This window comes from Callorhinus ursinus, unplaced genomic scaffold (assembly GCF_003265705.2).
Source record: "Callorhinus ursinus isolate GAN/ISIS: 27379988/994484 unplaced genomic scaffold, GSC_fseal_2.0 scaffold9, whole genome shotgun sequence".
NCBI lineage: Eukaryota > Metazoa > Chordata > Mammalia > Carnivora > Otariidae > Callorhinus > Callorhinus ursinus.
In genome coordinates, this window is record NW_027397071.1 from 49,088,591 (window position 1) to 49,160,679 (window position 72,089).

General features: G+C 39.4%; 1 pseudogene; it reads left to right on the forward strand.

The window, feature by feature from the left end:
• The first annotated feature begins 15,540 nt into the window (after window positions 1–15,540).
• Window positions 15,541–15,994, forward strand: LOC112824063 (translationally-controlled tumor protein-like; annotated as a pseudogene).
• Window positions 15,995–72,089: the final 56,095 nt, after the last annotated feature.

The following is a 72,089-nucleotide window of genomic DNA, read 5'->3' on the forward strand; positions in this document are numbered from 1 at the left end:
GAGCTATGACAATCCCAAATTTCAAGATATACTGCAAACTTGTAGTAATCAAAACAGTATGCCATTGGCACAAAAATAGATACATAGGGGCGCCTGGCTGGCTCAGTCAGAAGAGCATGCAACTCTTGATCTCAGGGTTATGAATTCAAGCCCCACATTGGATGTAGAGCTTACTTTACAGAAAGAGAAAAAAAAAGAAAGAAGGAAGGAAGGAAGGAAGGAAGGAAGGAAGGAAGGAAGGAAGGAAGGAAGGAAGGAAGGGAAAAGAAAAGAAAGAAAGAAAAGTATATACGTAGAACAATAGAACAGAATAGAGAGCCCAGAAATAAACCAACACTAATATGGTCAATTAATCTATGACAAAGGAGGTAAGAATATAGAATGGTGCAAAAGATAGGCTCTTCAATAACGATGCTGGGAAAACTGGACAGCTATATGCAAAAGAATGAAACTCAACCATATTCTTATGCCATATACAAAAATAAACTCAAAATGGCTTAAAGATCTAAATGTAAGACCTGGAACCTTAAAACTCCTGGAAGAAAATACAGGTAGTAATTTCTCTCATATCAGCCTTAGCAACATTTCTCTAGATATGTCTCCTTAGACAAGGGAAACAAAAACAAACTATTGGGATCATACCAAAATAAAAATCTCTTGCACAATGAAGGAAACTATTAATAAAACAAAAAAGGCAACTGCTGAATGGGAGGAGATATTCACAAATGATATATTTGATAAGTGGTTAATATCCAAAAAATATAAAGAATGTATACAATTTAATACAAAAAAATGCAAATAATCTGATTAAAAGATGGGTAGAGAATCTGAATAGACATCTTTTCCAAAGACGACATACAGGTGACCAACAGACACATGAAAAAAAGCTCAATATCACTAATCATCAGGGAAATGCAAATCAAAACCACAATGAGATATGACTTCACATCTGTCAGAGTGACTAGAATCAGATAGACAAGAAATAATAAGTGTGGGTGAGAATGTGGAGAAAAGAAACCCTGTGCACTGTTGCTGGGAGTACAAATTAGTGCAGCCACCATGGAAAACAGTACAGAGGCTCCTCAAAAACTTAAAAATAGAAATACCATATGATCCAGTAATTCCACTACTGGATATTTACCCACTGAAAACAAAAACACTAAACTGAGAAGATATATGCATCCCTATGTTTATTGCAGCATTATTTATAATAGACAAGATATGGAAGCAACCCAAGCGTACATTGATAGATGAATAGATAAAGATGTGGTGTACACACACACACACACACACACACACACACTGAGTTATTACTCAGCTATAAAAAAGGATGAGATCTTGTCATTTGCCACAACATGGATAAACCTAGAGGTTATTACACTAAGTGAAATAAGTCAGACAAAGAAATACAAATACTATATAGTTTCACTTATATGTAGAATCTAAAAAGAAAGTAAATGAATAAATATACAAAAAGCAGGAATAGACTCAAATACAGAGAAGAAATTTGTGGTTACCAGAGGGCAAGGAGGTAAGGGATGAGCAAAATGCATGAAGAGGAGTGGGAGATACAGGTTTCCAGTTATGGAATGAATAAGTCATAGCATAGGGAAAATAGTTAACAGTGTTATAATAGTGTTTAATGGTGACAAATCATAGTTATAGTTGTGATGAACATAGCATAATGTATAGAGTTGTTGAATCACTATGTTGTACATTTGAAACTAATGTAACATTGGGTGTCAACTACACTTAAATTAAAAAAAAAAGTCAATTAAATAGATTAAAAAATCCAAGAAGCTGAAACTGGAATCTATAAAAACTTAATACATAAAGAAGAGTAAGGAAATAAAGAGTGTTATAGAAATTGGCTTCTCTGAAAAAGAAAACTAACATTCTTACTTCATGCTATTATCAAAAGAAATTAAAGTTATATTACATTTAACTGTCTTAAACAAACATAGGATTATTTTAATGTACAGAGTTTTAGTCTCTGAGAAAAAAATTAAACATACTCAACTAAAAAACAATGGAGAATTAAAAAAATATAAGTTGAAAGATTTGATATGATGCTTATAAATCACAAGCAATCATAAATATAATTTAAAAACTAATAAACTGGAGAACACAGTTTTTTTAATTTTTTTTAAAGGTTTTATTTATTTATTTGACAGAGAGAGACACAGCGAGAGAAGGAACACAAGCAGGGGGAGTGGGAGACGGAGAAGCAGGCTTCCCACAGCACAGGGAGCCCAATGCGGGGCTCAATCCCAGGACCCTGGGATCATGACCTGAGCCGAAGACAGATGCTTAATGACTGAGCCACCCAGGCACCTGGGAACACAGTTTCTAAAAACATGGCAGCTAAAAGCTCAGTGTCCATAGATATACAGACCTCATGGATGTTGATGAAAAAAAATGCATGGACTCCCAATTAAAAGATGGGACAAATACATCAACAGACATATATACATACACACAAAAAAATAAAAAAGAAAAGACAAATGCTTAACAGTAAATAAAAATATTTAATGTTATGAATTATGGCAGAGATGGCTAATAGACCATCAGAATTTATGCTCCTTTTCCACAGCAGCTTTTTAGTTAAGAACTACATTTCTTAGCCACCCTTGCAGGACCATATGCAGGACCGTATGACTGGTCTCTGTCAATGGAATGTTAGTGAAAAGTGATGTGTGTCTCTTTTAGAGGAAGGCTTTTAAGTATTGGATTGAGCCTTTTTTACATTCTCTATTTCTCTTCCACCTTCTGGATTTTGACTTAGCTGAAATTATTTGGCATTTTCAGCTCTTAAAATGTAAGGTGGTCTCTTTTCTCTAACAAGATTCATAAAATAGGGAATTCTCTAAACAGAGGAGGGTTCAGAAAGTGGTTATAAAACAAGTAATGCTACTATGTGAGTATTAAGTTTTAAGAGAGCATTAAGACTATACTCAGAAAAGCAAGGAAGAAGACATGTGATATTGGAAATTGTGAATCCATTTCAGATAGAGTTAGGTTTCTGTATGTGACAGACCAAAAAAGTAATGGTGATTTAAACAGAATAGAGATTTATTGCTTTCTCACATAAAAGAAATTCAGACAGGCAGTGTAGTACTAATATGATGTCTACACATTATCACTTAAGACCTAGGCACTTATCTTCCTATTCCACAATCCTAGCATTTTATTCCCTTACTCAAGGTCACATAATGATTCAAGATGGATAGTGGAATCCTAGCTGCCATAGCTACAGGCTTGAGGAAGGAGAAATGCAGAGAGAAAAAGCCTGCTGAGTCAGTTTCCTTAAAAAGCTTTATGACGAGTAGCAAACTATACTTCTGGCTCCATTTCATTCGTTAGAATCACTGCATAGTCACACCAAAATATGAGGAAATATGTTTTATAGGTGACAAAAGATCCAGTTAAAACTTGGACCAAAGGGAAATGATGAAGATGATAGGCAACTGGCAGATCTCCCATAGGGCCCATCCTACAAAATGGTGAAGGGAAGTTCTAAGATGGCCATTGCCAGCAACTCTAGGAAATGCTAGGCCACACTGAAAGAGGATGTAGCCCTTTGGGGGGAAAATGGGGGTTCCATGCTTTAGATAATATGATTGAGATGGCAGGACAACTTGAGAATCTGTAAGGACTTTTTTGTTTGTTTTTTTGAGAGAATGAATGAGAAAATAATAGTAACTGCAAACTCCAGGAAAAACAAAAGTTGTGCAATAAAATTACATTGAACTATAAAATAAAATAATGGTGTAAGAAAATAGAGTTCACTGAATATTTTTAATAAAGTATATATATATTTTTAAGTGTCCAGGGGCTCAGATGTGGACCGTGTAAAGAAAGATGTAATCCTAGCATACTTCTTGAACCAATGTGAGAAAAAATGTTTACACAGGTAAAAATATGAAAACTATACATATTGGTTTTTAACATTTACAGTCAGCCTTCAGACAAGATATGGATCAGTGTAACTGTAAAGCAGAATAACTGTTAACATTATAACCTGTAATGTTAACAATACAATGTGTATTGGTTGTTTATTCTTCTGGTCAAGTGACTGACTGAGAGCTGTGGCTCAGTGCTGCTGCCCAACATAAGAGAGTATCAGACCACATATAACTAGCCCGGGAAAAGATAAAAATTTAAAGTACAGTTTTTATCGAATGTGTATTGGTTTTACACTATCATAAAGTAAAAAAATAATAAGTGGAACCATCATAAGTTGGGGACTGTCTATACTAGCTAGAAGGTAGACCTATATAAGCTTTAAAAATATATGAATTAGACACTTTTAGCTTTTAATTTGCTTGATGTCTTAGAATTTGAAGATATTTCAGTAGCTTTGGATAGTTTCCTTCTATTCAAGAGCTGTTTCCAGAAAGATTAAGATAATGATTTTTCTTTATATATAAATTTACTGATAAGAAGAGAGGACTTCGAAGTAACTTTGCTAACCTTACAGCAACTCTTAATTTGAGATTATCATTTTCATTAAGAGGTTTTGAAGTCTCTAAATATCTGTGAACACCAATGTGGACTTTGTGAGATTCTGGGGTCCAGAATTTCCCTGAGGCAGCACTATTATTTACCTTCTCTTCATTTGTTTCTCTTGCCAGCTCCACCTTGATCAACATAAAATGCAGACTTGAAAAGAAAATAATGCATTAAAAGATGGAATTGGGAACTGGTAGAAAAGATAAAGAATTACCTTCGTCAGAATTCCTTCCCTTTTTTGGGATACAGATGGGTCGTAAGTAGGGGAGGTTGAGTTATTTTCAGGGTGATGATGAGAATGAATATTTTGTACATAACCTGTTAGAGACATCCTTGTACTTTCCTAAACCAGTGCCAGCAGCCTTTACTCAAAGCTGCTGAAAAGTAGAAAAATTGATACAGAGAATTCCTGATTTTCCTGTACTTCAAATGTTACTTCCCTGAAAGCTATGTATCCATGTATTAATGGTTTCTATGTAGTGCAATATAGGGTGACTTTCTTTTTCTTTTTTAAATTTGCATTTTCAAACAAAGAAAGATAATTACTGTATGGTTTTACTTACTTGTGGAACATAAGGAATAGCAGGGAAGACATTAAGAGAAAAAAGAGAAAAATGAAGTGGGGGGGGTGGGAATCAGAGGAGAAGACAAACCATGAGAGACTATGGACTCTGGGAATCAAACTGAGGGTTCTAGAGGGGAGGGGGTTGGGAGGATGGGTGAGCCCATTGATGGTATTAAGGGGACATCTACTGCATGGAGCACTGGGTGTTATAGGCAAACAATGAATCATGGAACACTACATCAAAAACTAATGATGTGCTGTACGGTGACTAACATAATAAAAATTATAAAATTTATAATTTTGCATTTTATAATTTTTTCATAATAAATATATAAGACACCTATGAAAATAAAAAGGGAGAGAGAATGCTAAATATAAGAATGAAAATCATTTGAATAAATTTCCTTATTTTCTTCATTTTATTTTCTTAATCTTGTTATCATCCTTTGATATCCCTGCTATAAGGCAACCTATAAACCAGCTGAGCCACAAGTCAAGATTTCAGGCTTTGTGCTACACACTAGGTTGGCTATTTTCAGTTCTGGAGTATGTGAAGAAGTTCAGGTCATTCTTTCTCACACTGAAAGGTTCTATTAACAGGAAAAATGTTTCAGATATCTATATATTTATAGATATTTTTTAAAAATTTTTTATTGTTATGTTAATAACCATACATTACATCATTAGTTTTTGATGTAGTGTTCCATGATTCATTGTTTGTGCATAACACCCAGTGCTCCATGCAGAACGTGCCCTCTTTATTACCCATCACCAGTCTAACCCATCCCCTTACCCTCCTCCCCTCTAGAACCCTCAGTTTGTTTTTCAGAGTCCATCGTCTCTCATGGTTCGTCTCCCCCTCTGACTTACTCCCCTTCATTCTTCCCCTCCTGCTATCTTCTCTTTTTCTTTTTTCTTAACATATGTTGCATTATTTGTTTCAGAAGTACAGATCTGTGATTCAACAGTCTTGCACAATTCACAGCGCTCACCATAGCACATACCCTCCCCAATGTCTATCACCCAGCCACCCCATCCCTCCCACCCCCCACCACTCCAGCAACACTCAGTTTGTTTCCTGAGATTAAGAATTCCTCATATCAGTGAGGTCATATGATACATGTCTTTCTATATTTTTAAAAAGCAGGATGTAAATTATATGGACAACAAATCTATATTCATAAGAAAAGTCATGAAAAAGAAATATACCAATGTGTAAATAATTTTAGCTTTTAACATAATGTCCAAAAAAGCTCCACAAGTTGGCCAGTTTGTAGGTGGTCAATTAGTGTTAGTTGAATTTCGATTTGTAATCTGACTTTTAAGGAATCTCTCATAAGGACATAATCCAAAGAGGGGCAATTTATACAAAAACGTATTCAGCACACCCCTAAATGCATGAAAAATTGGAAGTGAGCTAAATATTAAAAAAAATAGGAATATGGTAAGTAAACATATTTAGAAGCAATCTAGTTGGTGTTTAGTCTCTGGATGGTAACAGTTTTGCTTTTTATAAATTGTACAAAAGTCTCCTGTTTTCCAAGACAGTATCTGGTAATAGCCATAAAAAACGACACATGGATATGCACATATAACATTCATTGAAAAAAAGAAAACAAGAAAAGAAAAATAGGTAGACAGTGATTGCAAATATGAACCAATCTATATCCAGATTAAGGCTAATTAATAATTTACAAGAGATGAAAACAAAGTTTTAATATTAAGTGGATTCCTTATGTATCCATTGCAACCTGTGAAAGCATCTACATGTATACTGATAATTTTTAAGTGTATCAACAAAGGAACATTTATTGAAGCCATTCTAAATAAAGTGCACTGAGAGATTACTGGGTCTGTCCTACTGTTGAGCAGTTTATAGCTATTAGGTAAGTAAGGATACTTGAAAGAAATGAAAAATCTGCTTTTGCTTTCCAGCCTTGGAGGCATTTTCAGAATTCTCAGAATTTCCTGTAACATGACTTAGATCTTCACAAAGTTGTAGAATAACCACTGGAATTCTCTTTACTAGATTTTAGTATTTAAAAAAACCCATTATAGTGGGTTTTATTATGAGATCTGGGCTACCACAGGGCCTCAGCAAATTGGTTCTGGATGTGGTTGTCTGTAGCAGAGACTTAGATAATTTTTTTTCTTAAATGCATCATACTCTAGATGTGTTTATTTTTTTTTAAGGTTTTATTTATTTATTTGACAGACAGAGAGAGAGAGAGAGAGAGAGAGAGAGAGAGAGCGCGCGCGCGCGCGCGCGCGCGCGCACGAGTGGGGGAGGGGCAGAGGGAGCCTGACTTGGGACTCAATCCCAGGACCCTGGGACCATGACCTGAGCCAAAGGCAGATGCTTAACCAACTGAGCTACCCAGGCGTCCCTAGATATATTTATTCTGTAAACTCAGAAAATGTGCTCTATGGCAATTTCCATTTGAAAACAAATAAAACACATTAACATGCCTTGAGAGCAGAGCTGAGCTAACATTTATTATGAGCCAAAAAAAAGTTGTAAATAAATTTTTGTTCATAACTGCTTTAAAGATTATCTCAAGTTAAAGTATTTTTTCTATAAATGTTTATATTAACTTGTCAGCAAAATGCATTAATTTTTTAAAAACCCAATCATTAACATCTCTGCATTTTTCCTAATACTCATAAAAAGGCTTTTTACACATTTTATAACACTAATCAGTGAATGCATTTGATTTTGTGTCCTGCTTTTTCTATTTACTATTATGTCAAATGTATATTTCCATATATGAAGATTTTGCATGTTTGTTTTAAATCAATTAGCCATATATAAGTATTGATTCTTTTTGAAAACTTAATGAATTGTACATTTGATTGAAAATTACCTTTTACATCTCAAAAATGCAGAGATAAGGCATTTATTTTTATCTGTGAGAAACATTTTTATAGAAAAGTCTACACAAACAGGAACATCTTCTCTCCCCAGGCCATCTCCTACTAGTTTTGCCGCTTTGACTATAAATTCAGTGAAGATATTCACAAATCTTTCTCTGCAGCTCTGATCTCTTTTTGGGATTCCAATTTGGATCCCAAACAGCCTCCTAGACATGTTCATTGAGATGTCTTGATATAAATTAATTTTTAAAAAGATTTTATTTATTTATTTGACAGAGAGAGACACAGCGAGAGAGGGAACACAAGCAGGAGGAGTGGGAGAGGGAGAAGCAGTCTTCCCGCTGAGCAGGGAGCCCGATGTGGGGCTCACTCCCAGGACCCTGGGATCATGACCTGAGCCAAAGGCAGACGCTTAACGACTGAGCCACCCAGGCACCCCATAAATTAATTTTCTTAATTAATAGATAAAATGGACTCTTAACAAACGCCTATATGCTTGTCAATATTCGTGCTTTATACGTAGCAAAAAGGAATTTTTTTTTTTTTAGGGAGGGAGAGAGAGAGAGCGCGCGCGCAAGAGAGCACAAGCAGGGGGAGCAGCAGAGGGAGAGGGAGAAGCAGCTCCCCGCCAGGCAAGGAAGCTGGATGCGGGACTTGATCCTAGGGACCCGGGGACCACGACCCGAGCCAAAGGCAGACTCTCAACCAGCTGAGCCACCCAGGCGTCCCACCAAAAGGAATTCTTGATTATATTCATGCCAATACATTCTCATCCCTGGAAGAGAGAAAGTCTTTGGGAGAGAGATTTTCAGCAAAACATACCTAAAAGTAACAACAGAAGAGGCAATCAGTATTATCAAGAGAGGTCTATTGTCTTGTGGGTATTCCCACTGAAAAATGTCAAGATTTGTCATCATCCTCCATGACAGAGTCAAGAATATAAGGTCCTCACCGTGATGACAGGAGGTGGCAGCAAGTGTAATGGAGCTTGGAATCTAAGGGGAGGACAGAAGATAAAAAAGCAAGAATAAAGAAAAGGAACTTCCAGGTCTTCCCTTCTTCTTACCAAATATGATCTAATTTCTTGACATGACATGAAAGACTCTATCTTTCCTGTGATTTCTCTCCAGTCTTCTAGGACTAATCAAGGGTACTAAAATAATACTGCATGTGTATTGGAGTCAGATAGACCTGGATTTGAAACCTATCAGTGACATTTGCCAGCTGTGTGACCATGACAAATAATTTCAGTTCTCTGAGCTTCCATTTCTTCATCCACCAGTGGAGTTTATAGGAGCGTCAAGTGAAATAATTAGTTCAGACACAAACCTCAGTGCCTGACACACATCAAACATTCAATAAAGAAATAACTGTTCTCTATTCTCTTCCTCTAGACAACTAAGCAACCTAAGAAGAAAACACCTATAGATATTGACATTTGGTAGAAAAATTGTCAAATGAAGTTATTAGGACAATGCCAAGAGAGCATCCAATGTAGGTAAGAGCAGGAGGACAGAGAGGTACAAGAAGGATGTCCTGCTATGAGAAAAATGACCTGAGAGATTATCTACTGTGTTTGAAAATATGGAGAGAAGACTTCTTAGTTCTGTCAGAAAATTTAGGGATAGGGGCACCTGGGTGGCTCAGTCGTTAAGCGTCTGCCTTTGGCTCAGGTCATGGTCCCAGGGTCCTGGGATCGAGCCCCACATTGGGCTCCCTGCTCCACGGGAAGCCTGCTTCTCCCTCTCCCACTCCCCCTGCTTGTGTTCCCTCTCTCGCTGTGTCTCTCTCTCTCAAATAAATAAATAAAATCTTAAAAAAAAAGAATGACTTCAAAAAAAAAGAAAAAATTTAGGGATAATTAGTACAGGTTTGGGTGATTTTATTAAGAGAATCTTTATGGCTTAGCTGAAAATAATATTTTCTAGTCTTAATAATGAAAACACTGAGTAAGAATTTAACCACAAATGGTGACATAACTACTTTGAAAAGATGAAGAAAAAGGAAATGTGTACTTCTGTGGGGATTAGAGATCTGAGAGTCTTCCATCACAGGAAATTGGAAAAAAAAAAGATCAAGAAATACAACTTAACATGTAATTTAGAAATATAGAGGTAAATGCCAGAAAAAATGGCTAAAAGAGTTGGAAATGCTTCCTTATGCAGAGGGAAATTAGGAATGGAGTCTGGCAGGATGGACAACTGTTCATAGTTGTAGTATTACTTGACTTTTTAAACCAGTACTTGAATTACTTTAATTCCAAAAAAGAGAAGAAAGAAAGAAAGAAAGAAAGAAAGAAAGAAAGAAAGAAAGAAAGAAAGAAAGAAAGAAAAGAAAAAGAAAAAGAAACAGAAAAAGAAAAAGAGAGAGTTGCAGTGCCTATCTACTCACTTACAGATGAGAAGGTATTTTTTTTTAATCAGCTATATGTTTTTGTCCTAAGCATAAATGGCAATGTTACAAGTTCTTGAAAAATTGAAATTCAGAAAGAAAGGGAATACATGGTAGGGGAAATTTAAGAGAGTTCCCAGAAGCTAGGGATTGAAAAAATTTAATGTGATTTGATTATTTGAAGGTGAATCAAGATTGGGTGGTATTGTGGTTTAAAGATCACCCATATGACGGGATTTTAAAGTGACACCAGCAGAATGATATAAGAGGCTGGCACGTGATGTGATGAGCACTGGGTGTTATACGCTACTAATGAATCACTGCACACCACATCAAAAACCAATGATGTACTATATGTTGGCTAATTGAATTTAAATAAAAACAACAACAACAACAACAACAACAACAACAAAGAGGCTGGCTTAGAAAGTTGGGGCTGACATCTTCTAATCCAGTTGTTACTAAAAACCCCTCTCTATCTTCTAAATTCATAACCCAGTGGGGTTTGAGGACTTTTCCAGTTATTCCTTCTAGAACATTAGCTCCTTTGAATGCCTTCGAGCTCAGGTTTTCCACATATATGCATCCCACACAAAACTTGACACAGTATTGGGCACATAGACTGTAGTAAGTGAACATTCAGGAAAATCAGTATTACACTAATTCCTTGTACAATTCTGTAAAATTTGTTTATACATTCCCTGTGAAATTTATTTAATCTGTTTTCATGTTAACATTTTCATTAGAAAACCTGAGCATGTTAATTACCTCACCTTTTTGCTCATTTTTCTCTCTTTTTAAAAAATAATATTGATGGGGTGCCTGGGTGGCTCAGTAGTTAAGCGTCTGCCTTCGGCTCAGGTCATGATCCCAGGGTCCTGCGTTGGGCTCCCTGCTCTGCAGGGAGCCTGCTTCTCCCTCTCCCACTCCCCCTGCTTGTGTTCCCTCTCTTGCTGTGTCTGTCTCTATCAAATGAACAAAAAAATAAAATCTTTAAAAAAATAAATTAAAAAGAATACTAAGTTTATATTAGTTCCTTACATATTATTTGCTATCTCACACAAGTATTTACAATACTTTCATATAGTCAATCTCTTTAAAAATTATTCTTTTGATTATTTGACAAATATTTGTTGGGGATTTTTATTGTGTCAGGTCCTATGCCAGAGGCTTATAGCAGCGAAAAAGAGATAGCTATCTAGGAAAAGAAAGATTTCAAATAAAAAGTCATACAATTAATATGTAAGTATGAATTGTGCTTAAAGAGTTTTAAAGTGAGAATTAAAAGGGACATTGTCTTATATATTCTTGGGTTCAGAATTCTGGATCCAATTTTTCTAGCTTAGAAAATTCAATTTCAAAAAAGTGGGTATACAGACTGGCTTTCTTTAATAAAAGCATAATAGTGTGCTGGGAGGTAACAGACACCTATTATCCACAAAGCTTTTTAATCTCTTCTGTATTAATTCTTCTATTTATAGCCACTCAATATATAAAACGCAGCTGCCTGTAGTATTTCTCCTAGTTGTAAACAACACAACAAAGTCTTAGCTTAATTAAAATACTATAAATAGGGGGAAGAATCCCAATTCCTCTCCCTATTCTTCTGCTATCAATAGGATTAGAATATTTCTCCAGCCAACTTTGCCTTCAGATGCTTATCACAGGCATTCTCAGAACCACCAGCTAATGAGAGGTATCAGCAAGTCAGGGGGGGAGAGAAAGAGGCTTATTTTCCAATTATGAATGTACTGATTCATTAACACTGACTCAAGCATTCATTTTAGATTCAGGTTGTCATGGACTTGCATTTAAACAATAGTGGCATGTGGATCTATGCCATTTTTCATCAGTGTAGTGTGGGGATGCCATTTAAGAAACAGCAGAAAAAGGAGCTGAAAAGGAGTAAAATATGTATGGCCAAGGCCAAAAGTATATAAACTTGTTGAAGAATCATAATTATTTTTACTCATCATTGGCGAATCTAAAAATACATTATAATATTGGCTTATTCTACAAATTTTAGACACTAGGAAATTCAAAGTAGAGAGGTCATTATCTGGTCTAATATTACAACTTAACTAAAGACGTGGAAAAGTTAATGGCAGTATTAGTTAAAACATCAAATTACAATAATACTATTACTGTTTTTAACCCTTACTATTATTCCTCAAAACCTATGAATGTGCTCAATATTTTTCTAAAATTATATCTCCTTAGTAATACACCAGTATAGTCAATTTTTAGTGAAGAGGATCACATTTTCTTAATTAACTGTTACTGTTCAAGTAACTATCTCAAACACATTCTTTTGCCTAACCTAAGTGGGATTTGGACTTATGAGAATAATTTATACTATTTGTCATACATCAGTAACTTGGATATCACCCTCAGAAATTTTGTCCATTTCCAGGCCTCAGCTGTACTATTATTTTTTTCATATTTTTCTTTAAATTGGCAAATTTTATTTTAATTAACTTGACTTAAGCAATAATATGATTAAAATCAAGGGATTGGTTTGATAGCTGTATGTTTTTCGAAAAAACATTAAAATAAAGCCCAAAGTCTACAGTCCATAATTGTTATCAGCTGGAGTGTTAGTTTGAGGCAAGCTACAACTCTCACTCCTTTTAAAGCTACTGAAAACTGAGATTTTTTTAGTTATTCATTGCAGATCAACTTAGCCTATGCCAAGTGATGAGGAACATACCTTTTATATTAATAGTTGTGTACTACCCTTCAAATTCTTCATTGAAATTCCTTTCAAATCTTGTAGTTGTCTCCAAAACTGTAAATGTAGAGCGAGAATCCAAGAAGCCTAGCAAAAAGCAGCAGCCAGGAGGCAAAGGTTTCAGTAGCTGCAAGGATCTGGGGAGAAAGCGTTTGAAATTCAAATTCTGCCAAGTAAGAAGAGTTTGATAAATATCTTAGACTTTTCACTAAAACCTCAGAAAAGCCTCACCTTATGAGTAAGCTTAGGACTAAGGGCTCCAATCTAGAATTAAAAGCCAAATGGAAATAAACCCACTATAACAAAACCTAAAACAAGCTTCCATTTAACATTAATAGAATACAGACTGTGGTTATCAGAAACAGGGGGTGGGAGGAGAAAAAAAGTGGAGGAACATTGGGTGGTCAAAAGGTACAAATTTCTAGTTATAATGTAAATAAGTACTAGGGATGTAATGTACAACATGATGACTACAGGTAACACTGCTATATGATATATAGGAAAGTTGTCAAGAGAATAAATCGTAAAATTTCTCATCACAAGGAAAAATGTTTTCTTTTCTTCTTTCTTTTTTGAATATTGTTTCTATATAAGATGATGGAGGTTAGCTGAACCTATTGTGATAATCATTTTACAATTTATGTAAGTAACACTATCATGCTATACATCTTAAACTTACATAGTCTACCAATTATTTCTCAATAAAACTGGAAAACATAAGATTGATGCGCCAATAGCTTAGCTGTCTGTTAGTACAAACTCAACTTTCTTTAGAGGGAGGATATAAAAATATATTATCTCTATAATGTATCGTCCACAATATCCAGGATAAAATATTACTAGACATTTGGAGAATTAGTCAAAGAGAAAACATAGTCAAGAAAAGCAAGCTCACAGATGACCCTTATGTTGGCATTGAGACAGGACTTTTATTTTTTTATTGTTATTATTTTTTTATATATTTTTAAGATTATTTATTTATTTATTTGGCAGCGAGAGAGAGAGACAAGCAAGGGGAGGGGCAGGCAGAGGGAGAAGCAGGCTCCCCACTGAGCAAGGAGCCTGATGTGGGACTCGATCCCAGGGCCCTGGGATCATGACCTGAGCCGAAGGCAGACACTTAACTGACTGAACCAACCAGGTGTCCCGAGACAGGACTTTTAAAACAGCTATTATAAATATGTTAAAGGACTAAAAATAAGAGATGAACAAAATGGGTAAACAGGGAATCCCAGAAGAGAAATGGGAACTCTAAAATAATCAACTTGAGATTCTAGAGCTGAAACATACAATATCAAAAAAGAAAAATTTACTGGATAGATTTTAAAAGATTAGACACTGTAGAAAAAAAGAACAGTCAGTTTCAAGACAACCCTCATTACCTCAGAATGTGACCTTATTTGGAAACAGGATCATTGCAGATGTAATTAGGTAATGTGGTGAATCACAGTATGGACCCCTAATCCAACACAACAGTGTCCTTAAAAGAAGATGGCAATTGAAGACAGAGATACAAGGAGAAAGTCATGTAAAGATGGAAGCAGAGATTAGAGTGATAGAAGCCAAGGAACATCTGGGGTTATCAGTAGCTGTAAAAGAAAAAAGGATCTTCTCCTAAAGACTTTAGAGGGATCTTGGCCTTCCTAATATCTTGATTTTGGACTTCTAGCCCCCAGAACTGTGAGACAATAGAATTCGGTTGTTTTAAGACACCCAGTTTGTGATACTTTGTTGTGGCCACCCTAGGAAATGTGTACAGGTATAAAGCAAATAGAATTTCCATATATTTCTTATTAAGTTAAACATACACTCACTATATGACTCAGTAATTCTGCTCTTAAGTATATATCCAAGGAAAATGAGACTGTATTTCCACAAGAAAACTTGTATATGAATGTCCATAGCAACTTTAGTTATAGTAATCACAAGCCAACATAAATAGAATGTCCATCAACAGGAGATTGGAGAGACAATATGGTATATTCATGATACTGAACTCTACTCAGAAATAAAAATGAATGAACTCATAACTGTAATAATATGGATGAGTCTCAAAAACATTACGCTGAGTAAAAGAGGCCAGACACAGTATTGAACACATTGTATAATTCCATTTATCTGAAAATCAGAAAAAGCAAAACTAAGTTATGATAGAAATCGGAATAATGTTTCCTTCTGTAGGTTTACATCTAAATGGTCATGAAGAATATTCTGATGTAATGGAAAGAGTCTACGTCATGACTGGGGTGTTGATTATGGGGATGTATACATTTATCAAAACTTACTAACTCTCTTTTCCACCTGCTCCCTCCCTCACCCCAAGTGCCATTCTGGCAGCAGGGTGCTCATTCAGAGCTCCAGGTCCTGCTAAGCTAGAGCCTCCATTGCCTCTCTCCAGCCACCATCATGATATCAACCAGAACCTCATTAACAATGATGAGATATTCTCCAAGATAAGGGGTGGCCCATGGGTTATGCCCAGAGGTGGAGAAGATGGTCAGTAGGACAGAGGGTAACACTGATGACTCACTAAGTGGTGGAAATGCCTCCACTGAAGGCCCCAAGGGTGAAGGGCGTGAAAGCACAGTCATCACCGATGTTGATATTGTCACGAACCATCACTTGCAGGAAACCAGCTTCACAAAAGAAGCCTACAAGAAGTACATCAAAGATGACATGAAACTAATCAAAGGCAAACTTGAAGCACTGAGGCCAGAAAGAAGAAAACCTTTTATGACAGGGCTGCAGAACAAATCAAGCATATCTTTGCTCATTTCAAAAACTACATGTTCTTTATTGGTGAAAACATGAATCCAGATGGAATTGGATTCCAGATGGTTGTTCTGCTGGACTACTGTGAGGGTGGTGGGACCCCAAATATGATTTTATTTAAGGATGGTTTAGAAATGGAAAACTGTTAACAAACTTGGCTATGACTTTGGATGTATTACCTGTTGCCATAACCGGCTGCTGCTCTTCACCCATGCAATACCTGGACCAAGACCAGACGACACCTGCCATCTTGAGCTCTTCATTAATTTTGACCTTGATTTACTTGGAGTGGAGGCATTGTTTTTAAGAAAAAAAAAATCATGTCGTATAGGTTGTCTAAAAATAAAATGCCTTGCAACTCATTTGAGAGAATGCTCTTCGTTTAATACATATTTAAATCCATCCTGTGTTGAGTCCTGGAGAAGCAAGAACCTGGTTGTGGACTACTGCTAGAAAGCAGAAGACTGCAGATAACTTCTATGGTGAAAACTACTTCTGGGACTGGAACCTAAAATACAAGATCCAAAAATCTTCATTCTGAGTTCAGGTAAAGTGAAAGGCCATGCTCATAGCTGTGCCAACATTTGAAGTGGATTCCTTACACATTTCATCACTGAAATCACAAGTGGAAGTAGTTAACTCTGGAAGAAATTACCAAAAGAATAAAAAGAGATTAACACAGTTGGAAGCAAACGCAACAACAAAACAATTTACCTAACTCTACACTTAAGATCCTTGTATCTATTGAACATAAATTATATCTCTATAAGAGTAATTATTAAAAAAAACAACAAAAACCTCTCAATAGAAACACAAAGAGCAAAGTTTGACTTCCACTCCCAGGTAGAATGGAGAAATACAGGGTAGGTCAAATGTCCTGTCAAGGACAACTAGGAAAGCCAACTAAACTACAAAAGCCATCTATGTCAAGGTTCAGAGAACTGTAGAAACCATGAAGACTAGATGGATTAAGATTCCAAAGACAGAAAACCATGAGATCTGAGCTGAGGGTTTGCAGATGGTTTCTCTTTAGGAGTTTTTGCCAAATTTTTGGCAGGCAAGAGGGTAACAACCAGACTTTGCCCAGTGAGAAGTGACTGCTAGGGTCAGAAGAACAGAAGAGGTTTTGGGGGTTTCACATGGCTGGAGAGAGAAAATTGTAGACTTGATGAGTCTCAATCCTACTGCCAATTTTCTGTTCCAGATTTGCCCGATCCCACAAGGCTAGAGGCTAACAAGTGAAGGTGAAAACTTTTCATATTTACTTAGGAAACTCTACAGTCTGGTCTTCAATTTACCTTTCTGACTTTATTTTTCAATGTGCCATAACCTATAGATGCTAATCAGAAGGAACACCTCACCTTTCCTTCCCTCTCCTTTTTCCCATTCTTTCCTCCCTTCTCTTTACTTTCTTGCCTTTTCTGCTTTGTTAATGACAGTTTCTATGCCTGGGTGGCCTTTTCCATGACACATCTTCAAATAGGAAAATCGATCTATTCTTCGAAACCAATTCAAATACTTTTTGTGTGACTTTGGGAAAATTTCTTCCTTATTCTGAACCTCAATGTTCTCTAACAAATGAAGATGAACTATACCTGCAAGATTGTGGTGAAGATTAAAGAGACAATATAAATGAGAATATCATATTGAGTACCTAGCACATTAAAGTTCTTCAAAAAATTATTCTTCACAAAAGCTATATACAATAAATTATATTTTCATATACAACAAAAAAAGAGAAAAATGAAAAGTTAAAAAACAATATCACAGGGGCGCCTGGGTGGCTCAGTCGTTAAGCGTCTGCCTTCGGCTTAGGTCATGATCCCAGGGTCCTGGGATCGAGCCCCACATCGGGCTCCCTGCTCAGCGGGAAGCCTGCTTCTCTCTCTCCCACTCCCCCTGCTTGTGTTCCTGCTCTCACTATCTCTCTGTCAAATAAATAAATAAAATCTTTTTTTTAAAAAACCAATATCACAGTAGAATAAAAACACGAACTACATGTGAGTGTGTATATATATATATATATATATATATATATATATATATAGCAAAAATTGTGAAGAGCCCTGTACTGAAAGCTAGAAAACATTACTCAGAGTAAATAAGAACTAAATAAAGTAATATACCATGGTTATGAATTAGAAAACTAAATATTTTAAAGACATAAAATTCCCCAAAAGCTTATATATAAATTCAAAACAGTTTCGATCAAAATTCCAGCCAGTTTTTTGGTCAGAAATTATGAACTGATTTTACTTATTTGTTTTAATTTCAGCTTTACTGAGGTATAATTGACATAAAATTATGAAGGTGATTTAAATTTCTTTTTTTTTAAGATTTTCTTTATTTATTTGAGAGAGAGAGCAAGCGAGAGAGCATTAGCAGGGTGAGGGGCAGAAGGAGAAGCAGACTCCCCACTGATTAGGGAACCTGACACAAGGATTGATCCTGGGATTCTGGGATCATGACCTGAGCCAAAGGCAGATGCTTAATCGACTGAGCCACCCAGACACCCAAAGATTTAAATTTCATATGGAAATACAAAGAATTCAGAACTTTTTTTTTTAAGGTTTTATTTATTTGAGAGAGCAAGAGCCAGACAGCATGAGCGGGGTGGGAGAGCACGAGCAGGGTGAAGGGCAAAGGGAGAAGCAGACTCCCCACTGAGCGAGGAGTCTGATGCAGGGCTCGATCCCAGGACCCCAGGATCATGACCTGAGCCAAAGGCAGACACTTAACGGACTGAGCCACCCAGGTGTGCCAAGAATTCAAAACTTCTAAGGAATTCTTTTTTTTTTTTTAAGATTTTATTTATTTATTTGACAGATAGAGAGTGTGCACAAGCAGGGGGAGTGGCAGGCAGAGGGAGAAGCAGATTCCCCACTGAGCAGAGAGCCTGACATGGGGCTCTATCCCAGACCCTGGGACCTGAGCCAAAGGCAGACGCTTAACCAACTGAGCCACCCAAGCACCCCCTAAGGAACTCTTAAAAAATAATTCCATTACTAGATATCACTATGTTTTAGAAAACCATAGTAAATAATTAAGACAGTATGATATTGGTGCAAGGATAGATAAATGACCAGTATAACAGAATAAAGTCCAGAAACAGACCTATACAGATGTGGAATCTAGTTTATAACAAATACAACACAATACAGAGGAAAGGTAGTTATTTCCAAAAATAATAGTGTTGGTGAATTGGATATAACCATGAGAAAAATTTTTTATTTGAATCCATACTCAAAATTATACATTGGACTATGTTAAAATTAATGACACCTGTTCATCAAAATATCTTCAGACAGTAAAATGGCAACCCAGATTGAAAGAAGATATTCTCAATACCTATATCTGACAAAGATTTCACATCAAACATATATAATGAACTCCTACAAAAAAAGGGCAAAAACTTGGTCATCTCACAAAGAAAGGTAGAGGAATGGCTAGTAAACATAAAAAAAAAAAGTTTGACTTTATTGGTCTTCAAGAGAAAGCAAATTAAAACCCACATGAGATACCATTGCTTCCATCTGAATGAATAAAAATGAAAAAGTAGGAAAGTATCAGGTGAGGTGGTGAAGCAACAGAACTCACATACACTGCTGGTTGGAGTGAAAATTGATACAACCATTTCTGCAATATCTACTCAAGCTGAATGTGTGCATAGTCTATAAACCAGCAATTGCCTCTTCTGGGTATGTATTCAGAACATAGATGACCATATATATATAACATATATAACAGCACTATTCAAATGCCCATCTGTGGAAGTATAGATAAATAAAATATGGTATAGTCATACAAAGGGATACTATACAGCAATGAAAACAAAAAGATCTATGAAGGGGCACCTGGGTGGCTCAGTCGGTTAAGCATCTGCCTTTGACTCAGGTCATGATCTCAGGGTCCTGGGATAGAGTCCCACATCGGGCTCCCTGCTTAGTGGGGAGCCTGCTTCTCTCTCTTCCTCTGTCCCCTGCTCATGGTCTCTCTCTCACTCTATATCTCAAATAAATAAATAAAATCTATGACAATATGGATGAATCTCATAAACAGAATGTTGAGCATAAAAAGACACAAAGGAATCATAGTGTGCTCATAGTGTATGATTCTATTTATATAAGATACAAAAAGCCCAAACTCATCTGTGCTCTTAGAAGTAAGGATAGTAGTTATCTGAGGGAGAAGTAGTGACTCAGAGGGAGACCAAAGGGGTTTTCTGGGGGGGTTACAGCTTAATCTGGGTGCTGGTTACATGGATGTGTTCAATTTGTCAAGCTGTATACTTATGATAAATGCACTTTCTGTATGTGTATTGCATTTTAATAAAAAATTAAAAAAAAATCTTTCCCTTCCCTTCTCTTTCCTTCCCTTCACAGATAAAATACAGGTAGGTCCCATGACTTTTCCAGTCACGCTTAGATAATAAATAGTCCCTTTGTTTGGGCATTAAAAAATCCATTCTAAAAACGAATGATGTAATGTATGGTGATTAACATAACAATAAAAAATTAAAAAAAATCCATTCTAGCCTAATAATCACATAACTTAAGCCAGGTCCAGGGTAACCATCACAACTTCAAAATCTTGTCCAATATATAGCTTCTCATCCCAGTGGGGGCCTGCCCTAGGCGGGGAAGCTCACAGAGGAGGCAGTGATGTTCCTGGTCAGCTTCTTCATCAGTTCCCAGCTACTCCTTCTGCTTGCTGGCTAGGGCTTGACTAAGCCCTTAGATTCAAGCCAAGGCACAGGGCACTAGGGGAATGGCACCGTTTTATATGGCCAGAGCAGCTGCAGTGTACTTTGCTCCCCCGGATGCTGGCTCCTGTGATGTGCTTTGTGGGTTTTTTGGAGAGTGTCCTGCTGAGACCTCAGCGGCTCCCCGCCCCAGGCTGCCCAACCCCACATACACGATGCTTGTCTTCCAGCAGCTGCTTTATGAGCTGCTCCCAGGCCTGGACTTCCAAACATACCCTACACAGACCCTCTCCCTTGGGGTCCTTTGTCCTTGCTGGGGAGGCTTCTTGAGCATGATTCATTTTGAGAAGCTTTCAGATCAACTCCATCTCATGGGATCTACATCTTTCCTTCCTGGAAATACCTGCTGTTTGTGGAACTGTAGATTGGTGCCCATGCATTCCTCTCTCTGTACTCTGCTTGGGCTAGTCACTCACTTTCAGATGACTGGATTAAGTTAATGCACAGGTCTTCACGTTCCCCAAACTTCCTAGGTGCCCTTAGAGCTCCCTGACTTGGCTTGAGGTGAAGGAAATCAACTCCTTTTCTTGTACCTGCAGAGTGAGTGGGCAATGCATAGTACACTGACTATTCTCTCCAAAGAAATCCCCTCTGACCTGGCCGGTGGGACATCATTGCCTCTATGCTCTCAAGGTGAGTCTCTTAGCATCTTGCTCTAGTGCAGTGGAGACCCAGTCTGGTTCTTGGTATCTCTTGGGTTGTTCTCAAAGTGAGATAGCAAAGTCTCATTTTAACATCTTCTTACATAATTAATCTCTTTCCTGTTCTCATCTATCATAGGTTTCCTCTCTTGGCTTTTGTCACTTTCAATCTTGTGTTTTAGTTATTGATGTGCATATCAAACTTCCCCTATTAAACTATAGATTTTTGGAGAATAGGGTTCAAATTTGATTTAACTTTGTATCCCCCATAAAAGCTAGTGGAGCACTGGTACAGAGTTGGAGCTTAATGCATATCAAGCAAAGGAACAGGTAAATAACTGAGCTGCCCCCTGCAGGACTGGACACTTTGAGCAGGGTTACACCTGAACTTTTGGTATCCCCAAAGGTTTCCTGATTTTGTAACCATGTTTAAAACACACTCATTCATTTCTTATTTATTCAACAGATATTTTCTGAGAATTTATTATGTGCCAGGTACTGGGTAAGTGACTGAGAATTACATGGACATAGCCTCTACCTTTTGGGAGTTTAGAATTGAATCGGTATGAGTTTGACATGAGAGATGAGTAAGTGTTGGCTAAGTGGATAGGAGGAAGAAGAACCAATCCCTGCAGGGAAATAAGTGCCAAATACTCTTGACTCAGAGGTGACAATGTGTGGATGTGTCCAGAGAGAGAGTGTAGGTGAGCCAAGCAGTGACAGAAGAGCCTGAAACAAGCACAGCCCAGGCTTGCTCAGTGTTGCTGTGGAGGATGAAGTGATTCTGCAGAACAGACACAGGTAGGCTTGGGCAAACAACAGTTGTCTCTGAGGGTGGCTCTGAAACCTGGTTTACCTCAGCATGGGGAAGTCATATTCCTTAAAAATATGATTTACAGCATCCTCTAAATCCTTTGTAAATGTACTCATCCTGGTTAATGAAAATAAGCACTGACGTATCTTTTTGTGATTGTATCTGTCTCTTGATAAATAACCTTGTCAATTTTACATAACATTTAAAGTTTCATGCTTCATGATGTCACTGAATAAGAGGCTTGTTATCTCCCTTCAATTCTCCCTACTGCACATACTCACATTCTCTCAGTCTCTTTCTTTCTCTCTCTCTCTCTCTCTCTCTCTCTCTCTCTCTCTCTCTCACACACACACACACACACACACACACACACGCACCCTAAGAAACTCATGCTATTTGGCTGCTCTAAAGTCAGGTACTTACTTACCTTTCATTAAGCTGATTGACAAGGAATTTGAAAAGTGACCTTGGGGAAAGAATATGGATTATCCCAACTGAACCTTTAACAAAATCATGCCAAGTTTGCCCGAGGGAACAAAGGAGTTCTGCAAAATAAGCTGAATTGGTCATATTTTCTCACCATGAGAATATCATGCACAACCATCTCAGCAGCAAAACTCAAAGTCACATGAAGAGCCAAGTGTGTGGTCTGGAATATTAACAATACATTCTAATTTGAAAGCATTTTTGCCAGTAGGGCTTTGGGCACTTAAACAGAAAAAATAACTAAAAACAAAAGAAGATCAAATAAGACGACAGGCCAATCATAATCTCTAGTCTACAAGCAAAGAGCTGCCATGACTCCTAATAACATGTGAATGAGCAAGATTTATGGAGTGTTGTGTAACAGAATAAAAGATATTAAAAATAGAGAAGAAACAAGTCTTCATAATGCCATTGTTTATTGGTGCAAAATGACTCTAAGACACCCACTGACTAATGCAGTATAACCTGCAAGCCATGGGAAACTCAAAAGGATCCAGGCACTAATATTGAGCCTGAGTACTCAAGGTGCACTCTGATAGCTGCATTTATCTTTTATGTGGCAAGAGAATTCCTTGCAATATTTTGTGGTCCTGGCAAGCATCAGTAGTCAATGTTACATCATGGCTGTGGTCCATGCCACAGGTGAAGGTCAAGGACATGGCTAGAATAAGCATCTATAGGGAAGTTGGAAAGGATGTGTTAGAAGACAGAAGCAAGAGGTTGCTAATAGCTAAGATTAGGTGGACAGGAACATACTATTTGGTGCAAGAAGTGGAGATATAAAGCACAGTGCAGGAGCCAAGTCTTACAGCCGGAAAGAGAATGGGTTCTTGAAAATAACAACAGGAACCAAAAAGCCAAGGCACAGAGCTCAGTGGACATAGCAAGTTATGGAGGTTGGAAGCCAAAGTGGGTGAGGTGAAGACATGAGGAGAAGATTCCAGGAACACGGCAGGGTTGTAGCTGTCTTGGGAAACCAAATGGGGAAGCAGGGAGGTCTGCGCTTACTCAGAGTGGTCAGACAAAACACTGTGTGACAATGAACATCTCTTTCAGATGGCTGCGACAGAGATATTTCAGCTGACAGATGAAAAATCAATACCAGATGGCTCCAAAAGAGAGGCTTCTCATGGGATTGCTGTTCTTTATTTCCTCAAGAAAGTTGAGTGATAAGGCAATAACTATCCTCCAACAAGATCTGCAAGTCTCTTTTGTAGAACACATCTTATAAGAAACTCAAACACAAACATGGAACACATCTTGTAAAATGCTCAAACTACTCTGTGGTCAAATACATTTAAAAAATGCTACACATAGGGGCGCCTGGGTGGCTCAGTTGGTTAAACCGCTGCCTTCAGCTCAGGCCATGATCCCAGGGTCCTGGGATCGAGCCCCATATCGGGCTCCCTGCTCATGCAGGAAGCCTGCTTCTCCCTCTGCCTGCCGCTCCCCCTGCTTGTGCTCTCTCCCTCTGTCTCTCTCTCTCACTCTCTTTGTGTGTCAAATAAATAAATAAAATCTTTAAAAAAATGCTACACATAATCTTCTTCTTTGTGATTTACAATGTGCATTAGTATATTAAAGGTTCTGAAAAGTCCTGCAGTAAAGAAGCCTATTTAACTTTGTTAACCATATTTAATGCAATGTTTCTCATACTTGCTTGACTGTGGAACACTTTTACATAATACTTAATTTCCTAGAGCTTTCTTTCTAGAACATGTGTTATATTCATCCTTGTACTCAATATAAAGACAAAACCCACCTTGATCCAACTACATGGAGATTGCTTTCATAGTATAAATAAATTAACACCAGGTGTGGACACAATGTTATTCAGAGAAAGGCCTTGTTATTTATTTATTTTAAATATCTATTTCCAAAAAGGATTTGAAATGGTATGTGTGTGCTGTGAGTTGTCACCTGGTCTGGTGAGTGATGACCAGGACAATCATTTAATTACATTTACTTCTGTTTTCCTAGCAGGAATGACAGTAGAAGTCATGATAAACCAGGCAGTAGGTACTGAGTACTTTGAGGATGAGCACATTATTTTGCAAGTCTGGTCATTAGATGTAAAGTAAAGAGGCAACATGGTGGCTGCTTATGCAAAGGTAGATAGCATTTCTAACTGCAAATCCATCAAACTCAGCTCATAAAAATGGAGATCAGGGCACCTGGCTGGCTCAGTTAGTAGAGTATGTGACTCTTGAGACTCTTGATCTTGTTGTCATGAGTTTAAGCCCTGCACTGGGCAAAGAGCTTATTTAAAAAAAAAATAGAGATCATACTTTTGGTGTCTGGCCAACTTTGTGTTGCAAACAACTAGTGCAGAGTTGTGATTGTTGTGACAGAGTTGGGTATGAAACCAGTAGTTTTTAAAGCCTTTTGGACTAGGGGTAGGTGTGTCTTTTCCAGAGATGGGCCAGGGCCAGCAAATGGATTAGGTCAAACTGAAGATTAAGCTTTTGCACTGTGACAGAACAATGTTTGGTTACTTCCAACTCCCTTTCTGGAGCCTTGTACTTCCAATTATATTTAGCCAGAGGTGGATTTTTTTTCAATGCTACTAAAGGTTATAAAAGACATCATTTTATGCTGTTAGCATAAAAATAAGGGAAGAGATAGATTAAGAGACATTGATAACAGACAAGTTTTAACATATTTTTAAGTGGAGTTTCAGAAGAATTATAAAGAGAATGCAGAAGAAGGAATAGTTCAGAAAATAATAACCAAAATTTCCTAGAAATTAAACACACACAAACACAATTAATCTTCAGATTTGGGAAGTCCAAAATTTTCAGGCAAAGATAAGGAGAAAGAAATTATCACTGAGATATAAATAACAGTGAAACTATAAAATATCAAAGGTAAAGAGAAGACCTGAAAAGCAACTAGAGAGTCAAGACTTTGTACAAAGATATTGCAAGTAGCCTGATTGAGTGACTTTTCAACAACAATAATGAAAACCAGAAGACAATGAATGATATTTTTAAAGCACTGAGTGAAAATAATTGTCAACCTACAATGGAATATGTGGTGAAATAATCTTTCAGGAAGGGAAGGGAAAGATTAAGATATCCAGGCTAAAAGAAAACAAGATAACAGAATTTACCAATAGATTTTTAAGGATAATTCTCAAGGATGAGTTTCGGGTAGAAATAATACCAAACAGAAAATCTCAGATGCAGAAAGAAATGACCAGCCAAGATTTCTGTAAATATGTAGGTCAATCTAAACAAATAGTGACCACATAAAATAATATCTACTTTGTCAAATTAAAAAAACATATAAAACCAAATACTGGATAACAACGGTATATAATTTAGGAAAAGATTGATTAGATCTGAAGCACTAGTATCATTGTACTTGGAAAGAAATAGAAAGATTTTAACATTGGACTTTTTAAAGTATCCATGTTAAAGTATTTGGGGTAACTACTGAAAGAATATGGAAAATATAACCTTCAAACTCATGGAAGGCAAATAAAGAGAAAAAAGGTGGGGGAGGTAAGCTATCAAGAGTAAAAGACCTCAGTATAAAAGGTCTTTAAGTTAAAGAAAATAATAAAGTCCATATCATTATGAGGAATTCTTTGTCATCATTTCTTCCAGATTCCTCAGGTCCCCACCTTCATCAGTAGCACCTGGCAGTGGAGAAGATGATTCAGAGGCAGGACACCAGAGGAGGCAGGACTTTTGTGGAAAGGAGCAGGAATTAAAAAGAACTGAAGAACTATAGAAGTTCTAGGGATGGAAGGAGGGAAAGGATGCAGGGAAAAGGCTCTCTGTTGGCTGTGGTGCTAAGAACACATAGGTGTGATCAAGCAGTTCAAAGACATGAGACAAAGATATTTCCTAATATTGATACTGCATGAGAAAGTGGTGAGAGATAAACTCAAGCTAGTGAAAGAGTCAAGTCAATGCCCCAAATAGCTGCCATGAAAGAAGCTCTAAGCACTGAGGAGAACCCAGTGCTGCAAGGAGGTGGCATGCAATAGGCAGGCTTCTTTCTCATGGTTCCATAAGAATACTTGTTTGCTGGAAGACAGCTTATTATGTGTACAACCCCCACTAAGCACTACATGCCCACGATCATTTGACATAGCCCTTGCTCTCTTGGGGTGGGAAAATTCAAGTACATGAAAGGTTGACTAAAAAGTTCTGAAGAAAGGGGTGGTTATAGAAAGGGAGGTGGAGGTAGAAGAATTAGGGGACCGAGTCATTGGGATGGACGTGACCATTGAGTGTGAGTGAAGTGTGGAATTGATCAGCGGCAAGACTGTAAGTTTGAACACTGATGTTAGCATCTCAATGGACTTTCTTTTTTAGTTATGCTTTGTAAGTTTAATGTCAAAGATTATAAAGACGCTTTAAACACGCACACCTACACACTCTTAAGACACAGCACTTGTGGGGTCATGGAACTTCTGGCTTCTGCAGTAACAAAGCAGAGATCTTTTGTCATTTTTTTTTTTTTTTTTTGGTCTCCTCATGTCTGAACCTCCTTCCTATGTTTGGGACTTTCTCACATTATGAGGAGCAGCACTAATTCCTCAGAGATATTAAAATAGCAGATATTGTCTTCTCCAGCCTCTGTTGTAGTATTGGTCAGATGAGCTAGGTTCTGCCCAGTCAAGGACTGAATTGGAAGGTGGTGACAGGAAGAAGTAGGGTCTGCCTATATTGTGTTGAGGTGGCAGCAGCGGCAGTGAGGACAGGTTGCAAGGGTGGTAACTGGGCAGTGGAGGCTCTGGTGGCAGTGGTGAGATGGGGGTGGAGGCTGCCTTGCAGGAGATGCAGCTTCCTTGAGGCTGCAGGGACAGTGGCTCTCGTGGCAGCACTACTGCCCCATGTCCAGTGACGCTGACAGACCCAGCTGTGGCGCGGGGGCCCAGGGGGAGCAGCGGGTGTGCCTTGTGATTTTGTTCGTTGTACCTGGCATTGTAGCCTCTGAACCTGGTTCTCTGGTTCTCTGGAAGACACTGCCAGCACCTCAATATACTTTTTCTGCTTAAATTAACCTAAGTAAGTTTCTGTTGCTTACACCTAACAATCCTGACCAATACCTGGAGCAAAGTCTTTGCTTTTAAAAAAACATGTGGGTATAATTCCACAAGATACTGTTCTTATGAACCAAGCCAATAATGTCTGAGAGTTAACTGTTCATCCATTTAACAAATATTTATCAGGCTTCTATTTTATGTCAGACATTGTGTCAGACCCTCTGGATGTGTGACCAACACAGATACTATACACTATCCCTGCCACTATGCAGCTTACAGCTTAGTAGAAAATACAGATATTACATAAATAACAAAAAGTGTATTGCCTGATTTCTAGAAAATGCTAAGTACGGTTTATATGCTATGGGAAGCCTAACAAATAGGGAAGCTTAACATGGTTTTAGGTACCAAGGAAAGCTTAGGATGAGACATGAATGATTCGTAGGAGTTAACAAGGGAAAGAGAAGCAGAATGACAAGATAGCATTTCAGATGTGGGAACAACATTTTGAAGACCCAGAGGTGAGAGACACAGTGTGGATTTTGAGAATCTGAAAGAAATTTTGTCTAACCAGAGGAGAGAAAGTGAAATGTGGGGAGAACTGGTAGAAGAGATCAGAGATGTTAGTGAAAGACTGTGAAGGGCTTTGTAAACCATGACAAGTCTCTGGGTTTCTGAGACCCCCAATCCATGGAATCAGTTACCACAAATTGTATTCATTTGCCCCGGAGAAAAGAGGACACAAAGGAACCCAAAGAAAACTTAGAAGTCAATTGAGTTTCTGAGTAGATTGTTTTGTGTTGTGGGCTGAATTGTGTCCCCCTCCCTCAAATTTGTATGTTGACGTCCTAACACCCAGTACATCAGACTGTAACTATATTTGGAGACAGTACCTTTAAAAAGAATTGAAGTAAAATGATGTTGTATGGATGGGCCCAAACCAACATGACTGGTTTCTTTACAAGGAGAGGAGATTGGGACAGTGATAACCCACGGAGTGAGGAGAGACCATGTGAAGACATGGCAAGAAAGCGGCCATCTGCAAGCCACAGAGAGAGGCTTCAGGAGAAGCCAACCCTACCAACACTTTGAGCGTGGACTTCTGGCCACCAGAGATGTGAGAAAATAAATTTTTGTTATTTAAGCCACGCAGTTCATGGAGTTTTGTTATGGCAGCCCTAAAAAAAACAATACATTTTGAAACCTAAACAGAGACAATAGTCTTCAAAATCAAAGAGCTTTTGAGTTGTAAGGCTCAGGATTCTCCAAAGAGAAAAGATTTTCCACATGCTCAAAGCCTGGTTTTGAAAATCCAGAGGCAAATGTATAAAGGTTAGTACAGAAATTTAATACCATAAATACATGCATTGGAAAGAATGCATAATGATTTTAAAAGATAATAATTATTACTTTATTTTATTTATGTTTAAAGATTTTATTTATTTACTTGACAGAGAGAGACAACAAGAGGAGGAACACAAGCAGGGGGGTAGCTGAAGGGGGAGAACCAGGCTCCGCTGAGCAGGGATCACACTACAAGGCTCGATCCCAGGACCCTGGGATCATGACCTGAGCCGAAGGCAGATGCTTAATGATTGAGCCACCCAGGCACACCAATAATAATTATTTTAAAGATAAAACAGACATAGAGGAGGGAGTAGAGAATAAACAGGAGCTAGGTATCAGAAACTGTCTTAGAGAAGGGATCATGTGCTCCTATCCTGTGCTGGGCCAGTGGAAAACCCAGAGGAATTTGGGAGTAGCTCAAACAACAGGGAATCTAATCTTCACCTCTTAGAATGTGATTTGGAAGAACCAAACCTTTTAGACCAACTTGTATTCCAGCCTGAAGCTAAGCACTGGGGTAGCAGTGGCTGAGTGAAGCAACCCTGGGGTGAAGTTAAGGGCAGTTCAAGAAAATCTTGAGTACACAATGTGGAGCAGGAAGTCAGCTCTGTGCCAGCAAAGTGGTGTGGATTTGTCTAAGAGAGGCTAGTAGACTCAAGGGAGCCTTGAGATTGGGTTAAGGAGTACAGGGACCTGCTAGCTGGAAGCTGTGGGGAGACAAAGGTAATTTTAACAGATGCAGGGAAACATAAAGGCCAAGGACCAAAAACTGCTGGGGGAAGAGAGCTTAGGGTCTCCACTTCACTACCTTCCCTCATGGGGAGCCACCTCATCAGACACCAGCAGAAGATAGAGGATGACGACGGGCCAGATCCCTCACCACAGCAGAGCAACCAGACAAAGGTAAGGTCCCCAAACAGGCAGAAAGAAGAGGGATAAAACAGAAGAAAAGAACACTGAATATGACTGAGAAAGTAATCGCTTGACTCAGAATAACACATTACACAGTGATATAAAAAATAAAGGACGTTTGTGACCCATGACATTCATATTTATTGTTCTTACAGATAAGGCTAGCTCTAGGACCATAATGTGAGGAGGTATTGGTTATAAGAAATAAAAGTGGGACTCTTGCAGGGCTCAGTCAGTTGAGCATCCAACTCTTAGCTCTAGCTCAGGTCATGATCTCAGGGTCCTGGAATTAAGTCTCATGTCAGGGTCTGCACTCAGCAGGGAGTCTGCTTGAGGATTCTCTCTCTCCCTCTCCATCTACCCTTCCCCTTTCTCTCTCTCTCAAACAAATCAATAAATCTTAAAAAAAAAAAAAAGGAATAGAGCTTAAGTTTACGCTAACATCTAGCACAGACTCAAAAGACTACAACCATCTGACATTCTGAGAAATTATCTGCAAAGTGGTGTCTCCAACTCCACAGAGTTCCTCTTTATAAAGCCAATTAAATGACTCAGCAGTAGCTCTTTTAGGTGCAACAAGAACATAATATATATTGGGCAGTCCTACAAAGGTTTGAGAAACTGATTTGGTTGGATTAGATCATGGTATGCTACAAATACCTGTGTTTGGTAGGACAAATACTCAGAATATTGATGAAATAGCCTAGAAAGGTATTGGTGACCCTGAATTCACATTTCAAGTTTTTTCTACTTGAATATATAATTTCAAAACAATGTAGGAAATTTTTCTGTGAGTTTATCTCCTATTGATTTCTAAAACACAATTATCACAGAAACATAGAACTTATGCTGGGGAGTCTAGAAACAAACATCTCAAAGCACTGGAAAATTACAGTGTGATAGAAAATAAGAACTAAAAGGGATGGATAATTTAGATCTTGTGATGAGTTTCTAAGTTTGGAAGAGACTGAATTTTGCAAAGCAAGTTTGGTAAGTTGCTGATTTGTGGCAATACTAGAAATGAACTCCATATTAATAGTTCTCCAGTGATGTCTCAAAAGTCTTTTGAATGTTTAAGCTCTACTTCTGTTATTTTCTTTAGTGCCAAAGGTACATTTCAAGCTTTCAAATAGATTTGTGTGGAATCTGTAAAAGACACCTCCTTCCCCCTTTTCTGGATAGACATAGCCATGCATTAGGACACAGGGTTCAGATCTCTCTACTAGGCTCTCTGGTGTGGCCAACAACGGTACAACTCTCTATGGTGACTCTGGTTGGGGAATTTTGTTGGTATTTTTTGTGATGCACTAATAAGATGAAGAGCTCAGACACTGATTCCTTACAATGTGAATCAATTTCATCCTAAGAGGCTTGTAATAGACAGTCTTCAATGATCTCCAGTTCCTGGTATTTATGCGCTTGTGTAGTCCTGCATTGAATAGGGCTTATCTTGTAACCAATAGACTATCCCAGGAATAACAGACCTCTAAGTCTAAGAAAAATACCATTGCCACTTCTTTCTTACTCTCCTGGATCACTTGCTTACTCTGGGGGAATTGAGTTCTCATGTCATGAGGCCTCTCAAGCAGCACCAGAGAGCTCCTACCAACAGCCATGTGAGTGAGCCATCTGGAAGCAGATTCTCCAGCCCCAGTCAAGCATTTTGGCCCTGATTTCAGGCCGACATCTTGACTGCAACCTCATGAAAGATCCCAAGCCAGAACCACCCAATTAAGCCATTTTCTAAAGGCCTGACCCATAGAAACTGTGCAAAATAATATATGTTTATTGCTTGTTTTAAGCTGCCAAGTTTGGGAGTAATTTATTGCACAGTGACAGATAAATAATACAGCCTTCATACTATCTTATCTTTTACCTTTAGTAAAAGTCTGAGACATATACAAGCTTTGCATTTGTGGTACTTTGGGGCAACTGAGGAATTAGAGTCTTATATAGTGTAGGATGAAGTGGGCTGGTGAGAAAAGGCAAAGGCCATAATGGAGAATGTCAGGAGTAGTTAATAGTGGGAAAGAAGGCTGTAGCACGTATTGAGAAGGAAATCGTGAACCCCATGGAAAAAGTCAAGTTAAGGAGAATTTCCCCTATTATATAGGACGGGGAGTTCAGCATCTTATTTAGATTTTTAAGAGTACTGAAATTAGGGGGCACCTGGATGGCTCAGTTGTTTAAGCATCTGCCTTTGGCTCAGGTCGTGATCCTGCATCAGGCTCCCTGCTCAGTGGGGAGTCTGCTTCCCCTCTCCCTCTGCCCCTCCCCCTGTTCATGTTCTCTCACAAGCACGCTCTCTTTCTTTCTCTCAAATAAATGAATAAAATCTTTTAAAAAAATGAGTACTGAAATTACTTTTTTTACTCTTTTGTAAAAGGACTAAATCAGTTATCTCTTGATATGTAAGAAATAACTCTAAAACTTAGTACCTTAACACCCCCCCACCCCCCTCCAATTTATCATGTCTCATAAGTCTGTGTTGGACTAGGATGTTCTACTGCTTCTGCCTGGGCTCACTCATGCAGATGTAGTCATCTGGCAATTCAGCTGGGGTAAGCTGGTCTAACTCATATGTCTAGGGTCTCATCTGGGATGGTTAGAATAGCTGGGATTGCCGGGACTGTCTCTTCACGTGGTCTTTCAACTAGCATTTCTGTGCAGCCTCGGTGTCTCCCGGTTCCAAGAGGGTGAGCATGGTAATCTCAAGGTATATCTTCTGTTAAGCCCTATTGGTCGATGCCAGCACAAGTCCAGCTAAGATTCAAAGGGTAGGAGACAGAGTCCATTTCTTGATGAGAATACCTGTAAAGAATTTGTGGTCAATTTTAACCCACTACAGTGATATTGGTTACTTCTTGAAAATTCAAGCAATACAGAGGAGTAAAAGAAGAAAGCTATAAATCAACCCAAATTTCATCATCCATAAATAAGAAATGTTAATATTGGTACACCATTATTTAAAACATATCTACTGGGGGCACCTGGCTGGCTGTCAATAGAGCATGTGACTCTTAATCTCAGGGTCATGAGTTCAAGCCCCACGTTGGACCCCACATTGGACTTAGCCCTTACTCAAAATAAATAAAATATATCTATATGCATATATATAGAGGATGGACAGATGGAACAATTGGATGGCTGAATGGTTGGATAGCTAAAAGAAATAACCACTAAGAAGAGTCATTTATTTTTTAAATCTGCCTGTTACAGTTTTAGACAAAATGGATTGACTACTTGTTAAAACAGATGAGGAAATGAGCTTTCTTATCACTCTTCCTACCTCTCCTTCCCACCTCTAGACTTACTTTGATTTGGTCAGAATTTTTAAATTTATTTATTTTTGAGTCACAATCCTTTTGGCTGTTTAAATGTAGTTCTGTATTTATATGAATGCAATGATCACAGGGCTCCTTCATTTTGGCAGGTTGTTGTGTGCTATAGTCCCTTAAGATTTCCATGTTTTAGAATGTCTGTCACTTGCCTTTATCTTTGAATCATTTTCGCTAAGTATATTTTTCTTTCCCTTGGAGCATTAGAGACATAGTTCCACTGTTTGCTGGCATTCAGTTATTTCTAACAGTAAATGAGAATGATAATAGCCTCATTTTTCCTCACTTGTAGAAGACCTGATTTTTTTTTTTTTAATCTAGGGTACCAGAGAATTTTAGAATTTAATGATTTCACCAGAAAATATTTTTTATATCACTTGTTTGTATCAGTTTCTTGGGATGCAACCTGTAAATTTAATTCTTCCTTTATTTCAGAAAACATTTCTTGCATTATATCCCTCCATATTTTTCATGCTTTATTTGATTGATACTATCATGGTGATTCCAATCATTCTTAGCCTGGATTTTCAATATCTTCCTTATCTATCATCATCTAGTTACTTTAATACTCTTTGCCTTTTTCTTTCACATTCATGTTGATTATCTAAAGCTTTTTAATATCTATCTATTTATTTATTTATTTATTACTATTTCTCTTGTTGGGTCTAGAGTGGTATGATATGGTTTCTTAATCTGTTTGCTTTGCATTCTCTCCACTTACCTTTTCTTACTATGTATCATATTGCTTTTGAGCTCCTCCTTTCTTAAATTCATAGCTTTATTTGATATTTTTCTGGCAAAAAGTACTTGTAGAACATATACTTGTGTTGTGCTTTCTCATAAATGCTATATATATTTTTTTCTCTTTTGCATGATATACTTTCTCTTTCATTCTTTCTCTTGGTGACATAATATGGTTACATATTTACCCTGCCCTTTTTTCCCATCTGTCCTTTGTTACCCTTTCTGTCTTTTCTGGTGTCAGTTTACTTTCATTTTTCTGAGTTTACTTTCATTCCCTCATCTAGTTTGAGGACTACATGTTGCATTCCATCCACTTTGCTAAGGCCTAAGGACTCAGGAGAGCAGAAGTACTAGATTTCAGTGGAGACTGATTATAGTCTTTCTGTGAGGTCTAAGATCTCCTTTATTCTGGGATTCCATTAATTATTCTGCCCCAGGGCCCCCTTTACCCTGCCAGAGATGTATCTCATTTCAGTGTCTTGGGTTCAATTCTCCAAAGACAGCACAATCCCTGAAAGATAAAATCCTGATGGATTTGCCTAATCCATTATTGTCCCAAGGTCATATTAAGATAGTGAAAATAGGATAATATAAACTCCTGCTTTGAGAACGAAAATATTAAATCAGGAATATAATGTCTCTCTTTAAGAATAAAATTGGCCTTAATTGAAGGAAAACTGTAGCAAATCACTTATATAAAAATACTTGTTTATAAAGGTACTATGCTATAAATTGCCTTTTCTGTGCTGATAGAAAAAATTAAGAATATAGAATATTTAATATCTAGTTTGCTCAACAAAACAACTCAAATCCTGACTAGTCAGATCAAGGTGAAGCTCTAAACTAAGATTAAAATTGACCATTTTAAAAAAATTGCAAATAACAAAGTTTTTCCATTGATTTTTTCTTCATATTCAATGTTAAGTGATAAGGACTTTTGTTGACATTTTTCCATTGGTCTTCTCAGTACTTATCTGACATGCAACCCCTTAGCCTCAGTGTCTGAATATATTTCAAGATTTTGAGAAATGCTTTATATAATTGTATGAAGTCATAAAATATGGGGGGTGAAAAAGTTAATGTTGTTTCACAAAATATACATATTGTTAGTCATTTCAGATGTAAATGAATTTGCCATGAATTCAGTATGATTTCACTATCCTGTCTCTTTCCCATAGTTCTGTGGGTCTTTGTTTTCAAATATTATAATAATCATTGAATATTTTCTTGTGTTGAGACATTAATTTACTCAGCTGATTCTCTTTTTTTATAACAAGCTTGTTAAAAGTGTTTTTGACAGTTTCTAAACCTAACCCCAACATGAAGTCAAGATGGATCAAAACAGATACAGTGTTTGAAGAGACAAAGACTGTCACATAAAAGATAACTTTGATTCTTCTACAATTAAATGGTGGTATGGGTTGGATTAAACACACACTACCCTACAGCCAAACTCTAAGCTGAAGCTTAACTGATCTTGTGTGCTGCAATATCAGTCAGAATCCACTACTTTAAAAAAAGAAATGCACAACATAGATGGTATTGGTAAGGAAATAGTCAATTTTGTGTCAACAAATGGGCTCGCCTATGCTTCAGATAATTGAGCCATGTGAAATTTTTTCTCTCATAAAATGTGTGTTTTCTACTAGTGATGGATCTTAATCAGATTAACTTGTGTCTGAATAGGTGCAGCCAGTCTGTGAATTCCCCATTCCCACCTTTTCTTATGATAATGAAGATCTGGTGTCAGTCATCCTGGGTTTCTGTTTCCTACTAAGCAGTTATGAGTAGTGTGATCTTGGGCAAATTATTTACCTCTTTTGAGCCTTGGCATCCTCTATTGTAAAATAGGCTGTAGTGAGAAATACATATAATAAAAGTTTTTAGTGAAAATTGGAATATATGATTAACTAATACTACTAAGTTTCTTTCTTTCTAGCATAGTTTGAAGACACAAGTAACAATTAGAAGTTGGCAAGCCTCAGGGGTTTATACATATTTTAAATAAGACATGGACTGCACTTCAATGAGCTTACCATCTGAAAGGTAAGAGAACATGCTGACTAACAGATAAGAAAACACGTGACTGTCAACTATATATTTATACATATATATGTCTAACTTGTATACATGTTACCCAGGACTAAAGTTTCTGCCTCAAGTAATAAGGATTTTCTATGAATAGTTTATATAATGATAAAAGATTACCAGATGTGACAGAATGGTAATAGAAGAAGGTGAGTACAAATGGAAAATATGGCAATGCCTGGCTGGCTCAGTCGGGAGAGCATGCAACTCTTGATCTCAGGTTTGTGAGTTCAAGCCCCATACTGGGTGTAGAATTTGCTTATTAAAAAAAAAAAAAAGACAAATTAAAAGTATGGAGGGCTTATTGGTGTGGTGGAAAAAGCCCAAAGAATTGACATTAACTCAATGTCAGAGACAAAAATTTCATTCTTTGCAGAATATATTTGTGACACTTTGGGTAAACGAAATTTTCCCTGGATCTCAGCTTTCTAAAATAATAACAACAGGGGCACCTGGGTGGCTCAGTCGGTTAAGCCACTGCCTTTGGCTCAGGTCATGATCCCAGGGTCTTGGGATCAAGCCCTGCATCGGGGTCCCTGCTCGATAGGAAGCCTGCTTCTCCCTCTCCCACTCCCCCTGCTTGTGTTCCCTCTCTCTCTGTGTCGCTCTCTGTCAAATAAATAAATAAATCTTTTAAAAAATAATAATAGCAACAAGTTTTTATTGAGTGCTTACTATGTGCCAAGCTCAGTGGTAAGGGTTTTCCATTCATGAAAAAAAAATTCCTCATAGCTACTCTAATTGATAGGTACTATTATTTTCCTTTTTTTACATCGGAAAAATCTGAGGTTCAGGAAGGTTAACCTGCCTAAGTAACCTGCCTAAGAGCACACAGCCAGTAACTACATTTGCTGTCATTTTCATGGAAGCAGCATGACTCCAGAGTCTGGGTCCTATTCCAAACAATAGAGAGTTCAAGATTTCTTTTCCTCTCAATTCTATGTTCCTGACTGAGGTGAAAATGCAATTGGCTCAAGGATTTTAATAGCAATATTTTGGAAGTTGCATTGAGTAAGTTTGTACCCTGGGTCTAAACAGTGGAATGTTCAAATCAGAGTTTCTTCTCCCGGTCTGTACTCTTTGAACGCAAAACCACATTATTATCAGGATGGGATCTTAACGCGGGTAAATTTACCCTCAGGTACTTTAAACAATGATGTGTTAATTATGCTCATCTGGATTCTCCTAGGCACTAAATTATTCCCATAGGAAAAATTACTTTCTTTTTAAGGTTATTAAATTACTGACTAGTTCCCTGGCACAAAAATCTACTGAATGATACCCAGATGACTTTCCATAGTCACATCTTGTTATTTGATCACCATTAATAGGATGTTTCTTCCTAGATAGTATTTCAGTAATCCTAACAGGGGTCCCATTGTGTAGGTATTGTTAATATTGTCCCTATTTTCAGATGAGTAAACTGAGGCTCAGGGAGGCTGAGTAACAAAGATGACCAAAGACATAATCCCTCCCTGAGGAAATTCACATTGCCTGAAAATATTTGAGTCGTCACTAGACTTCCAGTCATGCTCACTGCTTTATCTCCTTCTACGATGACCTCTCACCGCTGTTGACCGTTCTGAATGGTTATAGGAAGTCCAGGCATAACTGGGACATCCTATCTGACAGTGTTTCTAAAATGTGAAGGGAGTGTGTAGGTGACATAAGCTCCTATATACACCTGCACACCTAAAACAACGACATAAAGGACATTTAGGTGAGGAAGTGGGGAAATAAAGTTAAGAATTTAATGAAAAAAAAAAGAATTAAAACTATTCAACTCCCTATAGACCAAAGAGGCAGTGAGTTAAAATGTTTTTCATTTTCAACTGGTTGTTCTGGACTTTTTATAGACAGCTAGTCTCATGAAAACATAAAATGAGTTTATCACATTTTTTAAAAAGTCTCTATCAGCCTTCCTTCAGGCTCTAGGCACATGCTAATGATATGGACGAAACTGATTTTGAACGGGGTTCCCACTAAACAAATGAATGGTGGAGACAAGAAAGTTCCATGAAAGAGAGCCAACTCTTTCTGCAAAACCACAGCAATACACAAAGCCACAATGGTAAAAATTGCATGCATCTGGGAGGAAGGTATAAACTAGCATGTTATGGAGAAATCAAGGGGGCTTGAATAAGGGAGGAGGGTCAGAGATTAAAAGAACTCAAAGGATGGAGGCAGAACCCTAAAAGAAACCAAAGGAAAAATAAAAGCAAATTCTAAACAGCTCTCCTTACAAATGACTTTCATATGCATGGTAAGAAGTGAACTGAAAGAAAACAAATACCAAGAGATATAATAGACACATTATGTAACAAGGATTACTAAGGAGAGGCTAAAACCAGAAACAGATTTGGAATAATTTGGAGATGGAAAGTTTATATAAGAGATAGACACAACAGGCTAGGGGGAATTATGCCAACATGGGTCAAGGAGGATAGTGTGTCTGAAGGGAGAAAGAATGTCACATAATAAATAAGTTGGCAATGGGACAAAATATATTTGGATGGAAATAAAAGATAAAAGGAAATCATAGGAAATTATTATAGACCAGCTGGGTCAGATAAAAAGGCAGCTCGGAATGTTTATGCAGATAAGGATGCCCAAGGAAACCCTTATGGTCTGGGCCAGGCTTACCAGTGTTGTGTTACAACAGAGAGATGTACTGGTCACATTCCTGGAGAAGAGAGTGGATTCGATCAGAGTTTGGTTTTTGCATACCATTTTGAGGCCAGAAACCTAGAAAATGGCAAAGAGACAAGGACCCAGAATAAATGGGGGCAGGCTGTCGCCGGACAGGCATCCATCCCTGACTCTGTAGTGTTCGGTGGTGTCTGTGAAAATTTGGTGATCCCACCTTTCCAGTCGCACCAGCACTCTGGGCACCTGCTGTCATTAGACACGCTTATTAACCCCCTGCCCCATCAGTCTCCTCACAGACTTCTTCCTGCAGCAGCTACACCTTTGACTCCATTCTCCAAGTCCATGCAGCTGAGTGCTCTCATAAAAACACAACTGGCCTTTCCCAGCAGCCCCTGGCTGCTTTAGGTATAGGATTTTAGGCAGCTAGATTGGCAGTAGGGGAGCTCATTTGCCAAGGGGCTGGTTGGGTGGGAGGGAATAAGAAGGGATGGTACTTACCTGGTGTCCTTTAGTTCATACCTCAATCTGGAATTCCCTCCTCTGCTCACATAAACACCAGCCCTGGTCTTGCATAGAATTCTGTAGAATATGTCTTGGCAAAAATGAGTGTATGTATTGCAATGATCTCAGTCCTGCTAACAACATGTTTTAGGCTAATAGTACCCATAAGGCTAAAGGATTAGGATCACTTAGGGAATTAAAAAATGAAAAAGAAAGAAAAGGAAAAAAAAACCCAAATTCCTGGTTCCAGCACTGGCCTTACAGAGTCCAACTTTCTAATGTATAAAGGAATCTGCATTTTCAATTCTCATGAGTTTCCAAAGCATAGCTGGATTTAGGAGTTACTGTTTCGACCAAATGAATTTCTTAAATAAATAAAAGGCCACTTATTTGGTTTTAAAATATCCCTAGTTAACTTCTATACTATTTTTAGAGACACCAAAAGTCACACATGATAGTTGGAGTTAGTTTTAGTTTAGAGCAATATGTAATAACCTCTGCTCCCTGGAACCTTCACCCTTGAAGGAGTAATGAGCCTAATTAGTAACTACAGTTCTTTTAAATGATAATTTTGTCTCTTATGTGGGCAATTACTGAATAAAATTCATTAATATTTAGCTATATCTTCATTCATCCTGTATAATGATAATGATCTATTAGTTCATCTTTCAATAGCGCCAGTGGGTAGGGAGGATATGTATAGGGCAGTGTGCCGAACAAATTACCCTCGATAGTAATTGTCAATTCTTTATGTTGTCTGCTTCAGGGATTGCTGGATGTGACTGGACTGTAACTGAGGACAGAGAGAAATAGAGGAGACAGAATAGCTGTTTCAAGACTCTGGGTATTCAGAAAGCAGAAGATGGACAATTCTGGAGTTGGTTCCAACAGAAACCAATTGCTTGCAGTTGAGACACCCTCACTATATTTTGTGAATAAACAAGTGTGGTACAGAAACGGGGACATTAAAAAAAAAGGAAGAAGGTTTAAAAATCTCCAACTCCAAGGAGCTTTCTGTTTCTTCAGGGAAATGTTATGTAGCCATAATTTAAGGTAAAATATAGTTGGTGCTATAGCGGAGGTTAAAACCAAAAGTATTCTAAGAAGGCGGGGGCGCCTGGGTGGCTCAGTCATTGGGCATCTGCCTTCGGCTCAGGTCATGATCCCACGGTCCTGGGATTGAGCCCCGCATCGGGCTCCCTGCAGAGCAGGAAGCCTGCTTCTCTCTCTCCTACTCCCCCTGCTTGTGTTCCCTCTCTCACTGTGTCTCTCTCTCTATCAAATAAATAAATAAAAATCTTAAAAAAAAAAAAGAAGGTGCATTTAGCTGAGGAATATACCAAAAAGACCAATGACATAGACTTGCTCCACCAAATATTAAAACATGTTATGAAATTACAGCAAATCAGTATCTGTGGCCCACGGGCAAAAACTGGATGAATGGAACAGAAAGAGAGCCCAGAAAAAGACTCTGCCATATATAACCATTTAACAAAGAAGGAGGTAAAGTCAATCAGTGGTGGAAGGCAAGTTTAAGAACAAATAGTTCTTAACACATTACAAAGTAGATCTGGACCAAAATGAATTAGCTCTTTCTCTGCTATCAGCACTATGAAAATACTCAAAGCTAGGAGGGCCATGGTGGGATGGAGATCGTCTTACACAGCGAGTACAAATCTTTCTGGAAAGCATTTTGTGATATAAATTAACAGACTTTAAAATTTCATAACCTTTTGGTTCAGTAGTTCCATTTCTAGTTTTATACACACCCACACACTCATAATCATATACACACACACACACATATATATATATACACATATCCCTGAGAATGTGAAATTTTAGTTAAAATTCAGTTATAAAATGTTCACTATAATAGTAATGAAAGTGGGAAAATAGTGGCTAATTAGAAGATTATTAGGCAAATTATCACAAATTATGTTACTTTCATGTAAAGGAATAGAATGCATTTGTTAAACGTATTTGTTCCAAGTGATTTATTGGTATGAGAACTTGCTTTTGATATTTTTGAGGCAAATGATAGGGTACTATAATCTCAATTATATTTAAAACACATATGCGGCGCCTGGGTGGCGCAGTTAAGCATCGGACTCTTGGTTTCAGCTCAGATCATGATCTCAGGGTCATTAGATGGAGCCCCTCCTCAGGCTCCAAGCTCAGCAGGGTGCCTGCTTGGGATTCTCTCTCCTTCTGCCTCCCACCTGCCCCCACCCCCATGCTCACTCACTCTCTCTTTCTCAAATAAATAATCTTTTAAAAAACCACACATATAGGAAAAGGACTAGAAATATATATCCCAAACTGTTAATTTTGTTATTTTGGGATAATAGGATTATGGCATGCCCCTTTCCTTTAGTGTATTCCCTTTCCAGATTTTTTACAATCAGCACATTTTAGAGTAGATTCTTGACCTTCAGAGGGAACATATCCTAAAACAGTTGCTAATCCTTAAAATGCAAATATCTTCACTTTCCTAGACTTTAGTTCTTCTTTATTGCCATCACCAGCACTATCAGTCTGCTTTTTTCTCACAAAGAACATTTTTGTTACATCACTAGAATTACTATATCCTTGATAATGAGAAGAGAACAACAAAGCCACACTGAGCTCTGATTCTGGGTGGTCTGCTAGCTGTAAGAGCAGCAAGGAATAAATTCTCTCTCCTCCTTTCTCTCTCCTCCCCCTTCCAAGACACCCAATTAATAATAATAATGATGAGATTCTTTAGTATGGACAAGTGACATTCTCTGATTCTCAAGTGAAGAGTAAGTAAATGCATCTTTAGAAAATGTTGTTATTTTTCTTGATTAATGTAATGTTGACCAGGCAAGCTCCCCAAATAGATATAGCCCCTAAGGAACTCCTATAGAGAAATTTGAGAGGCACCATTTTGCTAGGCTTACTCACCAATAAGCCCTCTTTGTCTCACACCATCTTCAAAGCACTTGTGATTAAAATTCACATCAGAGCAAAATTACCATCTACCAGGTCACAGAACTTGGGTATTTTCCTTGAGTAAATAAACCTGGGAACAATGAACTGTCAAATGCCAGAGACTATATTAAAACTGGAGGGTGGGATAAAACAGTAGAAACAAAGAAAAGGAAGATATTAATTTGATGTGGTATAATACAAGTATGACTTTTATTAAGTATTGACAGGTACAAAATGTAATTCTCTTTATGCTATGACTGAAAGTAACTATATCCCCTGTCTCCCCCAATACCCAACCCACAAATTTCTTCATCTAATAATAAAACTCTCAATAACTCCAGGTATGTTCCATTGCAATGTAAAATATCACCACAAATTTAGTAGCTTAAAACACCACACCTTTAAATGATCTCACAGTCTCTGCGGGTTAGGAGTCCCAGCATAGCTTAGCTGAGCCTTTAGTCAGGCTGTCGTCAAGATGTTGGCCAGGGCTTGGTTCTCATTCGGAGGCTCAATTGGTGATGGATCTACTTCCTAGCTTACTCCAGTTGTTGGCAGGATTCATTTCCTTGCAGTTGTAATACTGAGAGCCCCAGCTTCTTGCTGGCTGCCAGTCTCAACTTATAGAAGTCTCTTGCCATGTGGCCCTCTCCATAAGCTTTTTTACAACATGCTAGCTTACTTCTTCGAAGCCAGCAAAGGACAAAGATTGAGTCTATCAGTGAGATGGAGTCTCCTCCATAATCACAGGAGTGATATCTCATTGCCTTTGCCATATTCTATTGGTTAGAAGCAAGTGACAGGTATTGCACACACTCCCGGGGCAGACATTACAAAGACATTAATACCAGGAGGTAAGGACCACTGGGGCCATATTAAAGCCTGTTTGACACACAGGGCAACTCAGTATGTGGGTTCTTTTCAGTCAAATTCAAATTTCTTCTCCTTTCATTCTCCCAAGGGCTTTATATACATGGTGTTAGGGCTTGAATTGTGACCCACCTCCCAACTTCATATGTTGAATTCCTACCATCCAATACCTCAGTATATGACCTTATTTGGAGTTAGGTTCTATATAGAGGTAATCAAGTTAATATGAGGTCATTAGCATGGGCCCTAATCCAACACGACTTGTGTCCTTATAAAAAGGCAATATTTGGAGACAGACAGATCGACCCATATGAGAATACCATCTGAGGATGAAGGCAGAAATCTGGGGTGATACTTCATCAAGCCAAGGAATGTCAGAGATTGCCAACAAATTGCCAGAAGCTAGGGGAGAGGCATGTAGCAAATTCTCCATCACAAGTCTCAGAAGGAACCAACTCTGCCAACATCTTGATCTCAGACTTCTAGCTTCTGTAACTGTGAAAACAATAAATTTTTCTTGTCTAAGCCATCCAGTTTGTGATACTTTGTTTCAGTATTCCTAGCAAACTAATACACATTGTATTAAATGGGAGCATCTGGAGGTCTAGGTGTCTTGTCTGGTCTTTAAATGTTGTCCTCTCTACTGCAACTATTGTTGATGTATGAGGCCTCACCACATTCCTATAATTTGTATTATCTACATATTATTTATTAACTGGGTTTGCATGTGGTGTCCATGAAGCCGCTTTCCTCCTCTGGCCCTCTCTGCCTCTTGGAGTATAGACACATTTAGCAGCAAGCCTGTACCACTCAGGAGTATCCAAGAATCTCTGAGAATTCCTGAATTCATCCTTAGCCATTGCTGCTTTACTGGATCCTGGTCGAAAAGCTTCTTCAAGAAGTTTGAAGCCTCCTTGGGGAGGTGAAGTACAAGCTCTCTGCCCTGAGATCTCTTCAAACTTACTTACAACCACCAACTATGGCTGGTGACATGGTCCCTGCAGGACTGATCCCAAAGAGGGTAAGGGACCAGAGCTCTCTTTCACCTCTAAGCTGACTTCCTCCCATTTTCTTCTATCTCCCAGACCAACTCCACATCCCTAGCCCAGAGAGTATTTTTTATATCTTGTCTGTGACCTTATGTTATAATCTTCCCATCTCTTGATTTATGGCATAAACTACATCATATGAATCCTCCAGGTTTTACTTTTGATATTTTGGAACTCAAAGCAAGATTTTGACTCTTTGTTCTTACTAGGACAATAAACTTAGTCTAAAGATAAAGTTTTCATAGTTGAAGTTTGGGAGAATAAAAAGGAATTACTAAGAGGAAGAAAACCATGAGTCACTATCATAATATCATCTCAATATATGTAGTGGTTGACAATGACTTATTGAAAAGGTAATATATGTAATTGGTATTAAAAGAATGGGAAGGATTTTTTTAAATTTTATTTTATTATGTTATGTTAGTCACCATACAATACATCATCAGTTTTTGATGTGGTGATCCACGATTCATTGTTTTTGTGTAACACCCAGTGCTCCATGCAGCACGTGCCCTCCTTAATACCCATCACTTGGCTAACCCATCCCCCCACCCCCTCCCCTCTAAAACCCTCAGGCTGTTTCTCAGAGTCCATCGTCTCTCATGGTTCGTCTCTCCCTCCGATTCCCCCCCCTTCATCTTTCCCTTCCTTCTCCTAATGTCCTCCGTGCTATTCCTTATGTTCCACAAGTAAGTGAAACCATATAATGGACTTTCTCTGCTTGACTTCTTTCACTTAGCACAATCTCTTCCAGTCCCATCCATGTTGATGCCAATGTTGGGTATTCATCCTTTCTGATGGCTGAGTAATATTCCACTGTATATATGGACCACATCATCTTTATCCATTCATCTGTTGAAGGACATCTCGGCTCTTTCCACAGTTTGGCTATTGTGGACATTGCAGCTATGAACACTGGGGTGCATATGGCCCTTCTTTTCGCTACATCTGTGTCTTTGGGGTAAATATCCAGTAGTGCAATTGCTGGGGCATAGGGTAGCTCTATTTTTAATTTTTTGACACACCTCCACACTGTTTTCCAAAGTGGCTGTACCAACTTGCATTTCCAGCAACAGCGTAAGAGGGTTCCCCTTTCTCCACAACCTCTCCAACATTTGTTGTTTCTTGCCTTGTCAATTTTTGCCAAGAAGAATGGGTAGGATTTTAACACATTATCTAAAATACTCCCCCACCGCCAGTCATAGCCACATTCTGTCTGCATCCTCTAAATTATTCTTCTTCATAGGATTTATTATTACCTGAAATTACATTATTTCTTTATTATCTCTCTCTTCTAATAAGGCATAAGCTCCATGGGACCTCATCTTTCTTTTCCAATGTTGCATCCCCCAGTGCCTAGGATAGTGTCTGCCATACAGTAAGCCCTTAATAAACAGATACTGAATGAGTGAACAAACATGCAGTGAAAGATAAAATATATTTCTAAGGGCAAGAAACATTGTAAATGATGACAGAGGTGGAGAAGTGGCCTAGTAAGAACTGAAATCAGTGTAATTTCTCTGTGTTAAACAAAATATGAGCCATGTATATTTCCCTGCTCCTATTTTAGCAATATAAGGATCAAGCAAAATAACTCAGCTACCTGTTCTAGAAGCTACTTGCTTGTAGAAGATAACACTGAATCAACTAACATAGTCACCTTAAGGCCCTTATCTCCCTGTGGATCAGAATCCAAAGCTTTCAGGTTAGAAATTCTGCCCAATCCTAACGAGTTCCCTGTCTTACAAGATCTTTCTTAAAATCACCTAGTCAGAGCCCTCAAAGCCTATATTGCTCCTTCCCTAACTTCTCTAAGATGTTACTAAGATTCTAGCAAGGTGGTGCTCTCTCTTCCTATAGTAACTCTAACCAATGTAGTTTTGCTTGATCAGAGTTGTATCTGATGATCTTTTTCAAGAGATATCACACATGACTTAGGTGAAGAAGGAGCAAATGGAGTGTGACTGGAGCATATGGTTATCTGAGTCAGGGTGGGAGGTAGTATCTGAATTTAGGGGTAGGCAGGAGATAAGACTAGAAAAATATGTTGGAGTCCGTATTAATATGAGTCCAAGTCAAGAAAACAATGGCAGAAGACACAGAGTGAGAACACCAGGACAAAGGGGTTGGCTCATGACCCAAGTTTAAACAACTACATGAACCAGCAGTTATAGTGCTAGAGCTGGGGACAGAAGGATGAAGATGGTGTTACCAGAGCCTAGATGTTCAGAGAAGGGCTATGTGGCTTGCTGGAACCATGGAGGAGAGGACTCATGGCTGATATAGTTACTAATGGAGAAGGTGGGGATTGCCAGAGGGATGCAGCCACTTTGAAGAGAAGGGGCTAGACGCAGAGAGGAAGAATAGCTTCTTTACCTTCTTACTTTCTATGTCCTGCCAGTGACCTCTACTGGCAGAAATAACAGGAAGCCAGCTGTCAAGGAATCCTGGGAAAAGTAGTATGCAGACCTTGGGGTTCAGGATTGTAGAGCAGAATAGAGCAGAATAGAGAAAAGCAGATGTGGGCTGAAAGATGATGGGTAAATAACCGGCGCAGGGCCAAACTGAGAAATGTAGATAAGGAGTTTGGACTTCTAGAGAAGTAATAAGGACCTGTAATAAGTGGAATTATATAAAGTTTTTTTTAAATTTTATTTTACTATGTTATGTTAATCACCATACAGTACATCATTAGTTTTTGATGTAGTGTTCCATGATTCATTGTTTGCGGATAACACCCAGTGCTCCATGCAGTACGTGCCCTCCTTAATACCCGTCACCGGGCTGACCCATCCGCCCACCCCTCTCCCCTCTAGAACCCTCAGTGTGTCAGTCTTGGGAAAGAAGTAGGCTAGCTTTCTACCCCATCCTGTCCCCCTCAACCCACCAAGCTACTGTGAGATTTTTTTTTTCCCTCTCTCTACACACATATTTTAGAAAGAACTTAGCTTTCTCCTACCTACACCTTTAATTTCCTTCATGGTCAGAGAAGAAATCTAGGGACTAGGAATAAGAAATTTTATCATGGTCTTATTCACTGTCAGGGAACATGAGGAAGATCTATAATGGAATAAAATCTATAACGGAACCCAGGACAGGGAAAGGGAGGGAGAAATGTATCATTTTAGCGTAAAATGGCCAGGATGTAGGGTCAACAACCTTAATATTAGCCATATGAATTTCTCATGTTGGTGAAATGATGTCATCTTCAGAAAATAAAGGAATATTTGTGGCTGCATATTGTGTTGGTTCTAGCTATTTTGGGAGAAAACCAGTTCCAGCCTGGTAAAAGTTTTATCATTTTGCCCTTCTTCCTATGGGCCATATTTGGGATGTACCTTTTAACTGTGCCTTGAATGTTATTACCAAAATTCTGTGATTAGTTGAATCTCTTTTCCCTTGTCCCTGGAAGGACATGAAATTGCTAGGTTGCATCACTTTGTTGACCCTTCTCCTGCTCTCTGCCTCCACTTTTATATGTTGGTTGTGACAGAACTATGCTATATTCCATAAGTTGGTTACTTTGGACTTACCTGGGTACTCCGAATTCTGCAACAGAACCCAGTCTCTGAGCTTAAGTATGGAGTGGGCATATTCATATCCACCATGCCCTGGGTCTCATTACAAAGTTTCTTCTAATCACTTTACTATGAAGAGCACTAAGTTTGAAATGCTTCTCTCCTAGCACCAGGTTTCTCTTTCAACCATTAAGCGGAAGGGCAGGGTTTTAGGTTATCTCAACACATATATCCTTATATATTAGCTAGAGAGACATGGGGGGTATGGAGGCAGGCAGGCAGCCCTTCACTCCCCGGAATTGTGGGACACATCTCCCACTTTTGCAGTCACAAAACAAAACAAAAACAAAAACAAAAACAAAAAACCCACAGTTGGGCTATTGTATATAAAGGTTTGGCCAGAGGTGTGGCAGTGAAGGGGATAGAGTCATCTAAGGCTAAGAGAAAAATGACTGCCCCCCTTAGAATATTAGTCTTGAGAGTCAGAATGTTCCATTAAGCTGAATGGATGGGGACAGTTGATCAGATGAAAAGATCAAGGATTTCCTGGGTTCCTTCACTTGGGAGAATTTCCAGGGTTAGAGAAATTTCAGGCCAATAGTCCTTCAGACCCCAGAAGCCACATTGGGGAAGGCCATTAAGGAGCAGCAGTAGGAAAACTGGTGAATGTTCCCTTGAGTTTCTTGGCCCTTACTTTGGAAGAGAGCTTGGAGTTGCCTGACAGGATAAAAGGAAAACATTATTCTAGAGTAGAAGAAGCAAAATCAACAACAAAGGAAGTGTAGTTGATGCTGCTGGTGCTTTTCCCCAATTCCCTTTTCTGGTTTTTTCTCCCTGTCCCTGAGAGTCACCCATTCCCATCTGGGAATACCTGCAAAGTCATGCACATCTACCTGTGCTTTCCATAGCCAATGACTACTACAAGGTACCAAAGGCTGATCCCCTTATCTCAAGGTAGGACAAGTCTTGGTGCCATTCATACTTCAGAATTTCCTGTAGAAACAGGCTGAGGCCTGACATCAGCTGAACCCACATCTTTGCTCAGCTTCTTCCCAGACCTTTCCCATTTCCCTTCTCCATTATAAGTTTCACCTAGAGAAGTCCCTCACTAAATTACCTATACAAGAATTTCTGTCTTAGACTCTGCTCATAGGGAGCTCAATCTAAGACAGACATGGTCTATTATTCCATGTGTCTGGAGCACAAGAAGTATCAATTTAAAAAGGGTCCAGCAGGATTGGCAGAATATAAGCCCCTGGGATTGGAAGTAGGTCTCCACTTAATAGGGTCGTGGACTGGAAATGCTCTGTGTCCTTGAGGATTTTCTGCTACTCCTTTTGCATGTCTCCCAGCTCCACACCATAGTGGGAGAGGCTACTGGTCCAATGGCTCTTCTGTGGTACAAGTACTGCTGCTGGCTGGTCTAAGCCAAGACCTGCCTCTCTGTGATTTGTTATTTGAGTTAAAGGTCAACATCCACGACAGCAGATTCTGAGTTTTGAAGTTTCTCATTCATTCATTCTAACTTGCGTTTATCCATTCAAAATTAGTATTACATCCCCACTATGAACCAGGCACTGTGCTAAAGCCCAAGGTGAAGAAAGGAACTTATAGTCAAACAAGCGGGCAAGTCCAAGATAATATGATGTGTGCTGTGATGGGGAATGGAAGAAAGAGCATGCTACCTGAGGAGTGAAAGTGGGTAAGACAGCAATTCATAGTGCTTTGTGACAGAGTACTATAGAGTTTGCCCTAATTTTAAAAACAGTGACCTTCATATGGAATCTCAAGGGACCTTGATTAACCAAAACAATTGTGAAAAATAACAAAGTTGGAAAACGAACACTTCCTAATTTTAAAATGTATTACAAAGTAATACAGTAATCAAAAGTGTAGTATTGGCATAAAGAGAGACATAGAAGCCAATGGAATAGAATAGAAAGCCCAAGAATAGATCTTTACATATGTGGTCAAATGATCTTTGACAAGGGTGCCAAGACTACTTAAAGGGGGTAGAACAGTCTCTTCAACCAATCGTGCTGGGAAAACTGGATATTAGATGTTAAAACAAAAGAAGTTGGACCCTATTCCACACCATATACAAAAATTAACTCAAGACGGGTTAAAGACTCCAAACTATAAGACTCCTAAAAGAAAATACAGGGGAAAAGCTTACTGACATTGGACTTGATTTCTTGAATGTTACACCAAAAGCACAGGCAACAAAAACAAAAATAGACTAATAAGACTACATCAAACTTAAAAACTTTTGTGCATCAAAGGACACAATCAACAGTTTAAAAAGGCAGCCTACAGAATGAGAAAATATTTACAAATCATAATCTGATGAGGGGTTAACATCCAGAATATATAAAGAGCTCCTATAATTCAACAAAAAATATCAAATAACCCCAATTTAAAAATGAGCAAAGAATTTGAATAGACATTTCTCCAAAGATGTTATACCAATGGCCAATGAGCATAAGAAAAGATGCTCAACATCACTAATAATCAGAGAAGTGCAAATCAAAACCACAGTGATATATCATCTCATCAGATGGCTACTATTTAAAAAAATCACAGTGAGCTATCATCACATTCGGATGGTTACTATTTAAAAAAATGAAGAAGAAAATGAGTGCTGGTGTGAGAAATTGGAACCCTTTGCACTGTTGGTGGAATTGTAAAATGGAAAACAGTGTGATAGGCCCTCAAAAAGTTAAAAAATTAAACTACTATGTAATCAAGCAATCCCACTTTTGGGTATATTCTCCAAGTAACTGAAAGCAGAGTCTTGAAGACTATTTGCGTACCCATGTTAATAGCAGCTCTATTCACAACAGCCAAGAGGTGGAAGCAACTTAATGTCCATCAGTGGATGAATGGATAATGAAAATATGGGATATACATATAATAAAATACTACTCAGCCTTTAAAAAGAAGGAAATCCTGCTATAGGCTACAACATGAAGAAATCTTTAGGAATGCTAAGTGAAATACACCAGTCGCAAAAGACAAATATTGTATGATTCTACTTATATGAAGTATCTAAAGTAGTCCTATTCATAGAAACAGTAAGTAGAATGGTAGTTATGAGGTAAGGGGTGGGAAGAGAAAGGGGGAACTATTCTTTAATGAGTATAGAGTTTCAGATTTGCAAAATTCTGGAGTTCTGTTTCACAACAATATGAATATACTTAATGCTACTGAACTGTACACTTAAAAACGGTTAAGGTGGTAAATTTTGTTATGTATTTTTTATAATAATAGTAATGATGATAATAATAATAAACAGTGCCCTTCCCTCCTCTCAATGCTCAGAATGGACTGTTTTTCAATTCAGATCATCACAAGAGATTTTCTCAGCTAGAGGAGTTTATGCAAAAAGCTGCCTCCTCCACCTCAGAGCCATCTAATCCAGCCTGTGGGAAAATCCCTTTTTATTACTGTGGGTTAAATTGGGACTACACATATACAAAGGCTATTCCATCTATGGCTCTCATTTAAAAGCTCAAACTTCCAAGCACATTTATATTAACTTTACTTCAGGAGATAAATAGAGGTGGGTTCAAGGGGTTATATAGAGATTGGGCAAGTGTGTTGGACCTCATCTGGCCCATTCCCATCACCTTACAGACAATGAGATTTGAGAGGGCAAATGATTGAATCAAGATCACACAACTAGGGGTGCCTGGGTGGCTCAGTTGTTGGGCGTCTGCCTTCGGCTCAGGTCATGATCCCAGGGTCCTGGGATCGAGCCCCGCATCAGGCTCCCTGCTCCGTGGGAAGCCTGCTTCTCCCTCTCCCAATCCCCCTGCTTGTGTTCCCTCTCTTGCTGTCTCTCTCTCCGTCAAATAAATAAATAATATCTTTAAAAAGAAAAAAAAAGATCACACAACTAGGGGCGCCCGGGTGGCTCAGTCGTTAAGCGTCTGCCTTCAGCTTGGGTCATGATCCCAGAGTCCTGGGATCGAGCCCCACATTAGGCTCCCTGCTCAGTGGGGAGTCTGCTTCTCCTTCTCCCACTCTCCCTGCTTGTGTTCCCTCTCTCACTGTCTCTCTCTGTCAAATAAATAAATTATAATTAAAAAAATCTTAAAAAAAAATCACACAACTAGAAACAAAGCTGGTGTGCTGTAAGGGATCCTGATATGATACATGAACCCAGGAAGGAAGAGAACGGAGTTCTAGTCCTGTGTGTCATGACCTGGATAGGTCCCATCTCTCTCAGCTTTGTTTCTCTCATCTATTATCTGGGCAGTGGTGGGATGGTGTGGGTGACCTAGATGATTGCTGTCCTTTCCGGACAAAAGAGGCTGACATAATACTCATTGAGTATTTGTTCAATGAATGAGGCAGGCATAGACTGGTTCTATAACATCTATCAATTTATTACTCATTTAGCAGGGACATTCTCTTCATCAAATTCTCATTCTCCCCCCCTTGTAGATTTCTCCTTTTGGAATACTCATTCATCTATTAATGGTTAACCTTCGATGTAGGTAATTACGAAATTACTTGTTTGATTAACTAACCAAGTAACATCAAACATGCCTTTTAACGATCTGATGCTTTAGACAAGAGAATGCAAGGCCTACTCCATACTGATGAGCATTGAGGACCACATGACCTGACACACATCTATCCTCAACAGCTCGTCTTTTTTCTTCATCTCCCTATTAAGGAGTAGCTCTTAAAAAAAAAAAAAAAAAAAAAAAAAAAGGAGTAGTTCTTAATTACCCAAGGATTTAAAGGAAATGTTCTTTTAAGTCCAATCAATCAATCTGTCAGCAAGTGTTTATTGAACACCTACCCTATGTCTCTAGGTGGTGTAGGAGGGACAGAAAAGTTTAAAACAAGGTCCTTACTCCCTTTTTGACAGAAAAATTTAAAACAAGGTCGGCTAGGACTGCTAGGTGCCGCACTCCATATGGTCTTCTTCAAGGAGGCTAGATTAGGATTCTTCCCATGGTGATGTAGAATTCCAAGAGAGCAAGCCCCAATATTTTCTCATTCTCCTGCTTGCTGATGTCTCATTAGTCAAAGCAATTCTTGTGGTCAAGCTGAGTCTATACAAGTGCATGGATCCTGGAGGCCTGATTCATTGAGGGTCATTAATGTAACAACCTAAGCTATTTGGAAAGAGAGAAGAGTCTGACAACATTACTTAAGCTCTTGAATTTAGTCATGCCTAAGGCCAAATCTACCCAGGGTCTTGCCCATCTTATTTAAAAAAAAAAAAAAAAAAAAAAGGTAGGGTGGTTCTAGTCCTAACTCATACAAAAGTCTTACCTACTACAAAAACTTATAGAGAAACTAAATCTCTAGGCTCTAGGAATCCTAATCTCTGTGTATATGAAGTATTAGGTTGCCTCCAACCTTTCATGCCTCTCTCTACTTTGAAACTAATTTAATGCCTCACAAAAGCAACCACTGCATGTCAGTGTAAACCCTCTGCTAGCAGCCACCTAAGGATGGACTGACCTGTGTGAGTCAGTTACAGTATAAAGAGCATGGTTCCATGAGCTGAGTCATATTCCCCAAAACATTGTGGCACATAAAGCCGTCTCACTGCAGTACAGCTACACTTCTAGATTTCCACGAATAATATGACAGACGTAAGGTGCTGAGGTGGAGGTAAGTGGAAGGTGACTGTCTTCATTAGGGTTCCTCATAAAAATGTGTGTGATGTGTGTGCAAGTGGTGTGCTTGGGAGGTAATGTGAGGAAGTGCTGTTAGAGGCATGGGAAAGTGAGACAGGGAAAGGAAGGACACTCCTCAGGGCTACAGTAGGGAGCCATTTACCGCGGTGGGCAGCTGGTGCTCACTCCCTTTGGAGAGCTTTGGGAGACAGCGTAGGACATACTTCAGAGTTACCCACCCATTCATTTGTTACTGCAGGTAACCTAGGCTATTCTGACAATACAGATACAAAGAGCAATAGTTGCTGCTTTTAAAATGCAAGTCAACAGACTTCCACATGGGCTATGAAATACTTCTGAGGTTCCAATTTTAAATGGCGACAGGCCTCCAGAGGCCACCCTAGGCTAGCTGCTCCAAAATCCATTCTGCTTTCACAGTTAAGTTGGGAAATATGGGGGGCCAGCTGTCTTCTAAGAGCTCAAGGTTATCCCCTACCATGTGGTTTCAAGTGGTTTTACATTCGCAAAATAATTTGAAAGAAAACCTTTTCCTGTAGGCAGTTTTTTGGGCCCGTCTAAATCTATATGCCTGGATAATAGGCTCTTGGCCCCAAATCACAAAACATTCCTAAAAGATTTTCCCCCCTGAGGCTATTTCCATTCCTTTCACTTTTATTCTTTTATTAATAATCTACAATGCTCAAACCAGGGAGCTAGACTAGACCACAGATAAAACGTTGGCCTATGGATCCCATCTGGATTAACTGCCAACATTTAATCAGTTTCTGTTATTTGATTAGTTGCCTGTGGTTCCCCCACTGAACGAGTTGTCAACATTTGAAAAGCATGAGATTTTTACCACCAAAAAAAGAAAGTAAGAAATCCAAAATCTGGATTTCCTGCTTTTCTTGAAATATTGGGTCTTGCAAGGTGAAGACTGATCAGAAGCCAGGTAGCGAACACATGACTTTTTGACAATTCATGCATTCCCTCAGTTGGCAACACTCCCCACCCTGACCATTCCACTTAGTTCTGTGACCAGAAAAGTTTTTGAAAAGAGCAGATTTCTGGGAGGCCGTTTAGAACATCAGCATCGTGGAGCGTACTTAACGAGTACCCACAATTTCAGCCATGATGGCTTTCACACCTGAGCTTGGGGACAAACGTGGGACAGATACAAACTTACTTTTCTATGCCAGGATTTGAATTGACAAGCAATACACTACCTATTCAATGCGAACTGGACCATGAAGATCGAGACTAGCTATAGCTTTGGGGGAAGAGAATTCTATTAGTCAATCTCTGAGACTTGCTACTAACCAACAAACACACACACACAGAAACTTGCAGCCTGAGAAGTGCACGGACATGAAAATAGCTTCAGCAAACTCAAAGAAGTTTTTCTCTAGGTAGACAGTAATATGACAAAACATTCACTGAGCATTTACTGTGTGCTAAGCTCTGTTCTAAGTGACTTGTGTGAGTTTTCACATTTAACACACACAGAACTTAATGGGCAATTATTGTCCCTGCTTTACACATGAAAACACAGGGGCTCAGAGAGGAAGAGTAGTTTGCCCAAAGTCACCTGGATAGTAAGTTGTGGAGTCAAGGTTTCAACATAGCTTAGTAGGCATTGCAGAGGCCCCTCTTGCCCTCTCACACTGCCTCCAGCCTCTTAACCTATCCTGTAGCCGAGCAACCTGGCATAGTTTCTGAAATTATTTGGTGCTCTTAAGTTCCCTAATACATTGATAGATTAGTTCTCAGGATGAAGACAACTAGAACGTGGAAAATATGTGACTGATGTTCAATTCAGGGTTCAGTGAACATTAAGATACAGTGATCAGAACCAACCCCTATAACAAAAGTTAGCAGGGGAGCATTGCGGGGTGAAATCCCAGCTCTGCATTTACTAGTTGTGTGTCCTTAGGCCAGTCAGCCTCACTTCCCTCCTCTGAAAAACCAGGAAGGTAACACCTGTCTCTCAAGGTCATTGTGAGGGATAAGTGAGGTAACATATGTGGGTACTTGGCTGGCGATGGGCAGTCCAAGAATGCTAAATGCAACCCTTTGCACTGCCCCTCAATGGTTAAAAATGGTAATTTTATTACTAAAAAAAGGTATTTGCTGGTATATATGTGCTTTTCTCTCGGACAAACTGCCTGATGGGGCTCTAGAACAGTTGTCACTGAGTTTCAACCTGTCTTCACCATGAATGTTTCCAGATGCCGGATGAGGGTCCTATCGATCTCCACAAGTAGACTTCAAGGGGTGTCATGGATGGCGAATAATACTCCTTAATCCCTTTATATGAGGGACAACGCCTTGTCATGGCACATTGGACTTAACATGTGGGTACAAGGAGTGGGATTAAAGAGATCGGACCGTCTTGTGAAACCATAACATCACTCACTCTCTGAGCAATAGGATCATGTCTGATTGGGGTTCAGTGCTGTTCTGTTCATTTGCATTGGGAACATTCAGTGGTGCATCTCCCAGTCTTCTTAGGATCCAGGCTGTCTAAAGATTAAACATAGGGGTTTTCTTAATGCTGTTAATTTGCCTATAATTGTTTTTAAATTTTTCTGAAGGCCCAACTCAGTAATTTCCCTTTTTTTTCTCTTGAAAGCAATGATCAAGCTTAAAATGAACAGTAATCTGTTCATTTGTCCTAAATCCACCTTCTACTGATAGCCTGTGGAATTGTTGTTTTATTTATTTATTTACTTTATTTGTTTATTTTTAAAGATCTATTTATTTATTTAAGAGAGAGAGGGAGAGAGCTTGAGCAGGAGGGGCAGAGAGAGAGGGAGACAGAGAATCCCCAACAGACTCTTTGCTGAGCACAGGGCCTGATGCAAGCCTCGATCTCCCGACCCTGAGATCACGACCTGAGCTGAAACCAAGAGTTGGATGCTTAACCGACTGTGCCATCCAGGCGCCCCTGAAATTGTCATTTTAGATGTAGAGAGAACCAAATCTGTCTAACTGCTTTGCCTCTTAACCTCCCTACTAACCTCGTAGCCTGCAGACTAGGACCTGGTCTCCTGGCTTCTTGGTCTAGCACTCTTTGCACTTCACCCACTACAAGTAAAAGGTGTTTTGGTTAAGCTCTGCTGATGGAGAAACGGATGCACGAACATTTTGCTTCTGAAAGTGAAAGCAAGAAGTGGACATCTCATTACCTCCACCTGTAACCCTCTCCGACCCCATGATCTCTTTCCTGGACTCCCTGCATCCAGTCTGGCCTTTCCTACTAATCTCTCCCCACACAGAAGACTGAGGAATACATGAAAACCTCAGTTAGGTGATGGCCCTCCTCAGTTCAAAACCCTGTGATGACTCCCCGTTTTCTCCAGAGTGAGGCAAAGCAAAACTTCTTGCAGTGACTGACGGTAACCTCCATGTTCTTCTCCCCACCCTCCACATACATTCTTGTGCCAGACATGATGGACTGTGTCCCTTGGACAGCATGCATCCCCGTCTCAAGGTCTAACTCGCTGTTCCCTTTGCCTAAAACTCTTTTCCATATTTGTCTGGTTCATTCCTTCACCTCCCATGAGCTGTGCTCAGATGTCATCTTCGTGAGGCCTCCCCTGACCACCCATATTAAAGGGCCAAACCCTTTGTCAGCATGACCCTGTTTTTTATTTCTCTCCATGGCACTCACCACCATCTGTGTTAGTCTTCTCAGCCTGGCATAACAAAATACCACAGACTGGGCGGCTTAAACAACAGAAATGTCTTTTCTTACAGTTCTGGAGGCTATTAGTTGTGATCTAGTTGCCAACAAATTCTGTTTCTGATGTAGTCCCTCTTGCTGGCTTCTGGACAGTTCCCGTGTCCTCATGTCCTCACAGGGCCGTTCCTCAGCACTGGCGCTCAAAGGCGGGGTGGACAGAGCGCCAGTGCTCTGGTGTCGCTTCTTCTAAGGACACTAATCCTATCCGATCAGGGCCGGACGGTCCACTGACGATGTCATTTACCTTATGACTTCCTTAAAGGCCCCATCTCCAAATTTAGCCACACTGGTGGCTAGACAGTCAACATATGAATTTGGGAGGGGGGAAGGGGAGACAGATTTAGTCCATAATACCATCTGATACTCTATATTGATTCCTCTTTTCGTTTATCATCTATCTTCTTCCACCAGAACGAGGGCCGGGATTTTTGTCTGCTCTGTTTACTGCCTACAATGGTGCCTGACACACAGTGGGTGCTCCATAAATATTTGTTAAATGAATGAATAAAATGCCTAGCCCATATTTGGCAGGACCTCTAAAATGGCTCCCCACAATTCCTGGTACCTGGCTAAACCAGGCCCATCCTGATCCATCAGCCAGGCCTGACCCGTAGAAACTATGAAATAATGTTTGGGGACCCCTGGGTGGCTCGGTCGGTTAAGCATCATCTGCCTTCAGCTCAGGTCATGATCCCAGGGTCCTGGGATAGAGCCCCACATCGGGCTCCCAGCTCAGCGGGGAGCCTGCTTTTCCCTCTGCCACTCCCCCTGCTTGTGCTCTCTCTCTCTGCCAAATAAATAAAATAAAATCTTTAAAAAAATAATTATGTTTGACATCTTAAGCTACAAAGTTATGGGGAAATTTCTCATGCAACAATGCATAACTAATATACCTAACAACATAAGAATGATTATTATGTCTTCAGAAACAGAAATCTGGACACTAAATTTGGTAATGATCATTTGAAATTGGAACTGTCCTCATAATTTGGGGCCATTCACTTGCTACAGGCCTAGACTATGACAATTCAGGCATTTTCTTTTTCTCGGGCTCTAAAGCCAGGAGTCAGTAAACTATGGCCCAAAGACCAGCTGTTTTTGTAAATAAAGTTTTATTGGAACACAAACACGTTCATTCATTTGCATACTGTCTATGGCTGCTTTTGCAGAATTAAGTAGTGACGAGAGAGCCCACCTGGCTAGTTAGCCTCAAGTTTTCACTCTTTGGCCCTTTAAGAAAAAGTTTGTTGACTCCAACTCTAAAAGGAACAATCGACAATGGTTCTCTACCTTTAGTGCTTTCTGTGGTGTCCACCCTTTGTTCTCTCTCCACGAATTTTTAAAAGTCCAGTTAGAGGGCACCTGCATGGCTCAGTCATTAAGCGTCTGCCTTTGGCTCAGGTCATGGTTCCAGGGTCCTGGAATCGAGCCCCGCATCGGGCACCTAGCTCGGCGGGAAGCCTGCTTCTCCCTCTCCTGTTCCCCCTGCTTGTGTTCCCTTTCTCGCTGTGTCTCTGTCAAATAAATAAATAAAATCTTTAAAAAAATAAAACTATAAAAAAATAAAAATAAAAGTCCAGGTAGAGAGTCTATTTTCTCTCATCTACACAGGGAAGCAGGATTGCTTAGTGGTTTAGTACAGTGGCCTTCAAATCTCTTTTGACCATGATCCACCATGAGAAACCAATTTTGTATCAAGAACACCATATACATATCATATCAGGAACACATATACATATATACATATATGTAGAATTGGAACAAAGTTGTCACAAATCAGTACTTACTCTTTATGAAAGATGTCCTCTGATATTTTCCATTTTACTTCATGTTATTACAAAGAGCTGGTTTTTCCCACTGAATTATCTTTCTAATAGGACTGCTCACTCTTGCCATCTCTGGAATCTTGAGCTAGGGACCTGACTTGTCCGAGCCTCACTCTTCTCGGCGGGAATGGGGGGATTACCGAGGTGTGGGGGTAATGTACCCAGGGGGAGGATGTACATGAGAAAGTCTGTGTAAAGTGCTATGTGCTCAGCACAACAACAAAAAGCACAGATGCTTTTGTCGCTGTCGCATATTAAATTAGTTTCTGGTCCTTCGACTTGGGTGAAAGAGACACCCCCAAAAGAAGCTCCCAGCAGAGGGCTGACAAAGTCTTCGGAAGCATTTTTCCTTTCCCGAGGTTCAGAGAGGAGTGTGTCAGCCACCCAAAAGTCTGTATATCAACTGGCCTGGAATGCCCGCAGGCTTATAAACAGCCGCTCTTTACCAAATGGGTTTAAGGAACCCCCCTTCCTTTTATTCAATCCCACAGCTATTGTATTTGCCAATCATTGAATTCGGAGGGAAGGTGAATGTTTAACTCAAAAACCGTACTTAGACTACCCCAGCTAGAACGGTACTTCTCTCCCACCCACCCTCCTTTGGAAAGGAAAATGTGGTCTTAAAAGAGAAAAATCCAGAGGCTTTCACATTTTTCTCCCCAGTTGCTTTGACTTCTCTCGGTGCCTCAGACTGCTGCCTTAAAGTCCATTTCTGTTGAGAAAGGTTTAGTGGCACTTTTTAGGGGCAGGTAAGCCTGGATAAAAAGGAATTATGTTCAAAATTGGCCTTGGCCCATTGCTGCCTTTCCTCCTAGTCTTTTAAAAGCACCCAAGGTCTTGATTTCAAGTCCCCAGGGGCTCTCTGAGAATGCTTTGTTGCACACTAATTTTCACTCTCAATTATAGGGACCACAGCCCCCACCCAGAGTTCAAAGCGAAAGGCAGGAGAAACTGGATCAGCTATAGCTCATTTGCTGCCTAACTCACTTGGCATCCCCCCCGCCCCCCGCCTCCCTTCACAATCAGACCTACTTTGGGATCTCTGGAGCTGGTGCAACAGCTGGGGATCTCTGCTTTCTCAGCAACAATTTAACAGTCAGCCAGCCCCCCTCAGTTTGGTGATTTCTCATTCAATTCCCCAAGTCTGCTCAAAGTGTCATCCCAACAAATCATCTCATTACCGCCAATGTTAGAGACTGAAAACTGTTCTCTAGAAAGTGAACTGTTTCTGAAGAACTTCCCAAACCCTGGCTGTGGGAACCTGAACAAGTAGGAAGGGAGTCGGACGCCCCTCTTGTGGACCATTGCTTGTACTGGGACACCTTCCTTCTTTCCCTGCTACCTGGTGGGACAGTTTCAAGAATCCTACAGTTAATGGGGTGGCTGGGTGATAGACACTGGGGAGGGTATGTGCTATGGTGAGCGCTGTGAATTGTGTAAGACTGATGAATCACAGACCTGTACCCCTGAAACAAATAATACATGTTAATAATAATAATATAATAATAATAATAATAAAAGAATCCTACAATTATAAGGCTGGGGAAGAATCTTGATTTTCCTCCTCTTAATCTCCAGCCTTCTTCCTGGTATAGGAGGAGGAACAGTAACGTTTTGTTGTCTGTTCCTAGCTGCTCCCTTGGGTTTCTTGATGCCATAGGAACTTGTCTGTCTTCCCAGAGAGAAATGATTCATCTTTTACAGATTCTTGTGTGGCCTTGCTGGGGACTAGGGCATTGTCAAATTGATTCAAGGCTCATAAGGAACGGATTTGTACATGGTACAGAATGGGGCTTCTCTATCAGCCACTGAGTGACCTTGGGCCAATCACCTTTATGGGCCCACCTTTATGATGGGTCACCTTTATGATTAGACTAGATTAGGTAGGACTTCTCTGGCAACTCAAATTACTTGGTAACGGCTGCCAGGGGCCTTGTGTAGAAAACATTTGTTAGGCCACATTTAGGCTCAATAATTGATTAGTGATGTCTGCCATGGATAGAGGGTAAGGGGGAACTATATCATCCATCACATATGCCATCCCTAAACTAAATGCTCCACCAATTATTCCCAATTCAGATTTCTTTGATTCTATAATCTTGTATGACTGCTATTGAGATCTATCTCAATTTAATCTGTCTTATGTATTTGCCTTTGTGCCAAAGGGAATGGAGAAAAAGAACAGGAAAAGGTTGATCCTCCAAACTGATGCTGCCCTTTGAGTAATGAAGACCTAGAAATCTGGTCCACTGCTGCTCTTTGAAACAAAGCCTTTTAATTAGCTACAGAAGCTGGAAAAAATGGATTCTTTTGTTAAAGCATAGCCCTTGTTTTCCTTGTCCTAAAATGGAAAAAAAAATAAGGCTTATCTCCTTTTTAGCTCACCAGGCCATTACGGACACAATTCCGACTTAAAGAATGGCCTTAAAATATTATGTAATAAAAAATTAAATTAAAAAACAATTTAAAGATTCTCATTTGAAATGAGGCCAATGGATAAACCAACATTAAAGAAAGTAATAGGGGTGCCTGGGCGGCTCAGTCAGTTAAGCATCTGCCTTCAGCTCGGGTCATGATCCTGGGGTCCTGGGATCAAGCCCCACATCAGGCTCCCTGCTCAGTGGGAAGCCTGCTTCTCCCTCTCCTGCTCCCACTCCCCCTGCTTGTGTTCCCTCTCTTGCTGTGTCTCTCTCTGTCAAATAAATAAATAAAATCTTAAATATATATATATTCTAAAAAGAAAGTAATAAAATATATTTTATATATATATATAATATATATTTCTGTATCTTGTCAAAAGATTGAAAACAATAGTAACATGGACCAAGGAAACTTTTTGGTTTCAATGACATATGTGTCCAAAAAGTGGTTCAGAGGACCAATCACCTAGATAGGAATAAAATAAACACTGATCTACCAAAAATGGTAGGAAAAAGGGTGCATATTCAGTTCAACTGAGAGTTACTATACATGCCATGCACGAATTACAAATTTTCAAAAATTTAGAATATGAGAAGATAAGCCCCATAACAACTATTCAGAATAAAATTTAATCTTGCTTTGGTGGTTTGAAGACACTCCAAAAATTTGCAGTGCCATAAAGTCAAACACCAGTGATCCTTACTCTCCAACAGGACTGTTGGGCTGAATCTTTTCTGACCCTATTATCTTGATACAGAGTAATAAAGGACATTTTCTTTGTCATTTTTCAAAAACTGTTACTGGCTTGAAGTTGTTTAGATTTCTTTTGACAAGTTTATTGTACCTTTTATTTTTATTTTGTTAAAGATTTTATTTGAGAGAGAGAGAGAAAGAATGAGCAGGGGGGTAGGGGCAGAGAGAGAGGGAGAAGCAGGGTCCCCACCCACTAAACAGGGAGCCCAGTGATATGGGGCTCGATCCCAGGACCCCGAGATCATGACCCGAGGCAAAGGCAGATCCTTAATGGACTGAGCCACCCAGGCGCCCCTACTGTAACTTTTATTAATAGAATGTTCACATTTTCCATTCAATTGTTTTCTGGGACTGTCCTATCATAGAGATTTAGAAGTGTATCACACCCAAACAGTAAGTGCACATTACATTGCCTTCATATGGACAAAATATTTTCTCCCTTTCCCTTCACTAAAAATGACCCATTAAGCGTGAGTATTCTCGAGGTGTGTAAGATAGGACTGGAGCAGAGTTAGGTGTCCAGGGCTGGAACATGGGGGCCTTTCCCCGATGGCATCTCATCCATCATATAATTCACTGGCTGCCTTATTGACATCTTCTGTCCAGAACTTTCTCTGAGCTTCAGAAGCTCACATCCACTGCACGATGATTTAACATAATTTATTCAGTTATGAGCCTAGCACGTGCCGGAAATTAGGGGTGCTGAGATAAATAAGATAATCACTGAGATGGACATACAATTAGATAATTAAACTTGGTATGAAAGAGGTGATTAAACACGCAGTGTGGTAGGGAGCACAGCGGAGTGGTACCCAATCTGTGTAGACTCCAATTACTACAACTACGTCTCAACTTGACCTCATTAAATCTGTCCCCACCCAAACTCCTACTTCAAGAAACTAAAAGCAGATGACATGTGAACTATGGGGGCCTGACATGACTTGTGAGAATAAGTCAACTCTGTGCCTCAGAAGTTGTTTCAAGGCAACCCTATACTCTGAAGTCCCCACAGAGCCCTCAGAAAGACAGGTGAGGTGGGAAAGCCCTAGAATGAAGCTCAGAAAAACTCTTAACTTTTGTTCTCATTCTAGCTCTGTATAACCTTGGGGCAAGTCACTTCACCTTTTTGTTCTTAGGTAAAAGGAGCACTTGGAAGGAAAAAATGGGGGACAGTCACTTATGAAATAAGAGTCTCTGAGGCAGATATTGGCCATATCGAGCATGATTCAGAGAGGGGACCTTGACCACAAGACATCTGGCAGGGGCGCCTGGGTGGCTCAGTAGGTTAAGCATCTGCCTCCGGCTCAGATCATGATCTCGGGGTCCTGGGATCGAGCCCCACGTCGGGCTCCCTGCTTGGTGGGGAGTCTGCTTCTCCCTCTCCCTCTCCACCCCGCTCATGTTCTCTCTCTCTTGCTCACCCTCTCTCTCAAATAAATACATAAAATCTTAAAAAAAAAAAAAAAAAAAAGGACATCTGGCAGCAAGTCCTTGGCTTTGGTGAGACATTGGCATATACTACTCCAGTGGTCTGCAGCTGAGGTTGTCTGTTAAAAGTCCACCGGGCAGCTGTTGAAGCTATACCCACGCTCAGAGTAACACGAGCACAATGAAATCAAACTCTCTGGGGCCTGAGAAACACTGCTCTGGCCTGAGTGAGTGAATTCCGAATACCTGACTTCTGATTGCATGTTCACCAAGCAATCTTCTCTGATTAATATTTGGCTTCCCACACAGTTTTAACAGGGAGAAAAATGTGCTGGTTAAAATGACTATTTCTGGTCCTGTGATGTTTATAAATCTCTGTGAATTCATGAATTGGCCTTCTCTTCCCTACATCCATCCTATGAATGGAGTTAATGTGAATCAGCTCCTGAGAGCTTGGACTGCTGTCAGTGTGGGGACACATCACGTGTCTCAGCTGGCAAGCCTGGGGCCAGAGGCTGGTCCTTGGAGATCTTACCAGCTAATGCATGCCAAATATCCAGGCCCCTCAGGAGGTGGGCTGCTACCTGTTCCCACGAGAAAAGTGTGTGCCCATGAATTGCTTTGTGTGTGGGCAAAGCTAGTGAATGTGTGTTGCCCTTCCCACACCTGAAGGCAGGATTTCCTGCTTTATTCTTCTTGTTCTTATATGAATAATCTTTTATTAAAAAAAAAGATAGACTTGGACTATTTAATCTGTAAGATTCTTCCCTAGCAATCATCATCTATGATTGGCTTTAGTATTTCTAGTATTTTAGTTAAAGGATTCTTGCTCCTGTAAGGAGTGATTTTCTGCGGAATATCCCTATGTCATTTTACAGTGTTTTCTAGCAAACCTTGTATTTAAAAAAAAAAAAAGGAGAGAAATACCTACTTGCTTTCCACCTGGCCACATACTATCCTATCTAGTCAAAATGGAGCTCCTTAAATGCACTTGTATTTTTTTAAAGGCATGATTCACATAATTCTCAGGGACAGACATATCTGGGGAAATTGTGTCCCAAGATAAAATTCAAATTTCTCATTATTCTCAGAATTTGTTCTTGTCCATGACTAGCCTGAGACTGAGCAGGTTTTCTTTTTCTTAAATTATGATAAAATATGTACAATGTTTACCTTTTAAATCACCGTTAAGTGTTTTATTCAGTGGCATTAGGGACTTTCACAGTGTTGTGCAACCATCACCTCCAAATTTTTTCATCCTCCTAAACTGAAACTCTGTACCCATTAACGATAAACTCCCATACTGTCTCCCCCTACCCCCAGGCAACCACTACTTTACTTTCTGTCTCCATGAATTTGACTAGTCTGGGTAGCTCATAAAAGTAGAACCATAGGGCGCCTGGGTGGCTCAGTTGGTTGGGCGACTGCCTTCGGCTCAGGTCATGATCTTGGAGTCCCGGGATCCAGTCCCACATCGGACTTCCTGCTCAGCAGGGAGTCTGCTTCTCCCTCTGATCCTCTTCCCTCTCGTGCTTTCTATCTCTCATTCTCTCTCTCTCTCAAATAAATAATAAAAGAAAAAAAAAGTAGAATCATAACATTTGTCCTTTTGTGACTAGTTTATTTCCCTTAGCATAATGTCTTCTAGGTTCATCCATGTTGTAGTGTGTGTCAGAATTTCTTTCCTTTTGGGGGCTGAATAAATTCAGTGTGTGTGTGTGTGTGTCTGTGTGTGTGTGTGTGTGTGTGTGTGTGTGTGTGTATCACATTTTGTTTATCTATTTATCCATCTATGGACATTTGGGTTGTTTCCACCCAATTTGGTTATTGTGAATATTGCTGTTATGAAAATTGGTGTAAAAAAATCTGTTTAGGGGTGCCTGGGTGGCTCAGTCATTAAGCATCTGCCTTTGACTCAGGTCATGATCTCAGGGTCCTGGGATCGAGCCCCACATCGGGCTCCCTGCTCAGTGGGGAGCCTGCATCTCCCTTTGCCTGACGCTCTCCCTGCTTGTGCTCGCTCTGTCAAATAAATAAATAAAATCTTTAAAAAAAAAAATCTGTTTAAGTCCCTGCTCTCAACTCTTTTTGGCATAGACCCAGAAGTGGAATTGCTGAGTCATATAGTAATTCTATGTTTATTTATTTTTTTTAGGAACTTTCATACTGTTCTCCACATTGGCTGCACCAGTTCACCAACAATACACAAGTGTTCCGGTTTCTCCTCATGCTAACATTTCTTATTTTCTGTTTGTTGCTGTTGTTGTTGCTGTTAACAGCCATTCTAATGGGTATGAAGTGCTATGTCATTGTGTGTGGGTTTTTTTTTTAAGATTTTATTTATTTATTTGACAAAATGAGAGAGAGAGCACAAGCAGGGGGGAATGGGAGAAGGAGAAGCAGGCAGCGGGACTCGATCCCAGGACGCTGGGATTATGACCTGAGCAGAAGGCAAACACTTACCCAACCCAGGCACCCCTGTCATTGTGGTTTTGATTTGCATTTCCCCAAAAATAATTAGTGATGTGAACATTTTTTCATATGCTTATTAGCTATTTGTGTATCTTCTTTGGAGAAATGTTTATTCAAGTCCTTTGCCCATTTTTAAATCAGGTTATTTGCCTTCTATTGTTGAAATGTAGATGGTTTTTAATACATTCTGGATATTAATCCTTTATCTGGATACTAATCCTTTATTGCTTTGCAAATATTTTCTCCCACTCTTGTGAGTTTTCTATTCACTGTGTTGATAATGTTCTTTGACGCACAATAGTTTTTTTTTTTGATGAAGTCTAATTTATCTATTTTCTTCTTTCGCTGTCTGTGCTTTCGTGTCATAGCCAAGAATTCAGAACAAAATCCAATGCCATGAGGATTTTCTTGTATGTTTTCTTCTAAGAATTTTATATTTTAGCTTTTATATTTAGATCTTGAATCCATCTTGAGCTAATTTTTGTATATGGCACAAGGTATGGGTCCAGCTTCATTCTTTTGCAAGTGGATATCCCTTTTCCCCAACACCATTTGGGAAAGACTGCCATTTCTCCATTAAATGGTCTCAGAATCCTTGTGATTCACATATTGATCATGTGAATCAGGATGTTTTTCTGAGCTCTCTATTATATTCCTTTGGTCTCTGTGTCTGCCTTTATGCTAATATCATGCTGTTTTCAATCACTGTAGCTTTGTAGTAAGATTATGAAATCAGCAAGTGTGAGACCTCTAATGTTTGTTTGTTTTTTTTTTTCAAGATTGCTTTGGCTATTTGGAGTCCCTTGAGATTCTATATGAATTTTAGGATGGATTTTTCAATTTTTGCAAAAAAATGTTATTGGGATGTTGACAGGGATGGCATTAGATCTATAGATTGCTTTGGGTAGTATAGACACCTTAGTAATACTGTCTTTCAATCCATACGCACGGATGTCTTTCCATGTATTGGTGTCTTCTTTAATTTCTTTTAGTAATTAAGAATAAGTCTTTCTCCTTCTTAGTAACATTTATTCCTATGTATTTCATTACTAAAATATCTGCCTGGATTGGGCCAAGGGAGCAGCCCCAGAGTTAGAATGGAAGAGAGAAGCTACCATGATGCAAATCAGGGAAGTCAGGAGGAGGAATACTGTAAGCATTAGAGGTAGAAGTTTTTACATGAACTGCTTGTTCCCAAAAAAGTCACTGGCTTCAGACTAAAATGCTCCTGATATGATATATGATAGTAGCTGTCAGGCACATGTGTTAATAGTTGGTGCCCCTGGTGATAGAGAATGAGATAGACAATTGATCTTGGCTAGGTTGTTAGATGGTTCTTTAACTGCAAGCTTTTATTTGATATTTATTATAAGAGGTGTCTATGACTGTTGGGTGGCATCTATCCTGGAAGCCTGCCTTTACTCCTACTAGAGAGGAGTGAGGAGTGAGTTTGCACAGGTTTTTCATGTCTGGATACCTTAGTGGGCTTTTTTTTTTTTTTTTTTGCTATTAAGATACCAAACTTTTCAGGGATGCCCGATTAGTTTTGTAGAGGGAAGAATCTACTGTTATTACCTTTTCATGTCTTGTACTTAATATGTACTTAGTATGTACTTAATAAGCTTTCCTGCCATAAATCATGGATCAAAATATGAATTATGAGCCCCCAGCTGAAAATCGGAGTGGGCAACTATGTCACAGTCCATTTCCAACCTGTAGGCCCAATCTCCAAGGAGGCAACTGAAAAATTCCTTATGGATTTCAATAAAATATAGTGTTGATTTGTTTCCCTCTTAGAGCTGACAGCAACTGAAGATTACCTTGAAACCTCAAAGGAAGAGAGCAGTAAGAAACAGGCAGACAGCTCGCCAGTAGGTATCTGACAGGACTTGAAACTGCTGATTTATTTTCACTGTGATGGTGATGGAGTGGGAGGAGGGGAGACAGAAGTCATTAAGTACAGATTCAAAGGAGACCTTGGGAACGATACTGCTCATAGGTAGCTTTAAATCTGACTTATGTCTATCACTCTATTCCTAGGCACCACTGTTACTGTTACCCGTATTATAAGTAATACCAATGAAAGGTTAATAAATACCGGATTGCCGGCTCACCTGGCAAAAAGATATCAGTTTCATTTGGTCTTATCTGCATAATGAAGACTGCAAAATGATTAACTCACATGACACCTTTTCTGTCCCTGCTGATAAAAAATGTGTTTTTACCATACTGACTATATTTCAAGGCGTAAGGAATGGTGGATGGACTGATTAATACTGAATACTGGATCCTGTAATGTGGCATCTACTGCTACAAAATGACAGCTACTTGTGTATGTATATGTGTCTTCCTTGGAAGGTTGCAAGTTTCTTGAGTTTTCGACCCCTTTTCCACTCATCTCTGTATGACAGGGCCTTGTATAGCATAAGCACTAAATAAACTTACTTATTCAACAGGCTTTTTTTTGGGGGGGGGCCCTCTATCTGCCAGATGTAAAGACAGAGATGAATAAGAAAAATCTTTATCCTGGAGACAGAAATGAATAAGACAAATCTTTATCCTGCAGAAGCTCTGAGTTAGTGGGGGAGACAAGTATCTAGAATAGATACCAACAATAGAAATACAGTTCCAGGCATAAATACCCAAACCGAGAGCTAGTGTTGTTGAATATAAGCAGAATATGAGGTAAGGTTAAAGCATTTTAGTTTCCAATTCTTTGTGTTTGGAGGTGAGGGTGATGGGTAAAGGTCAGATCTGTGTCCTCCACTGGCAAACCAAATTAGAAACCTCATTGTGCCCTTACTTTCCCTGAAGTAAGTTCAGAAAGAAAGGCCAATGGAACAGTTCAGCTTTACAGGCTGTGGGAAACATTGGGGGCAGTCTCGTCCTGAGCTCTCAGATCTTCCTACACTTGGTTCGAAGACTGTTAAGAGAGAGATGCCTGGCTCTCCCGGCTTGCTTTGAAAAGTTTTGCTCTGAGCTCTTCTGCCAGCTTGCTAGGTAAAGATGTCTCCTGCTAAAAATAGGAGCAGGAAGACAAGGCTCAAAAGCAGGAGGCAGAAAGGGGCTGAAGGAGATGTCACTCTTAAAGGAGCCAAGGGAGAGAAGGAAGGGAAGGGCCTGAGGGAGGAAGGAGCACAACTCCCTTTCGTTTCTATGTTCTTTCTCTAGTAGAAATTTCCACGGGCTGTTACGTTATGAAATCACCTCAACAACATTGCTAGGTATATATTATTACTTCCTATTTTATGTAGCCAGTAATTCCTCATTCCATACACATTTATTCTCTTTTCTGTGCAGCACTGTGGGAGGCCAGGATTGTGCTCAAGGCCACTTCCTCCACTGGCTTTCCACGGCTAGCTGAGCCGGCACTGGTCACTGGGAGATGCATTGGATCCCATCCTCCTCTGAGTCCAGTGAGAGGGCCACCACCAAGCCAGGAAAGGTGTCGCTGTAAGGACCGAGAATGAATTCACTTGCATCTCCAAGGCAGATTGCAAGGGGGAAGCTCGGGTTCCCTGGAGTGAAGAATTTCTCTCCTGCTTGTGAAATTGCTCTGATTGCAGCCACCAAGTAGATTTACGACCTGTTGAAGTCTGGCTCTTGAATATCCATGGAGAGGCAAATGAAAAGTAATGGAAGTTAAACAGATTCTGTGAGATTTTTATGATTTCATTTTCATTTCAAAACTTTGTTAGGGGTAGAGTGGGGGAGAGGGGCAGCAGGCCCCAGGGACCCACCTTCCCCCTCCTCCAGCATGCAGGAAGTTGAGGAGAGAAGCCCGGACCCCAGAGAGCTAGAAGGGGTTAGCATTTTCTTTTGGAAACTGAATTAAAAAGATAAAACAAAATACAAATCAGCTCCACAGATCTTTCTAGAATAAGGTACTGTACTAGGTATTGGAAATGAGTGGGCACAGGGATAGTGAGGATGGTTACAAAGGAATTTATATGAGTTTAGAGCTGTTGGTGAATATGCTAGTGGTTAAGGGTCTGCGCTGAAACATGAGACAGATCTAGCTATGAGTTCTAGTTCTGATATTTACTAGAAAAGTTTGTGTAAATCATTTCACTTCTCGGAACCTGTTTCTCATGGCAATGGGACCAATAATATGTGTCACAGAGGATGCTGTATATGTCTCCAGAAAATGCCTCCTAAGTGGATCATCATACCCAGGCGTAAAGCTAACATTCTTCCATCATACTTGGGATAAGAAAGTGCGAAAGAGTCCAACAAGGCCCTGAGTCTTCCAACTAATATAGACTACATCCATTCTCAATAGCCTTCCCACCACACCCTGCTCTTTCTCTTCACAGAATCATTGTACAGGTGCTGGCTTCTTCTTCTTTTCATGATTGTTTGCCTCCTCTACAAAACTGCCATCTCTATGAGAGCAGGGACTGCTTCTAATTTTGTTCTTTAATCCACTGTATGCTCACAATTGCCTAGATCTTGGGTGCTCCATATTTTTTCAATGAATAAATGAATAAACAATGGACGAATGAAAAGTGTCTGGCACAGAGCAAGCAATCATTAGATGATAGCTCTTCTTATTCCTGTCATTAGTAGCAATGAGTTTTTATACTTTTGGGGGAGATAGACCCCCTACACATGAAACCATTGGAGTGCTGGATAGCTTTACGGTTTAAAATGTGCTTGTGCAAGAGGCATCTCACCGTCAGTCTCAAACTAATCTTAAGTGATAGGCCTGCCAGGTCTCCTAGCCCACATTGTACCAACAAGAAAACTGAACTAGAGTAAAGGAAAATGCTCAGCTTCAAAGTCCCACAGCCAGCTAAGTAAGATCAAAGTGCAGATGTTCAATGTTCCCGCTTGTGTAGTAGAAAGGGGAGAAAGCTCCAAGCCAGAGCTGAATGGTAGAGAAGCCTCCAGCACAATGCCAGGCAGAGCAATAACTTGGCCTTTCTTCTGAATCTGGGAGAAAAGGAGAGGTGTGGAGTTCAAGATGACAAGGGATATTTATGACTTAAGGAACTATCCTTCCAGCCACCTTCTTCCCCAGCTCTGTAAAAATGTAAAAAAAAAGGGAAAATTTTCAGAAAAAAACTAAAGCAGGAACTGCCAAATGCTGCCCCACTTTGTTCAAACTACAGAGTCTCTGCCTAGAAAAGGCCGGGGGGGAGGCCCACTCATGTTGTTAACAGAGTCAGCAGGTCAGCAGAAGTGAGTGAGAGACTTCCTGAGATGGGATTGGAGTCGTGAGACAAAGCCACCTGGCCTGCACCCCCACATCTTCTCTGTCCACCGGCTCTGACCTCTTACGGTCCCTCCCACCCTTTTGAATGCACCATCGTGTGGTGGCTGTATTATTTTTCTCTGGCTGCTATAGCAAATTACCACAAACTTGGTGACTTACAACAGCACACAATTGTTTTCTCTGGAGAGCAGAGGTCCAAAATCAGTTTCACTGGGCTGAGATCAAGGTGCCAGGAGGGCCACACTCCCTCTGGAGGCTCTACGGGAGAACCTTTTCTCTTGCCTCTTCCGGCTTCTACAGGTGGCTGACATTCCTTGGCTTATAGCCACATCACTCCAATCTCTGCCTCCATGATCACATTATCTTCTCCTTTTGTGTAGTCAGATCTCCCTCTGCCCCTCTCTTATAAAGATACTTTACTACATTTAGAGCCTACCTATATAACCCAGGATAATCTTCTCATCTCAAGATCCTTAACTTAATCACAAATCTGCAGAGTCCCAATTACCATATAAAGCAATCATTTGCTTTATGATTGCTTTAACCACTAGCATGGTTAAAGAATATAAGTTTCCAGGAATTTGGGCCTTTTGATCTCTGGTGCACATTATTGAGCCTACCACAGTGGTTAAGATGATCTGTGTCAAATCCTGGCTTTGCTCTTATCAGGCATACAACCAGGGACAAGTCACTTTATGTTCTGTGTCTCTGTTTCCTCATCTATGAAATCAAAGTATGAATGGTAATAATCCCTGTCTCATAGAATTGTTGAGTGGGTTAAAAATTAAAGCATATAAAGTACTTGGTACATCTTAATACTCAGTAAATGTTAACTATTATTACTTGAACTGAGTAAATGTTTAATTTCCTTTTTTCTTTGTTTTCTTATTTTTCTTTCCCTTAGCAATAGAAATCCTTCTTCAACAGACTTTAATGCAAAACCCAATATATAAAGCAGATCCAGGGTGGGCTGCCCTGGTTGAGGAGGTAAGAAGAAAGGAGCTGGTCTTGTTCCAGGGCCTCAGCCACTGCCAAGGCACCAGTGAGAATCTTGGGGGTCTTT